Source organism: Theropithecus gelada, chromosome 1 (genome assembly GCF_003255815.1).
Source record: "Theropithecus gelada isolate Dixy chromosome 1, Tgel_1.0, whole genome shotgun sequence".
NCBI classification, from domain to species: domain Eukaryota; kingdom Metazoa; phylum Chordata; class Mammalia; order Primates; family Cercopithecidae; genus Theropithecus; species Theropithecus gelada.
This window is the reverse complement of record NC_037668.1, coordinates 7,501,052-7,573,140: the sequence shown is the minus strand read 5'-3', so window position 1 is coordinate 7,573,140 and position 72,089 is coordinate 7,501,052. Positions and strand designations below refer to the sequence as shown.

At 44.6% G+C, this 72,089-nt stretch overlaps 1 protein-coding gene across 1 annotated transcript; it reads left to right on the top strand.

Annotated features, from left to right (window-relative positions):
* The first annotated feature begins 17,519 nt into the window (after nt 1–17,519).
* Nucleotides 17,520–70,321, top strand: NGF (nerve growth factor). Its single transcript, XM_025360595.1, has 3 exons — nt 17,520–17,575; nt 62,484–62,607; nt 69,432–70,321. Exon 3 carries the CDS (start codon nt 69,444–69,446, stop codon nt 70,167–70,169), a length of 726 nt encoding a protein of 241 aa, XP_025216380.1. The 5' UTR covers nt 17,520–17,575; nt 62,484–62,607; nt 69,432–69,443; the 3' UTR covers nt 70,170–70,321.
* Nucleotides 70,322–72,089: the final 1,768 nt, after the last annotated feature.

Sequence of the window (72,089 nt, the reverse complement as noted above, 5' to 3'; positions counted from 1 at the left end):
GCATATATTGTCGACTGTGCTGATTTGTTGATTTGGAAATTCTGTTTGAACTGTTGATAAAAGCTGATATTCAATCAGCACAAACTAAAGTTGTGCTGATTAGTAATTTTCTCTCAAATAAGCTGGGAACTCAGAGGTTTCCTTCGGCCAGGGGAATGCATGACACTCTTTTTAAAAACAGCCTCTTCCAGCAGCAAAGCTCTAGGATATATGAATATGATAATGATATAAAATTCTAAAAGCAAAATGGCAAAAAGACATATTTTTGGCTTCTGTACCGTAAGTCTTTTTTCAAGAGAAAAAGGAGGGAGAGCAGATTGCAAAGGACTTACAAATGCTTGTCAGACCTTATTTCATCATTGCCTGCAACCTCTCTCAGGAAGAAAGCAGAGAGGGTCGTTCCTAGAAGGAGCAGGTAACTCTCCGTTTAATGTGGTTTTCAGGGGCACTGGAGCCTCAAACCCAGGGAGCACCTTCCTGAACTGCTATCCTGATGCCAAGCCTCCCTCCATGGGGGTCACTCTGCTAAAGGCAGCTGTTCTTGGGAAATGCTGGTTTAAAGCCACTAACATGTAAAGCAGTGATATCAGAACCTCTCCTGAGAGGCAACATTGATGATATCACGCATTCATTATGGGAACCATCTCATTTAATCCTCCAAACAACTTTATAGAAATGCATGTTTTATTAATATCTTTTTACAGATGAAGAAATTGACACACACAAAAACATAAAAAACTTCCTTGGGCTACACAGTTTCAGTTTAAGGCTACATAGGGTTTGAAGAAGCAACAGAGTTGGGAAGCCACAGAGAGCAATGAGCACAGGTAAGCTTTACCTGCTTCACCATTGCCCCTGGGGCTAAGCCCCAGACAAGTCACAAGCACAGCTCTCTCTGTTTTCCCAGTAAGAGAAAGGGGACCCAACAGGGATGGGGTAGGGCGGGGGCGGAGAGCTCCCAGCAAGTAACCTGCAAGGCAGGCACTGGTGGAGTAAGCAAATTGGCTGACAAATGCCAAGTCCCAAGGTAAAACAGAAAGCAACCCCCTGATTCTCGCTTCTTAGCTCGTGTCATCTGTGAACAGCTCCCATCCCATGGACCTTTTCCACTTAAGGCCCAAAGGTTAAGAGAAGCAACAAACAGGAAAGGGATTCCCCATGGGCCTTGCACAGAATCAGATGTTGGCAAACAGAATCAAGTCCAGAACTAAGAATTACAGTGCCTGATACTCTCCCCGGGCCTCCCCTCACTGCTATACACCTTATAGACTGCCATATGTAACATATTTAGGAACACGAAACATTCTCAGTGTCCTCACTGCCAGGAATTTTCTCTCAGCGTCTACACTTTGCTTTGTAACCCTAAGCCAGTTCCACCATAGAAAGCTCCTGGGCATCCTGGATGGGACAGACCAGGAAATTGCTGACTTCACCCTGAGCTCCCTCAGGCAGATGACCCACCTGTGAAGGTCTGATATGTTGGACCAGAAAGCACTACAACATCCCAGAAATCCAGATGCCCTCCACTAAGATAGTTCAATTTGTGCTGTTAAGTTAATTTGTCCAATTACAAGGAAAACTTTTGACTCTGATAGCTCTCTTTGTAATGTCCCATATTTCGAGGGATTAAAATTCCCCCCAATATACCAGAGAGGGTGTACTTCTCAATGGGTTTGGCTTCTACTCAATGGGTTTCAGAATCCATTGGCTCAGTCATTTAGCAAACTCTTATTGAGCAACTACTATGAGCCTGGCCCAGGGACCGCTGCTGGGTCCTTAGCACTCCCCACAGGAGACAGAGAAATCATGACAATAGCAAGTGGCCATTTTTCAAAACGAACAGGCAAACCCGGCACCATGGGAGCAGACTGCAGGGTTCAAGGCAGTACACTCTGCTCCGCATCAGGGCTGACTTTCTGATGACCCGGAGCCACTCAGGTTTTATCTGCACTCTGGGATCCATTTATACTCAGATTCAAAGTGCATCAGGATGCTTCCTGAGAACATGAGCCCAAGCCACCCATCACACATCATCACATCTAGGGAAGTCCCCTCAGTGATGGAGGCAGGTGCTTCAGGGAACCTGAGCATAGGCAGTCTGGCTGGGTGGGAGGAGCCAGCCCCTCTGCAGTCCGACCCAAGCTGAGGCCCAGAGACCTGGGCTTCATGACCTGGAAGGTCATGAAGGGGCCAGAGGAGAGTGAGTGCAAGGCAGCTTGCCGGATGCACTAGTCATTCAAGCAGTCACACTTTTAGGCAATAAATATTTCTGCCGTGCCTATTGTGTGTTAGACATTGCTCTGCAGTTCGGGGCTGAAATAGGACAAATATTACTTCCCTATGGAGCTTCCATCCCAGAGCAGCAAGTCATACAACAAATAATAATAGAAAATGCTATTACTGTGTGCCTGCTCTGCCTGCTTCACATATTTCACTTTCACCACCAGTCTGTGAGGTAGGTGCTATTACTAACCCTCTTAACTGACAAGGAAACTGGGGCACAGAGAAGCTAGGTAATTTCCTCAAGGGAGCTAGCTAGGAAGTGAAGGAGCCATGGATGTAACCTCTGTAAGTAATACAGAGCTCAGTCTTCAAACAACTACACTGCCACAAAATAAATCAGTTGCTTATGCATTGTATTACATGATGATAAGTTCAGGAGAAAAAACATAAGGCAGAGAAGCAGGATAAGGAGTGCTGGGGTGTGATGGGGAGAGTGGGGTGTGTATTTTTCATTACAGTGGCTGGGAAAATCCTCAATATGAAGGGTGCACTTAAGCAAAGACTTGGAAGAAGTGAGGGACGTCTTGGGGGAAACATCCTGGGTAAGATGTCATGGGGAAGAACATTCTAGAGTGCTTAGGGAAGAGCATTGCAGGTGTCTTGGGGAAGGGCATTCCAGAGTAGATAGCGAGTGCAAAGACCCCGAGGGCAGCATGCCTGGAGTGTTGAAGGAGTGGAAGTGGAAGGAGAGGGAAGATAGAATGAGGTAGGATCAGACAGGTAATGTTGTTTGGGGGTTAGGCACACCATGCAGGACCCTGGAGGACCCTGAGGAGGGTGACGTGGGCTATCCTCTGAACAAGATGGGAAACTGGTTGCCATTATGCTTTTGGCCAAACATTTCCATTCCTCCCCTCTGGCCACACGATAGGATTGCCCCTTTTCATCCCTTTGAAGCTATACATGGCCATGTGACTTCCTTAGTCAACAAAATGAGAGTGGAGGAGATGTGGTCACTTCAGGCAGAAGCTTTAAGAACCATTGTGTGTTGGCCGGGCGCGGTGGCACAAGCCTGTAATCCCAGCACTTTGGGAGGCCGAGACGGGTGGATCACGAGGTCACATGATCGAGACCATCCTGGCGAACACGGTGAAACCCCGTCTCTACTAAAAAATACAAAAGACTAGCCGGGCGAGATGGCGGGCGCCTGTAGTCCCAGTTACTTGGGAGGCTGAGGCAGGAGAATGGCGTAAACCCGGGAGGCAGAGCTTGCAGTGAGCTGAGATCCAGCCACTGCACTCCAGCCGGGGCGACAGAGCGAGACTCCGTCTCAAAAAAAAAAAAAAAAAAAAAAAAAGAACCATTGTGTGAACTACCCTGTCAGTGTCGCTGCTTTCAGTGACTTCAGGAGTCTCCTTCAGGCTCAGTTCCTGAGGGACTATGATGAACAGAGCCCTTCTGCTCTACTTGATGGGACATGTGGTTTGAATGAGAAGTAAACTTTGTTGGGTTAAGTCACTGAGATGTTGATGTTGCTTATCACCTGAACATAATCTAGCTCAAACTGACTGATGCAGAGTCCAAGGGAGGGTTTTGGGAAGAGAAGTTTTAGCAGGGTCAATCTGGCTGGAGCTGGTGTTCAGAATAGACTGAAAGGAGACAAAAGTTGGATGCAGGAGCAGTTAAGAGAGTATTGCTATAATCTAGGTGAGGGATGAAAGGATGGTGTATTCGATCATAGTAAAACGGGAGGCAATGAGAGGCAATCATATTCTAGATATTTTAGTGGAACCACTAGGATTTGCAAATGAATCAGATATTAGGTGGAAAAGAAAACTCAAAGATAACCTCAAGTTTTTCAGTGTGGACAACAAGAAGGATAAAAATGCTCTCAAGCCCCCAAACCACCTGCTGTACACACACACACACACACACCCCTTAAAAAAACAAACCCCAAACCCTGTTCCTTATTTGGCAGGCAAAGAAGTTATTCCTCTCAAATAAACATTGCCCTTAACAACAGTTTATGTCAAAATGAACAGACTCACAATAGAGGTTGGCTTATTGTGGATCAATTTATTTTAGCAACTTTCAATTCAAAGAAACCCTTGAAATCACATAGTATAGTCCAAGCCACTCATTTTATCTGAAGAAACTGGGGTCCAGGGAGATAAATGATCTTGCCCAGGTTCATGTAGAAAATGAGTCGAGTTGATACGAAAATGGGTCGAGTTGATATCCAAAGATTCCCGACTGCTAGCGCAGTGCTTTCCCTCCTGCCTCATGTCCAGTCTGGACAGGGGATGCTCCTAGGTGTGCATAGGCCTTGGAGGGGATGCAGGGAGGAGAGGAGAGACATTTAAAAGGAGTGCTACCTTCTTCACTGTTTTGTATAGACCCATCCTGAGCAGGTCTTAGCAAATATCTTCCCTTAAGGTTGCCATTACTTCCATCACGCTAACCTTGACTTCGTTGGTCCTGATCCAAATACCAAACCTAAGAAGAAAAAGTATTAAAAGAAACTAAAAAAATACATCCTGCGCTCTCTCTCTCACTCTCTCTTTCTCTGTGTTTGTGTGTTTGACACCTACAAAGCATGGAACACATTCAGGTCCCTTCTTCACTTTGTCTTGTTTGGTGTCTTCTCGCCCTGCCAGCTTTGTGCCATTCTTCTTGCAAAGCATTCTTTCAGCTGCTCCCCATGGGTCGGGCACAGCTAAAAACAGACAGTGCCAACACATCTCTTCGTATCCTAGCACAATGTATCCTAGCACACTAACTAGAATCATTTGTATTATGCACTTCTATGTCATACTTTAAATTTGCGAGATGCCTGACTATAATTTTTATTAGATTTTTATTATGAGTTGTACCTTTTAAAACAGCTATTTGAAACCATTAACATTGGAACCCTTTTCTGGCTTTTTGCAAACCTTGGACAATGCCCATTTTTAGTGACTATTGTTGTAGACCTGCTCTGAGGTCTAGGGAAGCCAAACCGGCTTTTTATAGTTAGTGATTGGAGATTTCCCAGGGGTGACAGAGTGGTGAGAGGCAACAAGGAGTTTAGACCTGAATCTCTTCTTCTAAGAAGAAGGCAAAGAATAACCTGAAGAGAAAAATGCTACAAAAGACAGTCACAGCGTTAGAGGCCAAATAGCACTCCTCAGAGCCATTGGCAGCTGACATTATAAGGGACAGCTTATAATGTTTACCAGGCCCTAGTATTGGAAAAATGTGTAGAATAAACTGAAATTGTGTTAACTTTTCTTTCTGAAGTTTAAATGAATATCCGCATTATATAAAAGTGCCAAAAAGTATATCAGAGCCTATAAAAATGTTAACTAAGACAGGATGTTTCCAATGAAAACAAATTCATTGGAAAAGAAATGTCCCCATAAAAAGGCATGCTCTGTGCCTCCTTTCTCTATTGAGAGATCTGCAAATGCTGCACTTGATGTGCAGGGTAAACCTCCCTTTCTTCCAATGCAAACCAATTTTGTCTTTCCCTGCATATGTGCGAGCAGTGTGGTGGAAAGATCACTAAAGCTACATTTGGAACAGTGTGACATTGTGTGCTGTTTCTGGACACGCGACCTGTTTCATATATTAACTGCATTCTAAATTCCATTAACGACAATGCCATATGTGCTTTCTTTAGCTTTTACCTCCATATATATCTTTATTCCACCTTAACGGATCCCAGCTGTTATTAAAGAACATGGTTTAAGTCCCATCACAACAAATATTTCTCTACAACGAATGATCCCAAACAATGGCCCATTTCTTGGAATAATTTTACTTCATTCAATTTAATGACTATATTTGAAGACAAATTCTTCCAAGTACTATACTCAGTTCAGTTCTGCTGATGCAGAGACAAAAAAGAAAGGCTGAATACTCTATGCCAAAGGGCTCAATATTTGAAATGACAAAATTCCAGCACCACAAAGGAACTGTGGTTATCTCTTGAACTAATACAGGATTCCAAGTGGGAATGGTGGTTTTATCCTATAGATGCTTTAGATTATTATTATTATTTTTCTTTTTCCATTTCTGCAGCTTTTTATCAGAGGCTTCTGGTTTCTACGTTCCGTTTCCAGGATAGGAGTTCTTCACCTCCAGCTGCTCCTCCACCATAACATAGACTTACTTATTTCCAAGGGAGACTGAGGAGGCCTCCTTGTCATCTTAATCAGGTCAATCAGGTCTGACAGTGTGCTATTAGCATCGATACCAAACAACTGATTTGGGATTTATCTATACCAAAGTACACATCAGATGAAGCGTTTAAATCAAGGCTTTGCCCCGTCCTGTGGCCTTGGTGGCAAAGTAACCATTTATTTCATCTCTGTCCAGTGGAACTACGTCACACATAAGAGCTTTTCTCCTTGGGCCTCTTGTGCAAGCATTTTTTCCCTCACCACAAAATGTTTTTCTTTTTTAAAAAATGAACTTGTTGCTCCAACCAGCTTGGTTGCTGGCTCTGGGTCCAGAACTTGAGGGTAAATGGTGAGGTTGAAATGTGTTTCTAGATTCTGCGGCTTCAAAGTGGTTACCCTTTCCAAACCAGGGTGGGCCCTCTGCAAAACTGTCAAGTTGGCGAAGTCTGCTTCTCCCCTTCATTGTCCCTAGCTTGGTCTGAGCAAAAGGAAATGCGTCTGTGGAATCAAAGGACCCCCTGACTGAGCACTCACCATATGCCAAGAAACATTCCAAAGTCCCTTACCTGCACTGTCACGGTTAAACCTCTCCATCCACATCCTTAGCAGAGTTCTTCCTCCTCTATGGAATCCGCTGCTCAGAGAGGTTAAGTAACTTGCCCAAGGTCATAAAGGTAGGAAGTAGCTGATGCAGGCTGGACTCACATGTAGGATAAAGAAACCTCAAAGGCCACAGGCCCAACTCTGCCTTTTAAATCCTTCTATCAAACTCCAGCTACATTCTTTAGGCTACATGGTACAAGGACATGCTACGTTTTAAAAAGACAATGAAGAAAAAAATTTTGGCAAAATATATAATTCAGCGTCACAGTCAATATACACACATATAATTCAAGTTATTCACAGTCCTCCTGTGACAGCAGAAAACCCCAGCTCCCACATGCTCCCTGGGACTTGAGCTCGTTGCTGGAGACGTTGCCATTGTAGGCAGCACAGGGCATACGCTTGCTCGGTGGGGCCAGAGAAGCCTGTCTGTCAGGAAAATGCCTTCCCCTAATGCACTTCCTTCTTAATTAAAATAACATTTTGAAAGTAAAGTTATACAGTGTTTAGAATAAACAGTACAACAATAGCTGTGATTAATCTGTCAGAGATCGTATAATGTGATGCTAATAGGAAGAAATAAACTCCTGCTGAAGATCAAAGTCATCTCTGCACGTGGGGAACTTTTAAAATTAGAATGCAGATAAATGAATCTCCAACCTAAGAAAAAGAGCTCTGCACTCTGCAGGCTTAAAAAATGAGGGAGACAAGACAGCCTGAGGACTTCCCACAGCCCAGAGGAGCTGGGAGCCTGAAGAAGGAGTTCTGGTCTGAATCCTCGCCTTCTGTTTTTCCCAAGCATCTGGCAGTCTCTCTTTCTTTAACCTTGTGACAATCACTCAAGCGTCCCTTAGTCTGCCCAAATACTGCTATAATCCCATCAGGCTCAGCCCATGAAAAGGCACGTGTGCCTGTGTGTGTGTGTGCTGGGGGGCTGTTTGCTTGGAGCTGGGGGGCTGTATGCATAGAGCATGTGTGCTGGAGCTGTGGTGGAAGAGGAGAGGCACCCAAGTCTGGGCTGTGTACCCCCTACACAGACCCTCTCATGTGCCTTACAGGCAGGTGTCATTTTCATTTACAAGCATTGGACTCAATGAGCGAAGGGGCTGGAATTAGGAACTCAAATCTTATGGTTCTAAAGCCTAGGCTTTTGTTTTGTTTTGCTTCTCTTGGGGAAAGGTGTGTCCTAAGAAAGTATGATTATCCACAGAAAGGCAAATAAAGAATCTAAGAGTGTGCATGTAAACATATTGTTAGGCAGCAATTAAGAATGGACTACCTACTGCATGCAGTCATGGTGTTAGGTGCTGGGGATGCCACGGCCCCTACCACCCCAGACAGTAGCTTGTAAAGGAGGTGGGGAGGCGAAGGGGGACAAACAAGCAGGTAGGCCTTTGTAATATAGTGTGTAGACTGCAGAGTGTTGTGGAGACCCAGTCAGAGGGGATGATGAGGTCACAGAGGAGGACACCTAACCCAGACTTGGGCAGTAAGAAAGTCACATTTGCACTGAGACCTCAGAAATGAGGTGGGGTTGGCTTAATGAAGGAAACACAGAGCAGAGAAAATGTCCCAGGAAGAGGAAGGAGCGTGTTTCAAACGCCCAGAGACGAGATAGAGCATAATTCATGGAAGTCAATACAGCCTGTCTGTGAGCAATCTTAAAACCTATGCAAAATGATGTCAGGGCCTGCCCATTGACCTTGTATTCTTCCAAATATCTTCTTCACTCAATGTACAAACTATCTCCTCCATCTTTTCTGTTAGCTCTGCTGCCCACTGAAATGCAAATACTCCTGCAAGAACCAGTGGACTCCAGTGGTTTCATCTCAAAGCCAGTGAGTATTCTAGGCCATTTACTGAGAGTAGGATTGAGACCTGAAGATGACCTAAGGTCCCCTAGAGCAAGGCAATTTTTGCCAGACTCAGAATTTGGCAGAAGTTGAAGTCCTGCTCAAAGCAAACCTTTGTCAAATAAGGGGTGATGCATGTTTCCCATTGGCTATGTAGCAGCTCAACCTGCAATTCCACATGACGGAGGCACATCTTCAGTACCTGAGAGGGGTCCCAGGAACTCCCCAGTGGTCCAAAACTGCTGCTTACATAAGAGTAATACAGCTCTGGACTGAGCAAGGCTGAAGGGGCACAGCTAAAGGTCATGGAGGAGTTAAATCAACCAGCACATCTGAGTGATACAGAGAGTCTTCTTAGCTTCCACCATGCTGATAAAAATTGATTTGGTTCTTTAAGAATTTTCCCAAATATTAGTCTGTAAGGTATGGTACTGAGAGCATGAGTTTTGCAGACTGTCTTAGACCATTTGTGTTGCTATAAGGGAATATCCAAGGCTGGATAATTTATAAATAAAAGAAATGTATTAGGCTTATGATTTTGCAAGATGCACAGGGAGCACAGAACCAGGATTTGCTTCTGGTGAGGACCTCAGGAAGCTTCCACTCATGGCAGAAGGTGAAGGGGGGCTGGCATCACATGGGGATAGGAAAGAAGCAAGAGAGAGGGGAGAGTGGTACCAGACTCTTTCAAACAATCAGAGCTCATGGAAACTAATAGTGAGGCATCACTCATTACCATGAGGACAGCACAGGGCCAGCCATGAGGAATCTGTCCTCATGACTCAAACACCTCCCACCAAGACCCATCTCCAACATTGGGGATCAAATTTCAACATGAGATTTTGAGGTGACAAATATCCAATCTATATCACAGACCAACAGACTAGGTTAGCTATTTGCTAGTTTTGTTCAAGATGATTATTAAACCCTCTGAGCTTAATTTATTTATCCATATGAAATGCATTTGTTGAAAACCTATTATATTCCAGGTATTATGATGGGTACTAGAAGTTTAAGGTTCCTGAAAATTTTATAGTTTAGAGGGGATAGCAGATTGTTATCTATTGTACAAATGTGATAAGGAATGCATAGGTATTCTCTTTCACATTTGCCAGTTGTGTGATTCCCCCCCGATTCTGCCAGGGGCATATGATTTTCACAGAGTACCCTTGGGACTGCTGCAGCTGGAATGCAAAGGGAAACTGTCCATATACATCTTTAGCAAGACATTTCACAGCAAGACAGTGGTTTTGAAAGTCAGTCATTCTTGTGAAAGAAAAAAAGGGCGAGGGATGCTGAATTTCTTAAGCTCTCACAGATTATAAAGACTTGGAGAGCTTGATCACAGAGTTTTACTCTAAGCTATTATGGTAGAGGGAGCTCAGGATGTGATGTAAGAGGAGTTCTGGTTGAGAAGAGAAGGAAAAAACACTCTTGTTCAGCCCAGAGAGGAGAAGAGGAAGAAGGAAATGGGAAAGGCAAGGTGGTCATCTGCCAGGGTTCCCAACTGCTCTCACACTTTGGCGTGCACCTCAAGGTAGAGAATGAGTATTATAGAAATAAACAGGTAGGAGGGAACCAGGGAACACTGGAGTAAGTGATCTGTTTCCCTGGGTTCTGGCCTCTGGGAGATGCCTCATAGTTGGCATGGTGCCAACATGGTGGCCAGTGAGAGTGTAGCTTCATGGGGGGCTAAGTTCTCAGTGGAGACTCTGAGATGATGATACTGGTTGCCTTCAGCCTGTGTGCAGTGTGCAGAAACAGCTAGCCTCAACATCATTCCTGATCGGCAAACTCCATATGTTGTACATACGTCCTTGAGTATTCCATGGGCCCAGCAAAATCTTAAATTGAAGACCCCTGCTTCCCAGGCCACCACATAGGCCCCACCTCTGGATGCTCTATTTCCATAGCCAGCATCATCATTTACCTGTTCAGGCAAATCAGGATTCCAGAGGGCACCCAGGAGACCCTTTCCTCACCCTACCCCTGCATCCAGCCATTCCCCACTCCCTGATGAATTTATACCCTAAGTTTTGTTTGAATCTCTGCTCTGCAGGCTTAGCTCCCAGGGCATGAATCAGCCTGCTGCCATCACTGTCACCCTGACTATGACTAGTGGCCCCAGGTGGTCTCTCTGCATTTGATTTCACCCTTCATTATCCATGCCTTCCTCGACCTTCCCAGTGACCGATCCAGCAGTATCTCCTACCACGTCATGTCCCACCAATTCTGAATCAGCTGCAGTTTCCTGCATGCAACATGCTGTCTCACACTTGCACACCTTAGTTCAAAGTGTTCTCTCTGTCTCAAATGATGCTCTTCCCAGCATTCTTCTCCTGGCTCCTACTCATGCTTCAAAGCTTAACTCAGGTAATATCTTATTTTAAATGATTTATTGAGCATGTGTTTTGTGCAATATGGAGGGCTGCAGAAGCACCTAGAAAGGACACTCAGTCTTAACTTGGGGGAATCAGGGAAAACACCTGACTAGAAATGTCATTGAAGATTCTCAGAGCTGAGTTTCAAAGGAAGAGAAAATGGATGGGTGGAAGGAGTTGGGGGAAAGCTAAAAGTTTTTGAAGCACTGAAAACATCATATAGGACCTGTGGGGCTGGCGCTGCTTGTGAAATGAACTGAAATAAATTCACCATGGCAGAGGCTAGAGCAAAGAAAAGAAAGTAGCAAGAAAGGAGGATGAAGGGGGGCTGGAGGAGCCAGATGACACAGAACTTCGTAAGTCTCTTCAAGAATATGGAATTTATGCAAAGTGCAATGGGATAACAACAAAGGCAAAGGCCTAAGTTGGTTGAATTTCCCATCTCCCCAGCCTCTAGATCCTCTCTTACAGATTTCTTATCAGTTTATGTGCCTGGTGCCCCATTGGATAGTAGGTTCCTATACAGCAGTAATCATTTCTTCTTGATCTTTGTTTCCTTGTACCTAACACAGATTCTGCCCCAGGATAGGATTTTAATAAATGCAATGAGCTCAGTGTCACCATTGAGGGGACAGAGATCTACCCAGGATGTGGCAGAGTTCATTTATCCCAGACTCTTGCATAGGAGCATCACAAATGAAAGTGCGGGGTTCTTGCCTGCCTCAGCACCACAAAACCTTACTTGTCAACATGATACCACGTGACAGGAAGGAGCAGCTGTGATGCTATGCAGGCAAACTTGATCACTGGGGAATCCTGCCCCAGAAGTATCTCTGGGGTGGCCCCAATAGGAATGTACCAACTCCAGGGCCAGGGAGGACTCTATAGTGAAGACCCAGATGGAGGCACACTTGCCTTGGCTGTAGGCTTGTGAGGAACCCTGAGGGTTTGCCCCAGTGGAAGAGGAGTAAGAGAGCCTCAGGGGACTCTGAAGAAAGCACCAGTGAAAGCCACAGGGTCACCAGTGGTTCTTGTGGAGACTGGAGTCAGACCAGTCTGAAAAGGTGGAGGCTCACAGCTGTTTGAATCGGGAGAGCAGAGGAAAGGATCCAATCCCCAGAGGGCTCACCTGACTCTCCTTGCAGGTACCTAAGGAGATCATTGACTCGGTTGGCACTGCCTGTCTCTGCATCTGTCTCACTCACCTGTCCTGTGCAGATCAACCTCACCAAAATCACAACTGACTTTTATGGTCCTGGCATATAATGTACATTAAATAATGCACATTTATTAAATAGGTGAAGCAAATTAATAGAATTTAAATTTCATGTGTCTACTGGGTACTACTAGAGCAGGGAGGAAGGAAGTGGGGCAAGGGTTGAAAAACTAACTGTTGGGACTATGCTCACTATCTAGGTGATGAGATCAATCATATCCCAAACCTCAGCATCAGGCAATATACCCCTGCAACAAACCTGCACATGTGCCCCCTGAATCTAAAATAAAGTTGAAATTATTTTAAAAAATTAAAAATAAAGTTCTATGTGTTTATAGGCTGTTTTGTTCATTTGCTGAATCCCCAGCACCTAGAATGGGGCTGGCACATAGCGGGTGCTTGAAAATTGTTTAACATATTCACTCCATATAATGAAAAGTAATTATGATTATTACGGCTCAAGGAGGGTCAATCTTTCTCCTAAGGACACACCACCTAAGAGGACAGATGGGCTAAATCTTGCCAGTTCCAAACTGGTGACTTTCCTGGGCAGCAGGAAAAGAGCTGAACTGTCCTGGGCCCACATGGATTTCCTGACCTTTCAAGAAGGGGATCTGGGGGGCACCTGCCTGGCTGAGTTAAGAGCAAGGGCTTTGGATGGAGGGGCTGAGAGTCAGAGGAAAGACAGAAACACAGTCCTTGCCAGGGCCTGTGCGTGTTCGCTGAAACAAGAACCTAGGTAGTGCTTTGCATATAACACTCCAAGTGTTGGTGATTAAAGGAGAGGCCAGAGTTGAAACTATGCTTGGAATTATAAAATTAGGAGAAAAAACACCTGGAAGAACAAGAGTGGAGGAGAATGTAAAGCCCCAGGACTGAGCTGTGGGAGGCCCATGAGTGCAGACGGAAGATGAAGAGATCAGAGGTGGCTAGTAAGCCAGGATAGTGCAGTCACAGGGGTTCTGAAAGGAAAGTGGTAGACAAAGGAGGTCATGAATAGAGCGGACTAGGACTGGCAAAGCCAGCTGAGCTTGGTTGAAAGGAGGAGGAGGCATGGCATTTAACAGCAAGGGATTGGGTTCAATTCTCTGCTCAGCCATTTGGCTAGCTATGAGACCTGGAAAGTGACTTACCTCTCAGAGTTTCATCTTTTTTTTTTTTTTAATGTTTTTAGCAGCTAATTTATTTTTCCATTTGCAAATAGCACTTTGAAGCAAACAGGAGGTGGGCTCTTAATAGTTTATCCTTGAGTCTATTATCTATATTATTTCTTTTTTTTTAATCATCTTTTTTATCTACAAATGAACGGGACCAATTAATAAGGCTAGGAAAAGTGCCTTGCCCAGTATTTGAAATAAGGCAAGCACTAGATAAATGCTGCTGAGATTGTGTTGGTGGTGGTGGTTTTCTTGCAACTAATGACCTTTAAGAAAAAAAAAAAAATCATCAGTTCAGTAGGGAGAAAGGAAAGGAAGGGGAGGAAGATGGGAACTATGTTGCAGAAAGTTTGGGGGAGGGGGCAAGGAAATGATGGGTATAGATCAGTTTGCTGAGGAATTTGATAGTGAATGGAAGTTGAGAAATCCAGAGTTTGGGCTAGCAGTTTCTTTAAGAGAGAAAAGGCAAGTGAATGTTCACAAGCAAAAGCGAGGGAACTAGTATAGATGGAGGAACTGGAGATCTCAAGGAGAAACAGCAAAAGCCAGCAGCAGGACACAGGAGTAGGCAGGGATGGCCCAGAGATGAAAGGGGTACCACTGGCCCTCTCTGCACCCTGGCCTACTTTAGTTCCTTTACCAGCTTTTTACTGTAGCCTGAGTTGGTCAGTTTTTCTCCCAGCCTCTTTCAGGGAGTGTAGTAGAAAGAAGGCTTGCTTAGAAGTCAAAAAGCCTGACACTGGCCACGTGTATTTGGCTGAGCCTTTTTCCTTCCTGAGCCCTTGTTCCTTAATCCATAAATAAGGTGGCTGGATTGATCATTTCTGTGATTCTGTGGCCATGTCATCTCACTAAGCATTATGAAACATATCCTCTTCTGAAGTTCTTCTTCACTCTGATTACAAGGAAGAGGAAAAAAAATCTTTAAACGGAAGCTATCACTTCCTCCAGCAACTGGGACAATATTTCTGTGTTTCACGTGAAGAAAGAGCAGATCCAGTGATTCCATCCTTGCTGGCAGATCTCTGCTGAGCCTGCTGGTGTTTTAAATAGCACATGCACTTTGTCCTGGCCTCCTGGAATGAAGCAAGGGAGAGGCCAGGGGTTTGTGCTAGCTGACTGTTGCTGTTGATGAGGCACTCAATGGCTGCAGGCTTCTAGATCTTCAGAAATAACAACAATTACTGTACACGCCACAATCTCTCCTCCAAGTCAGCAAATGCATCAGCTGCTGGTTATTTTGATACCCTGGTTTCAAAGCTCTTTCGAGAAAATCTAGTACAGAAAAACATTCTTATCCTCTGCTTGTCTGCACCATTCCTCTGGCCGCTGCCCTCTCAGCTGTTTTTCATTCCTGTGAATGTAGCTGGTCCAGGCCTAGAAGTCCTTCTCTCAATGACCCAAGAGAAGGACATTTCTGCTGGAACCTTCTTGAAAGTGGAAGAGGCAGGGGAAAAGGCACCTGGCTGTGGTCTCTGTGCCAAAGGCAGGCTGATCTGGAACCTGCTGGAAACCAATCCAGTGTTGGTGGGTTGTCTGACAGTCACAAGTGACTCTGACCGTTGTTGGATTCAACAAGTATCAACTGAGCACCTACTACAGGCCAGGTCCTATGCTAGGACCTAGGGAAACTGTGATAAACATGGTCAGGGACTAATAATCAAGCCCCCACTAGAACATAAGCTCTCTGAGAGCAGGTACCACTGCCAGCACACAGTGCCTGGCATATGGTAGGCTCTCAGTCAACAATCTTTGGAGTTTTTTTGTGTTTGTTGTTTACACGTTCTTATTTACTCAAGATCCTTGAAGTCCAGTGACAGAAACAGAGGTAGTTAGGGGCAGAAAGGAGCTCTTATTAAACCAACGTGTGCAATAAGAATATGACCAACAACTTATGGGATGAGGATGGAGCATATAAGCAAACTTACACTCTGCTTACATCACTTAAAAATTTCCCCCTTACATACCACATGAAAAAGAACCACAAGTGCCCCAAATCCTTTTGTCCTTCTGAATGATGCCACAAGAACACATACAAAAGCTCTGTATTCAACAATCAAATTCTCTGTTATTCTAAAAGTTTAATTTCATACCCAAATTCTCAGGCAGCTATTACGTAAGGCTTGGGGCTAGTGCTTTCCAAGCAAGTTTATACATGACATGATTGATGGATGAATTCATCCTGTTGTCTGGAAATTCTTTTGTTTAATTGACGATGATAAATTTCCTAATGGATCACCCCGACTATGATACTACTTTTGTAGAAAGGGCCATTCACGGTGTTCCCTGGCCTCTTGCCCTCACTTCCAAAGTGTGTTCATACACCAGCCTGTATCTGAACAAGTTAGAAGTGGACAAGCCTAAGGCTGGGAAACAACGAGGTCACACCAAAGCTAAGGCCGACTTCCAATTGTAGGGCTTTTTTGCCTTCTTCGTCCTTCTCAGAGCACGTATAAATGGAATGAACTTTCTTATGGGAGCAAACGTGAAAATAGAAAGAAGTAAGACTTTAAGACTAATCTGACCCAAGGGAGTTGGAAATGCCTAGTCAGGGTGTCATCTGGCTCAAGTGCCATCCATTGGGAGTAAAGGACCACCTCAGGACTTAGGACAGGAATCATCTGCTTCACTAAATCCCAGCTCCCCAGAGGGTGCCCTTCTGCTGAGTTGCACTGGCTAGTGTCACCAGCAATAGAGAGATTCTGTGCCTCACCTTCCCTTCCTGTTACTCTCCCCACACCCACTTATCCTCTGTGGCATCCACACGGGGTAGCGGTCCAACCCACCTTTGCTAAAGGAAGAAGTGAAGACACAGACAAGCTCAACACAGGAGGGAATGGGGCTGTAAATTTCCAAAGAGCTGTGAATCCCCTGGAATGCTACAATTAATGATGCACATTTGGTGACAAATTTGACTTCAGGGGTATTTCTCCCTTGCTAATTTTATGCTGGGGTGGGAACAGCCCTGGCAGAGGGGCAGGGGAAAGTCAGGCAAGCTCCCCTGTCAGGCTGAATCCAGGGAACTCAAGAAATCTTGAAGGGTCAGGAAGGATTTGTGTGGGGCCTGGAGTGTGGAGAGAGGGCCTAAGCAGAAGGTTTGCTGGCTGTGTCAGTCTAGGGGTCACAGGCCCGTTGCAAAACTGATGAAAGCTGCAGACCTTCAGCCCAGAAAAGAATATTAGCATTGCACACAGTCGCGCAAATCAACCTACCGTTTCAGAGGGGCCAGGGACTCCGGGAAGTTCCTGGAACCCAGGGCCTTAAGTTAAGGTCCCTGGTCTAGCTCCTCCTGACTCCTGAAGTCCTCTGCCCCTTGTCCTTACGCTGGACTCGCCAGTGCCTGGGGGCCTTCTAACTGGTTCTGCAGCCGCCTTCCCTTGTCAGAGGAGCTTGGGCACCTGCCCCTCGCGGAGCTCCCCCTGGGTGCTCACCTATCCTGGGGTGAGGAAAGGTGCCACGAAGAAAAGCTCCCTTAGACGGCGCGGGGAGCAGCCAATGCCTGGGGCACTGAGGGCGACGCCGGGCAGACCAGGGAAGCACTGGAGAAGGGCAACGCGCGGGGGCAGGGCGGAGAGGTGAGGGAAGCTGCGAGCAACTCCGCTTAGCCCCAACCAGTCGGCCCAACGACCCCCGCCGGTGCCCCAGAAAATCCTCCTCCCGGCTTTGCGCGCGCGGCCCCTCAGACCCCAGTGGGTTTCCCTTTGACCTCTGGAAGTTTAAAGTCCTTCTCTGGCTGGGTCTGGCCAGCCCTCCAGGAGCGATCCGTCTCTAGTCCTCAGGACCCCCTCCAGCCAGGCACCACCACCCCGCCACAGCAGGTGCGGGGCTGGTGGTGGGGAGGGGAGGGATGGGGGCCAGGATTTGGAGCGTGTGACTCAGGAGTACGGGAGGAGGGGCTAAGAATTCAAGAAGCCTGTGTGAGAGCAGCTCGGCGCTCCGGCACAGCAGAGAGCGCTGGGAGCCGGAGGGGAGCGCAGCGGTGAGTCAGGCTGCCCCGAGCCGATCCCGAGAGGGGCGCAGCGCGGGCGCGGGCCGGGGTGGCTGGGCTTCGCGGGAGAGTATGCAAGGATACCGGTCTGGCGAGCTCTCTGGTTACCCCTGAGGCTCCCGCGGACCCAAGAGCAGCCCTAAGAAATGTCCCGAGTGGGTGTGGGGTCGCGGGACCCTCGCGGGAGGACGAGTCGGACCGCGGGAACAGCGTTCGTTCTCGTCGTGGAGTTCCTAGTCCCGGGATGGCCGGCGGTCCAGGGAGCAGCCTTGGCGCCTGCAGAAGCCCACGGCCATGGCAGGGTCTAGCTCGAGGGCTAGAAGTGGATAACGCGCAAGTGAGGGAGAGCGAATGGGCACCGAGAGGGATGCGCCGGCAGCTGGCGCGCCGGGGCGGGAGGAGTGGCGGCCCGCACCGCGGGGGAAGCGCAGAGCGCGCTGGCTGAGGTGAGCGCCGAGTCAGGAAAGTGCTGCGCTGCTCCCAGGTAGGGGGACGAGCGGAACGGGGCGCGCTAGACCTAGGGCAGTTCCCTCAGCGCGTCTCGGAAGGGCTGGGAGTCGTGACTGAGGGCTCCGGGGGTTAACCCAGGAAGTCTGCGAGCCAATGCCAGGGTCCGTCCGGCGTACCGGGGCCCTCCACGGAGCCGCGTTGGACAACCTCAGGTCGAGGTCGCCAAGGTTCAGCCGTGCCACTTGGGTCACACGCTTCATCTCCAGCTGTCTGCTGCCAGGTGTGGGAGAAGCGGGCGTGGAAGGTTGGGGCGGGCAGCGCCTTGGGTTCAGGAGAGGAGGATCTAGGGGAGGAAGAGAGGACTCGGGGGTCAGGGAGCTGCAACTTTGAGCCAGCAGAAACAAGCAGCTTAGCTCCCTCTAATTACAGACCTCCTTCTTAAAAAAAAAAAAAAAAAAAACTCCGAGATTCTTAAGGAAGGTGTTTCGTGCTTGAACTTTTTCTTCTGTTGTGATTTGAGAGATTATAAAAGAGCCTGCTTGCTAGGCTGGTTTTTCCAAGTTGTTCCAGGTTGGAAGTTGTAACAGTTCGAAGGATAATTTATGAGTGTTTCATGCATTAAAGTGTATTACAGCAAAGCCTTTTGGGTGCTGTGGGTATTAAGGAAAACTTAGTGCACGTTCCCAGCTGGAAACCAAAATAGTGCTCTCCTGGGTGCCTCTGCCACATCTGTCATCCAAGGCCAATGGAAATCCTGTAGAAAAGGCACTTGATTAATTGTCCTGGCTCCATCCTCTGGGCACACCCACTACCAGTGCCAGTCCCCTCCTCCCCAACCCATGCACAGCCAGCTGCACTCTGCAAATGCAGAAATGACAGTGGAGGCCCCATCGGTAACTTCTCTCCAGGGTCTTCAAACTCTTGAAGCTGTCAGTTAAGTCTACTGGAGGGGAATCTTTCCCCTTCTCTAGGCAGTGCAGAAGGGCAGCAGCAATTGGCCCCTGCCAGCCCTTCTTACCCTGTGTTTACAGTTTCCTCCTGAATGCCTGAAACTTTCTCCCTCTGCAGAGTCACAGAAGAAAGGCTATATCAAACCTGATGGGTCTCTTTTGTTGAATAAGTCATATGTCAACCTGAGCAACCCAAATGTTAATTCATGATGGGCAATGTTCCCAGAGGGTCAGAGGAGATGGGCGGGTCTGGGGGCTGAGACTGGCCTAGCTGGAATTGACTCACACAAAAAGTGAACATTCCTCTTGTTGAAGGGGGATAGGGTTAATGCCACATGTTGCCAAACTCCTACCCCACTCTTTCCCCAACATCTTTATGCAGGTAAAGGGAAAAAAGAAGCACCAAAAATGGGAAGCCAAGATCACTGGGGCATGAGAACACTAATTTGACAGAAGTATAGGAGCACCTCAGAGGATTTTAGAACCAGCTGCTGGCACCACTGCATTTCCAACAGCAGCCCAGGCCCATCAGAGAAATGAACTGGGCCCACTCAGGGCAGTCATCCTAGTGTTGGTGGCTCTTTCCCTACTTTTAACCCTTGCCAAGGAATGGGGTTCTTGCCTTCTCCTATTGCCCACCCCACAACTCCCCTGCCCCAAGGGCCAGTGGGAGCAAGGGATGAGGCTTCACACTCTCATTCTCTTTCAGGGAGAAATCCGTGCCTTGGACAAGAAGGGGGCCCTGGCTGCCGACATCAGCAGGGAGAGTAGGGTAGGGCAGGGCAGGGCTGGAGCCCGAGGGAAGTTTCTCATCATTACCGAGATTAAACTGATGAAAAAAGTCACACAACTTTACTTTTTAAAGAGTGCTGAGCACTCCTGCTGCTCATTCATAGAGTGCTTTACTGCAGCACCCTGCATCAGAGCAGCAGGGAAACTACACAGAGATTCAGCCACTGCTCTTCTCTACCGGGCATGGAGCAGGGCCAAGGCCCAGATCCCCAAGCAGATGTCAGTGCCAGACCCGGGACCAGAGACCCAGCCATTTACCTTTTCCCAGTAAGAACTTTCACGGACTTCAGAGTCTAAAACAAGCCTTAGAGACCTTTGCTGGCAGCAAATTCTCTGCTCTCAGGAAGCAATGGAAGGTTTGCTGAGGTCTTGCGTAAAATCTCTGGATATCTGTGTGCAAACAACCCATGCTCCCAGAAAACACCTTTCTGTGAGACAGAAAGAGTTCCTGTGTGTTTCTTTGACTAGCAATCTGATCTCACAAAACATCAGCTCTTAGGCTTAGCCAGTTCCGAGAAATCAATTCTGTGGTGGACCATTTTGAGCAAACAGTGTCCGCTGGCATCGGGTAAATAAATGAGGATGAAAGACCCTTCCCCAATCCATTCCCATGAGACCTCATTTGATAACAGTGGGGAAACAGTTAAGATCCTAACTCCAAATAGCAGTCAGACCAGGATGATCCTGAGGCTGATATGTGAATGGAGAAATTGAGGCTTTGGGGTCCTCGGTCTTTTATTAGGGTGTGCAGAAGCATGGAAATGTCACTATTTGAGCCAAGGAGAATAAACCTTCAGCCACAAAGTTTAGCGAAGACCAGAAGAATGAAAACATGCAATAGAGAAGACTTTCTGGTGGTTGGTGATGTTTTCATTGCTCCTCTCTGGGCTACTTTACATGCTTTTGAGGCCTCACACTATGACACAGTAGGAATCAGATTAAAATGTTAGGATGATCCCTTGATTTTCTTCTCCTATATTTCGGGTAAACTTGCTGTTATAGTTTCCTCACTTGGGAGAAGGGAAGGGAAGTAGCTTTGTGACCTTGAGCAAGTCGCTAAACTTCTCAGGCCTCACTTTCCCAACTCACTAGGCAAGTATATGGATTAATATTGTTTCTGAATGGAGCTGTCAGCATTTTGGGACAATTCTTGGTTAAGTGTGACCAATCTGCACAGTGCAGATAGTTTAGAATCCCTGCCTCACCTCCTAAATGTCAGAAGTCATTGTGACAACCCCAAATGCCCCTCATAGAGGGCTAAGTGTATTCAAAGATAATGTTGCTCCCAGTTGAGAAGTCTTTTGGAAATTACCAACAAGGGCCCTATTGTTGGGGTTTCTGTGGTTAATCATCAAATTGGGGCTTCAGAAGTCAATCCCTGGGCTTCATCCTCCAGGAGCCAACAAATCAGACTCTAGGCCACCATCGGCAGGGTCCTCAGTGCTGTAGTCCCACCAGGTGTTATCCTTTGCCTTTTGTGAGTGAAGTGGACTACAAATGACCCATGGGAAAAGAAAACCAGAAAGAGTAAGGTGAAGGGACAGGTGCTATTAGAGCATGGCAGCTTCCTTCTCTGCCATATGTTATTAAAAACACAGGCAGACTGCCTGCCTGTGGAGTCTGTAGCACTGGGAGGAAATCCTTCCCTCCTTTGCTAAGTGGATCACACTCTGGCACCAGGAGGTTCCTTCCCTGAAGCAGAAGCCCCCAGCACTGACCGCACTTAATACAACATGAGTGCATGTTGACATCAAATTAATACAACTGTGCCCAAGCTGCGAAAATAAATGAGAATTGATAATGTGACATTTCATTGAAAAAAAGGCTAGCAACACTACACTCGTTGGATGGTGCTTGTGGCACTGAGTTTATTCTCAAGTAGAATAGCTCGTTATTCTCACCGCTGCCTCAAGGTCTCATTGGGGGACAGAAAATAGAACTATTAGTTTATTTATAGTACATAGGGTTAAAATGAATAATGTCTTCAGAGGACAGGAGGGTATCATAGGAACACGTGCTTTCTACTCATGCCCAACTCATTACAAGTAGGAGTGAAAATGAACTGCAGAGCTTGGCACTGATTTCAAATGAGCAAAATAAAAGAAAGAAACAAAAAAAGAAAGAGAGAGAAGGAGGGAGGGAGGAAGGGAGGAAGGAAGGAAGGAAGGAAGGAAGGAAGGAAGGAAGGAAGGAAGGAAGGAAGGAGGGAAGGAAGTGAGGGAAGGAGGGAGGGAAAGAGAAAGAGAGAAAGAGAGAGTCTTAAGGAGCTCCCTCCCCAAATGAGGTTGATCTGATGATGAAATCTGTCAGGTGGAACTGGCAACAATGCTTTTGAATTGCCTAAGACTGTAGCCAACGCATTCACGTGCGGGAAGTCCTTTTTTTTTTTTTTTTTTTTTAATTAGTAGTACTATTAGTCAGAGTCAGACAGTCAGGATTTCCCTGAAAATCCACCACTAGGCTAAGCAGATTGAGATGTTTTGGCACTTTTGGCACCGCCTGTGGTGCCTTCTGCAGGTGGAGAGCCCTGCAAATGAAAGAAGCTGGCTATGAAGTCAGTGGGAATGAACCACCCAAGTGTCACACAGAAGCCCTTCCACATTGGGCAGTTTCAATCCACTACTACAGAAATAGTTTCCCAATAACCACGAAGTATTTGCTATCAGTACAGATGGGCTGATTTTCCCATCTCCTTTGGCTGTTCCTTCAGTAGTCAGAGTTGGTGGTACAGGTCACCTCCCCTCTGTGTGCGGTTGCTAAGTGAGCCCAGAGAGGATGGTCTCAAGAGCTCAGCCCTTGCCCACGTTAGGGGGTGGAGGAGACTGTCCTGTCTTCAGTTCTTCATCAGTACAGATGGATTACAACCCTCATTAGTAATAGAGTGACTTGCATGTCTCACTTACTCAGTCTAGTGAAATGCCAACCCATTTTTGGATCTGAGCAGACCTGGCTAAGAGGTCAACAGATTGAGGTACTGCCTCATCACTATGGATAACTGTGTATTGAACCCCCATTGTGTATGGGAGATGCCAAGCGGGACAGGCTCCCTTTGGATTATGGAGAACACTTTCAGAAAAAGAAGTTTGACCAATGAATATGAGCTTCCTCCCCTCCCCTTCTCCCTTGGAAGGGCCGATCTGAGGGGAGCCTCCACTGCATGGTTTTTTTTTTTTTTTTTTTAAATTTCAGGTAGGATAACATCTTTTTTGTACTTTTTTATGTATCTATGCATATAAAGCTTTTCTGCATTGGGAGGAGAAATCTTTTTGGTTGCATTGAAGACTTGTCTAAGAATTTACTCACTGATATTTTAACCTTCTGTAATTAACATTCTCATTTTGATAGAATTTTAACCAAACATTTCATCTTGCGAATTATCTTCACCTCATAATGGCTGGGTAAGAGAAGACTCAACGGAGGTTCTCCTGTAATTTTCTTTCAGAGGCAAACTTCTCCTCAGACTTTTATTTCAGAAATGTTATGCAATACTCTCTAAATAAGGCATTTCTTGAGAATGACCATTTTTGCTGGCAGCTTTAAGAGTGTTTTGCTTCCTTACTCCACATAACAACTCCTCTGTGTCTTTAGGATTTTAAGTGTCTTAGGAATTCTTCAAGTTTACAAGGAAAGAAAGAGAAAGTGAATTTTGCTATGGCAGTGGGGCATGTGTGCTCTCCCAGACCAAGAGCCAAGGGTTAAGCAGCTGTTGCTGAATTACATAGAACCCGTGGTTAAACGGGAAGATAGTCCTCGCCCCACAGGGGAGGGGGCCCACCATATATCAGGGTACTGGATAGATTTCCTTCTCTCAATTAGCGTTCTTATTAATATGCTCTCTGGGACACTGGGCACTGTGGGGACTCAAAATAAATATAAATCATGATCCTGCCCCAAGGAGCTTGCTCAGGAGTCATGACTAAAAGGCTTAGTGGCTCATCAGAGAATATAAATGAGCTGAGGCCAGAGATTGCTGGGGCTGTGAAAAACCAGAGAGGCTATGCCTCATTGTTAAGGGACAGGCCAACCATGGCTCTAAAGGATTGTAGGTCCAATATTGCCAGATATTTTCAAGAACTTTTCAAGAAAAGCCAAAACTTTGAGATTGAAAAGCCAAAACTTTGAAATTTCTTCCCTTTCCACACATCAGTACAGACCAAACAAAACTTGTCTGCAGGCTTTTTTATCTTCTTATCTAAATTAACACACGGAGCAATTGCAAGCAGTATCAAAACTGGAACTAGTAGAAGTACGAATTCCGTGACTATATGACCTTCTAGAGGGAAGGGGTCTAGATGTCAAGAAGACTTTTTCAGGGAGGCTTCTCGGAGGGGAGTGAGGGGTTGTCCCATAGGCAGGTAGGATTTTACAGGAGTCCTGGCACGTAGTCAGATAGAACCGGATTTAGGTCCAAGTTCACTTCTCATTAGCTCTGTGAGCACATAACTTCACCCCTATAAGCCTCAGTTTCTTCATCTGTAAAAGGGAATCATGATGCCGACTGATTTTTGAGGGCAATTTTGAAGGGGAAAGGAAAGAGTACTGGAAAGTTCTTACTGCTGAGTCCGGAATGTAGCCAATGTCCAGTAAGCTGAGGCCCCCTTCCCGATGAGGACCCCCTCATTGAGCATTGCAGACAATTGCTTTTCAAGGATTTCGAATTGCGTTTTCTGCCCCAGGAAAAGCACAGGAGGTCTGGGTTATTTTTCTCCTCTCCTGCCCTCTTCTTGCTTCTCCCTGAGGCCTGTGGCTGCTTGCCCACTTGCCCTTTGTCAGAATCCCAACCTTTAAAACCCTGACCTGGGCCACAGCAGAAAAACACAACCCTACTCAGTAAGGAGGAGAAGTGCTCCAGGAGGCTGTATAGACACGCACGGCAAATATTTAAGGAATTCTTAGGAATAAAAAAAAAATTCGTAAATCTGGATTTTTGCATGAGGCCATCACAAGAACATGTTTTCTCAATTAGCGAGCACATTGCTTGGAGTGAAGTCACCACGTCCACAGCCCATCAGGGCTGACTCGAGCTGAGCCACCTGATCAGACTTCACTTTCCGTGACCTAAATGTGATTCAGCCAACCCTGCCACTGCCCCTAGCTGCTGAAACAAAATCATTCCTGAAATCCTAAACCAGGGTGGAGATGTACATGCTCCTCTGAAAAGCAATCTAAGTTCAGATCCTGGTTGTATTCACCCCAAATTGAGAAAGACAGCACTACTTTGGAGGGTGGATTGATAGAGTCCCCACAACACCTTGCATGTTTCTTTTCTTTTACCATTTATTGTTAGATGGCGACTGTGTGTAGCCTTTCAGAACAGATGAGTTCTTTAGGTTCTGAAATCAGAGAAAATAGTTTCTTTTGCTAAAGCATACATCAATTGCCTAAAATATTAGCAGTCAGTGCCTGAGATCAGTGATTATATATTCTGGATGGTTTCCTGGACTGACTCTTTTCCAAGCAAATGGCTTTGTCAGATATTTGTAATTTCTGAAATATTTTATTAATGATGTCCTCTTGCCAGAGGGATGGTCCAGAGTATACAATTAGCTGCATGCCTCAGGAGCGAGATGCTGCGCAGCATCCACCAAGATCAAGCAGGAGTTCAAGGACACTTCTAATCAACTGCCATAGAGCAAAGAAAAGAAAATGTTTTCACAAGTTGAAGGCCGGGTGTGTGGCCCATGCCCAGCACTTGGGGGGCTGAGGCGGGAAGATCACTTGAGACCAGGAGTTTAAGGTCATCCTGAGCAACATAGTGAGACCCCATGTCTACAAAAATAAAAATAAAAAAATTAGCCAGGCGTGGTGACATACACTTGTAGTCCTATCTACAAGGTGGGTTCAGGTGGGAGAATCACTGGAACCCAGAAGGTTGAGACTGTAGTGAGCCATGATCATACAAGTACACTGTAGCCTGGGCAACATAAGTGAGACCCGAAAGAAAGAAAGAAAAGAAAGAAAGAAAGAAAGAAAGAAAGAAAGAAAGAAAGAAAGAAAGGAGGGAGGGAGGGAGGGAGGGAGGGAGGGAGGGAGGGAGGGAAGAAGAGAGAGAGAGAGAGAAGGAAGGAAGGAAGGAAGGAGAGAAAGAGAGAAAGAGAGAGAGAGAGAGATGGAGGGAAGGGGAGGGGAGGGGAGGGGGGAGGAAGGAAGGAAGGAAGGAGGAAAGAAAGAAAGAAAGGGAAAGAAGGAAGGAAGGAAAGAAAGAAAAGAAAGGAGGGAGGGAGGGAAGGAAGGAAGGGAGGGAGGGAGGGAGGGAGGGAGGGAGGGAGGGAGGCAAGAAAACAAAATACAGGTTGAGACCCATCATCAGGTTGCGCAATCAACTTAGTGTGCAACTCTCATTAGGGAAAAAAAATGAAAGAGAATAGAGTAACATTTTCAAAAATTAATATGCATTGCATATAGCAAGGGAAAATGTTTATGACACTTTTGTTTTAGTTATACTGTATATATGTACATATACATATATATGCAAACTGGCTCATAATAGAAAATGTGCTTTTTTTTACTATAAGTCATAGTCAAAAAAAGTGTGAAAGCCACTGGCATAGACAACAGCATGATTCCGAACAGTGGATGCCTCTGAAGCCAGGCAAGCTTGGGGTTAAGTCCCAAGTCTGTGATTTGCAGTTGTGTGATCTTGGGTAACTTTCTCTAAGCATCAGTGTCCTCATCTGTAAGGTGTCCTCAGCTGTAATTCTTGTACAGCTGTTGTGTACATTAAATGACAAAGATGTATGAAGTACCAGGTTCTGTGACTGCCACCAAGGACGCCCTCAGTAAGTGAGAGCTACTGTCATTATCTGCCTTCCCCTTGCCTGTTCCTCCTCCTTCTCTTCTTCCTCTCCTTCTCTTCCTCTTCCTCCTCCTCTTCTTTTCCCTTCCCCTCTTCCTCTTTCTACTTCCTTCTCCTCTTCTTTTCCTTTTCTACCTCTTCCTCCTCCCTCTTTCTTATCTTCTTTGTAACTACTCAACCTCATCAGAACTATTGACAATGTTTTTATACCTAAGGTTTGCTTTTTCTCTAGCAAACACAGCAAAGAAGCAACAATAATCATATCTTGTCTTTGGCCCTACATTCTGCACTGTCTTTCTCCCATTTCATGCTTGCAAAGCCATCGTTCTGTGATTCTTTTCCCCAAGCATGACCATAACAGAAATTGTCCAAGGGGCACAGGACATCCTCCTCTCTGTCACTGGGCACTGACAGGGAGTAGCATGGCCTTTCCTGGCCTTGCCGCTGGAATAAACGCTTTGGTCCTAGTGTGGGTTCAGTGACTTTGGAAGGAGCTTCTGTTCCCACAAAATCATATCCTTCCCCTTTAGTATATTTTTATAAGAACAACAGGGCTAAGATACCATTAAAATGTTGATATTGTCAAAATTCTAAAGAAGTTTCCACCCAGAGCAGAGAGTCTGACATTTTCTCCTGAGAGAGGCTCCAGGCTGCCACAATGCAGAAGGTTTACATTTCTCCCGTGGTATAAACAGTTTACAGGCTCTTAATGTGAATGTTGGAGCTGACACCTTCAGGTAAACCCTGATCCTAACTCCAGCCCTCAACCCAATGAGCAATCTGTCACTGGCCTCAGACCTTTGGTTCCCAGTGGAGGGCACGTGAAAGAGTGACCTACACCAAGATTCTACCTTAGGGCCACAAAGGTGACATGTCCCAATTTTCTTGAGAGCCTGGCTAATGTAGCCTCTGAGAACATATCAGTGATGACAAACTGCCTACCTCTTAGTTCTCACGTAGGCTTAGCCTGCCCCCATTCTGTATTCACCCTTGTTCCCCCAGGGCTCATTCCAACTCTCTCCTAGTAAAATGCCCTCCCACTGGGCCCCATTTTCACCACTAGTACTCATAGAGGATTATTAGTGACATCTCCTCTCAAATGCTGAATTCCTGTCCAAACTAAAGATTTAATACTGCTTTTTAGGCAGCTAAGATATCTCTATTTGAGGTTTGCAAGATAGTGGGACAGAAGGCAAGAAAAGAGACCTGCTTCTAGAGATAATTTTCATCTCTTTAAGTGTATCCTCTTCTATCCACCGCTCATTCTACTATTGCCTGTAAAATGAATGTCACCAAGCCAGTTGCACCTTTTAAATAACATTTATGGCAGAAGAGAGACATTTGTCACATCATGCCCTGCCCCCACCTCCCAAGCAGGTGGATGATATTGAGCCAAGCACCAGGGAGCTGGAGTGGACTGCAAACAAGCCAGCAGAGAGATGTTTAAATTCATTGCTGTTGCACCTGTTTTTAAAGGAAAAAGCAAATGCTGACTTACTTTTATTGTGCTCAAAAGGCGGAGGTGGGGAGTGTATTTCCATCCTTTCTGAAACTTGAAATGACAAATGGAATCAATTGCCCCTGAAATGACATGCCACTAAGAATGTTTCTTACTCATGAAATGAATTACCTTTCTTTTCACCTGGGTTCAAGAGTGTTGTGTTTGTGTTTTCACAGGGAAAGTGTGAACACTAGAAATGTTTTCATTTTCTATTTTGAAGAGGTCAGACTCCAAAGCCTGACTTCAGATTTCATGCCCATGTGTCAGCATCTCTGTGTCTTGGAAATGAAAGAAAATATTTTGGGGGTGGGGTTTTCAAGTGCTGTTGTTTTTGAACTTTTCCAAAAAAGAGCAGGAGATGTCAGAAAGCAGAGAGCTTAATAAAGCAACACAAATATGTTTCAAAGGTTCTTTTTAAAGCATCTTTATGATTAAGCCAAAAAATAATAATTTTAAGTTGACACAGTGCACAAAATATTCATCTTCCAGTCATTTTGACTTCTTAAATGACTATGAACCTATTACAGAATTCTGACCGGCAATACTGGTGTCTAGAAAAATCTGTTTGTATCTTCTTTCTTTTGTGGTTTGGGAAAGTTATTATGTAAGAAATAAAAACAAATGGCTAAGTCAGGGGTAGATTATTTCAATTCACTAATACCTAGCTTTAAGAGATGAGGAATTTATTCCTGATTCAGAATCTTACTAGTGGTATCATTTAGGCAAATTACAGAACCTCTCTGAGCCTCTGTTTCTTAATCTGAAAAATGAGAATAATGCTACTTCCCCTGCATATCTGTTAGAGCTATTGCATTGGATATGGTCGATGGATGGGGAAACAACTTGGTTGTAGACACAGAAGGTAAGATGGGAAAACCTGGACCAGGAGTGTGAAACTCCAGGTGCTAGTGCTGGCTCTGGTCTTAGTTGCATGAGGGATCTTGACAGTCACTTGCTTTGGTATTGAGCAGTTCTGGCTCCTGCTGGTCCATTCCAAACGCAGCAGCAGATGTAGATGCACTCACATAAACCTGGGCAGAGATGAGGTATTCCTGCCATGGTCAGAATGGAGGCCTGTGCCAGGCATTGAGCAGAACCTTGTGAGGCAGAGGCCAAGAGCACCACAGAAAAATCATGAGTGTGGAAACAGGCTTTCCAGGGTTCTAGTCCCAGGAGTCATGCTTAAAATGCATGTGATGGAAAGCAAGTTGCTATACTGCTCTGATTTTCACTTTGTTCAGCTGTAAAGTGGGATCAGTAGCACTTATTTCCTAAAGATTAACCAAGGTGGCTTTTGCTCAATCATTTGATTGTCTAAAACTTGGATATAGTACCATTGCCACCACCATTGAACACAAACGAGTGCCTGAGGAGCTCCCCAACTACTCAGTCTAAGGCAGATGTGACAACAGTGCCAGGACGCCTCGGGGATACACATGTCCCTGTCTCTTCTCCTAATGTCCCTTCTCCCTCATTAGTCCTCCTCCCTGGCCTCTTTGCTGGCTTGTCCTTATTCTCTGGACCTCTAAATATGGAGTGCCCTGGAGCTTAGCTTTCCTTTCTAGATCGCCCTCTTCCTGGATGATCTCATCCTCCCCAGGCATGAGCTATGGTCTATGACTTCCGGATGTTCATTTCCAGTCTGGACCTCTCCCCTGGGCCCCAGACTCTTATATTCTACTGGCATGTCCACTTGGATGTCTAAAGGACATCTCAAATTTAGAATTTCTTTTTATCCCCAAACTACTTTTCTCCTAGTCGTCTTTGCTTTAGATAATGACATAATTATTCCCACAGAATAATCTAGAAACCATCCTTGATTCTGCCTTCCCTCCCACCATTTATATCCAATTCACCAGCAAGTTTGTTGGCTTCACCCTCAAAATGTAGTCAGAATCCAACCACTTCTTACAGTCCCACTGCTGCCTCCTTAATCTGGGCCAGGGTTGCCTCTCACCTACACCTCTTCCTGCATCTCCTGCCTCTGTTGTCGTTTTTCTTTTAGGCCAATAGCAGCCAGAGTACCCTTTAAAAATGTAAATTGCAATGGTATTTCCCAGCTCTGAGCCTCCCATGGATTTCCATTATATGTAGAATAAAATTATCTTGCCATGGCTTTTTTCAGTGGTTCTTAAACGGGGGTGATTTTTCTCCTAGGGGATATTTGGCAATATCTGTGACCACCTCATTTCTGGTGGTCATAAAGAGGGTGGTGGAGGCTTGAGGGGTGTTACTGGCAGCCAGTGAGTAGAGGCCAGGGGTGCAGCAAAACAACATGCACAGGACAAGCACCTGCAACAAAAAAAAATCATGTGACTCAAAATGTTGATAGTTCTGGGGTGGAGGAAACCTGCCTTATGCGATCTGGACCCTGACCATCTCCAGCATCTTAATCGCTCCTCCCCTTGTGGTTGTGTGGTGACCATACTGACCTTTTTGCAATGTCTTCAACATGCCTAACTTGTTATTGTCTTGGGGACTTTGTACTCGCTGTTTGCTCTATTTGGGACACTCCTACCCACAGATCTTCACATGGTTAGCTTCTGATCAACATTTAGTTCTGCTATCACCGCTTGATCATCCTAATCTAAAATATCTATCCTACCCCCACCAAGCCCTGCCATTCTATTCTCCCACCCTGCCTTATTATTTTTTAATACTTAATTTTATGATTTGTTTTCTTATTTTACTATCTGTCTCCTCCACAAGAACATAAGATTGAGGGCACGAACTTTGCTGTGTTCATCAAGGGATCCATTCATCACATAGTAGGAGCTCTATAAGTCTTTGTCAAATGAGTAATTCAGCAAATAACTGACAAGGATAGCACAGACATGGCCTATGACAGAAGGTTAGGAGAAGAGATCAGCAGGATCTAGCATTTCACGGAATGCTTTCCGGAGGAGACCTGCCATGGGCTACCCTGTGAGTTTCCGGAGTACACCATCTCTCCAGATGAGCTGGCCCTAAAATGGAGAAGGGCTTCCTCTCAAGCATATATGCACCCAGCATAGCCTTCTTGTAGGTTAGAGACAGCTGTGGATTTTAACCCGTGATAGGACAGAGACCCAAGCTGTAGGGCTCAGGGGTCCAGGCTCTGATGGAAGAGAGGAATCAGGAAAGAAAGTGAGTATGAGAGAAGCAGGTCCAGGAAAGAGAAGCCGAAGCTCAGGTTGGCTCAGGTCAGGAATGGAGCCCAGTATAGAGGGAAGGGAGGGGCCAGGGAAGGACAAGCAGACAGCTCTGGAGGAAAATCTCTGGGTTGGCTCATCCTGGGGTGGGGAGTCAATTGAGGAAGCTATGAAATGGAAAGCAGATAAGGGACAAAATCAAACCTTTCATGTAGCCTGGCAAAGACAGAGTCCTGTTTAGACTTAGTGACCCATATAAAGCTTGTACCACACGAGAAACATGACATTATGACAAACACAGTTAATTCCAGAACAGTCTTGATTTCAAATGCTCTGGCCCATCATCAAACATTGATCTTGTTCTTCAGTTTCAGAAAGTCATGACAGTAACACCACATGTAACAGTGCTTAGCAATGCCAGGTGATGGGTGGGTGTTCACTTCCATCCAGGTAAGCCCCTGTGCCATCTCAAAATAATGATATTGATGTCCAGTTCTTAAGGGAGATGAAGTGAGCAGGGCAGGTCATAGATCATATTTCCAAGGTCCCAGGGTTCCAGGTTATACAAATTCTGGGGTTTGCAGATCACAGAGTCTCCCACGGGAGAGGGATGCCTGGTGGCATGTACACAGCTCTGGCCATCCTGGTATTGTCTCCAAGAGAAAGGGTATGGTCAGGGTCTGTGCCCTCAGGGCCACCTCAGGACACTTACTCATAACTCTGGTTCATTTTGCTGCCTGGATCCTTCTAAGGAGATGACTACATGTGATTAGCTGGCCAACACCTCATTTTATTAGTCTGTTAATGTAGTTTTAAAGTAACACACCTAAGATGCAGACAGCTTACTCCAACCTAACAAAAATGTCATTATGAAAATTTACAAGGTCTACAGAGTGATATAATGGTGATGAAATTCAGATGTGTCAAATTACTCTCATGTTTAATTTAGCCTGACTCAGTCCGTAGAAATATGGATTTTCCCACAGACGTAGTCTCATAGCTGCCTGGGCACTGTGTGCTTTGCAGGGCTGAGGCTATGATAAGGTTGCTGTCCCACAGCCTCAAAAGTCATAAAACAGCCTGTTCTGACCATCTCCTCCTGCTTCCTCAGATTGCTGCTGACAGGCCACTTTGTCTTTTCATTCACAAAACCCATCTGCCAACTGGTCTTTGGGATCCCCTTCCATCGTTAGGTCCTCTTCTTGGTAGACACAGATTTGATACTCTCAAACTTCTGCTCCATTGAAACATGATTTCTGGATCTTCATTCCTACTAAGAAATACAGGGCTGATGAAGGCTTAGACCCATACTCATCCCAGGGGCAGATTCTAAGCAGCTGTCATGTTCTCTCAGTTAGAAAGTTAATAAACCCCACTCAGCAACAATGGAACAAGCAAAAGCCTGACCCGGTTCCTTCCTTCCTGCTAACAATGTGACTTGCAATAGCTTGTATAAACTCCCTCTGATTCTCAGCTTCCTGAACTGTAAAACCAGAATAATAATAATACTCCCTTATAAAGTAGTGATTGTAAGAAGAGAACACATGTAGCACTTAGCACTGTGCTTGGCACATAAAAGCTGTTCAACAAATGGCAGCTACCCTCATTATATTATTAAAATCTTGGAAAGTAAGATTTCAGACATCAGTCAATGACTCATGGAAATGTTTTGGAACTTGAGGTCTTTGTAAAGTGAGAGGGCAGGAGAGTGGAGCCTAAAACATGGGGAGGAAATCCCCGTGCAAGGAATGCAGAAGGTCGTTGCCATGGCATCATGGTGACTGACCACTCATTTGTGGGCTAAACCCCATTAAGCCAGCTGCAAAATGGGGGTAATAATAATGTTGCTATAATTATTAAATATGGCAATGCTTATAAAATGGTTAACATAGCTCCAGGCACACGAGCCTCAAAAAATTTAGAACTGTTGTTATCACAACCAGTCTTCCCTTGCTAGCTCCTTTGTCACCTATTTACGCTGGTCAAGCCACTATTTAGAAAAGTCCAACCTGGGTTCCTAAGGCACTATTTCACAGTTTAGCGGGGGACAGTGCAGCCCCCACCCCAAAGGTCTCTTAGTGTCACAGGGCATTTATAGCCTCCAAAAATCACTCCCACAGATTTCTAGGGCCCACTCCTTGTAGCCTCCAGGTGGCTTTGTCACATGTAAAGGCAATGTCATGCTATGCACAGAAAGTGAATAGCCCCTTTCCTTTCTTACCATGGGCCTGGAGTTGGTCCCACCTGGCTGTCACCCTTCATTCCTGGGATGGTCATGAAAGCAAGGGATCTGTACCCCCGAAAGGAATTTATTCAGCACCAGCAAAGGGCAAGGCGCCCAGACTTAGCTTTTGCCATGGGCCCTGCCAGAAAGTGCTGGGCAGGGACAGAAAAGAAATTCCAGAGACAAGGTTTCTCTAGTGTCCTTGGACTTGGGGAGAAGTAAATTGTAGGGTTGTCTCATTTATGATCAAAGGTACCAAAACTTTATAAAATGCCTTGAGGATATTTTGTCCGTGTTCCTAAGCAAACAGAAAAATGGAGAAACATTTTGGGTCCACCAAAATTGGTAGTTAGGATGAACTCTTACTGCAAGGGCCATGTCTATCTTAAGCTAATTATGCAGCAAGTATGGCTGTGTCCTCACTGTGTGCATGCACTGCTCTGGGCTTTTGGGGGCTGTAAGAACACTTAAGATTTACACCTGCCCATAAGGGGCTTGCCATCTGTTTGGTGCTTCTTATTTCGGTTTTAATTACAAGGAAGACGTTAGCCTTTTGGAAAAAGAATCACTGGGATGAATCTAATACTACTGGGCTGGCTGTCATGCAGATTCTTTTATGGCCCTGTGGCCTTGGACGTGAAAAGGTAATGAAAACATTTCATTATAAGGTTTCTTCTCCCCTCCTGCATGCTCTACCATCTACCCTTGGCTATGACACACACACACACACCTCACACACACATCATGCAAAAGTGGAGCCATTTCTGAGGCAACTGCAAACATTAAAGAACCACAGTCCTTTCAGACTCAAAAATCCATAAAATCCTAGTGTTGAAAGAATAATGAGAAATAATTCAGTCCTTTCATTTATAATAAATGCAAAAAAGAAGGAAAAAAAACCCCAAAAAGCTGGTGGGTGAAGTTCCTTGATTACAAATCACAGTGTTAGTAACAGCCCACCCAGCCCAGGGCTCAGTTAATTTCTTCCTTCCATTCTTTCATCAACTATTTATGAAGCACCAACATTGTACCAGGAGCTGTGCTCCTGGTGATACAATGTACCACTGGTGATACAATGGTAGAAAAAAACCATACATAATTCTCTCCCTCCTGAAGGGTCTTACAGACTAGCCAGGAAGATAATCAGTTGGCATGCAAAGAAATGGCCATTTCCACCTGCTAAGTGTCATGAAGGAGAGTTCCACGTGCTGGTCCATGCTGCATCTTAGTGAGCAGAGCAGGCTTCTTGGAAGAAGGCATGACTCATCTGAGGTCTGAAAAGTGGGCAGGAAAAGGAGAGGAAGGATGCTCCAAAGATAAAGAGAAGTCCGTGGCCGGGCGCGGTGGCTCAAGCCTGTTATCCCAGCACTTTGGGAGGCCGAGATGGGCGGATCACGAGGTCAGGAGATCGAGACCATCCTGGCTAACACAGTGAAACCCCATCTCTACTAAAAAAAATACAAAAAAACTAGCCGGGCGACGTGGCGGGCGCCTGTAGTCCCAGCTACTCGGGAGGCTGAGGAAGGAGAATGGCGTAAACCCGGGAGGCGGAGCTTGCAGTGAGCTGAGATCCGGCCACTGCACTCCAGCCTGGGGGACAGAGCCAGACTCCGTCTCAAAAAAAAAAAAAAAAAAAAAGAGAAGTCCTCCAGGAAAATGTCTCACACAGTGGCGGGCTGAAGCCAGCTCACACAGGCTCACCCCTGCTCCACCATAAGCTTCTCTTCCCAACTCCACTCCCAGTGAGGCCACACTGCTAACCTGGAATTGGCCAAAATGGGGATAATCGCATGGCAGAAAGCAGCAGATGCTCCAAGTTAGGGCTTCCACCCACCTCTGCTTTGTAGAGCCATTTTTTACCAACACTTCATGGGCTTCATATACAGTGGTGCCTGCTTAGTTGTGGTTTCGCTTTCGAAGGTTTCAGTTACCTGGGATCATTTGTGGTCCGAAAATATTAAGTGGTAAATTCCAGAAATAAACAGTTTATGTTTTAAATTGTGCATCATTCTGAACAGTGTAATGATATATTGCGCCATCCCACTCTTTTCTGCCCGGAACGTGAATCATCCCTTTGTCTGCTCTCTAGGCTACCTGCCTCTTAGTCACTTAGTAGCCTGTTTGGTTGTCAGATTGGCTGTCACTCATTACCCACTTAGTCGCTGGTTTGGTTGTCAGATGGACTGTTTCAGTATGGCAGTGCTGGTATTCAAGTAGACCTTATTTTGCTTGATAATGGCCCCAAAGCAGAAGAGTAGGGATGCTGGCATTTTCTCATAATTGTTCTATTTTATTGTCACTGTTGTTTATCTCTTACTGTGCCTAAGGTATAAATTTTATCACAGGTTATGTAGGTTTGGGGAAAAAACATAGTGTTTATAGGATTTGGCACTATTTATACTGGGGGTCTTGGAACATATCCCCTGCAGATAAAGAGGGACTATTGTATTCTACCTGTTTTCAGGCTGAGGGCGACACAAACACTGCCCTTTAAGCCACCATAGGCCTGGTCCTGCTCCTGCAAAAACTCTACCAAATGCCTGTTCTCAGAAAGGCATTGTCAACAAGTGACTTGGACCTTGGGGCTGTTTATTTCAGACCCTGGGCCATCTGGCTTCTCCCAGGATCCAGAACATCCCAGCAAGTTAATACCAGGCAGCTAAGAAAGAGCCTGTTCTTGTGGTCTTCGCCACCCCCTTGCCATCTAATGATATTTATCAACCACCCACGCCTGCTCAGTGCTGTATAAGACACTTGGCCAGGCAGATCTCAAGTCAGGCTTTGACCCCTCAGGAATTCAGGGCCTGGCTGAGGCTGCTAGGCTGACATTGTTCTTCCTTAATATAAGGAAGAACTCAGGCTGTCAGGGGCACAAGAACCAGGGCTGGGTGCCCAGCTGAGGGCGTGGTTTAGGAGATGGTACTGCTGCCATTTTTTGTTTGTTTCTAGGCACCAGAAATACCAGGTGAGTAGGGGTTAGAGTTCATACTATGTATGATTTGGTCAAGTTTTAAAAACAACTGATGCTACCACCCTTGTACCCCCACTACGATTCCACTTCTCCAAAGAAATTTGCCAAAAGAAAAGGTGAGTTTTGAGTTCTTACTAAGTCTGTTAGGAAGCAAGGGTGAGCGGCAATCCCAGAGGTGGGGGTTTTGCAGTAGCAGTGTCTTTGTTTCCAAACCGTGTGTGTACAGGTATGTACATGAGTATGTGTCTGTGAGTACATGTACACATGTGTGTGTGCTTGTGTGTGTGTAAGCATGTGTTTGTGGGTGTGTGTCTGCAGTGCCGACAGAATGTGGAGAGCAACAGTGTCTGCAGAGATGCAGGGTGCAAAGGAAGCAGCTAGACAGGGCTATGAGATGGAGAATCTTGAAGAAGGCCAGTCACCGGGTCTGGTTAAGAAAAGAAACCAGGCATCCTGGATGGACAGAATTCCCTTCCCTCTGGTCATCTCTCGGCTCTGGAAGGGAGTGAGTGACTCCCATTCTTGGCCCATGCTGGAGAAGACACCCCCTGCATTGTGGAACTCAACCATTTACTATCTTGACCTTTAGTCAAACTTAAATGCTGGATATGACCTGTGTGTCTCCCTGCCAGGACTCTAGTGAGAGCCAGGCAGGAATGTGCAGAGTATGAATCTGGAGAGTCTCATGAAGCCATTCAACAGCATCTGGTCGTAGCCCTGCTGTAAGTGACACTTGGACTGACAGTGTGTCTCCAGGAGGCTTCCACCCAAAAGCAAGAATGAGAAGTGACCCAGGTGGCATTGCCAGCTATTGATGGCTAGTCTTGAATTCATTCTGCTTGTCAGCTGCATCTTTGGGAGCGGGGAGCAGGTAGGAGTGGGCTGAGGGGAAAGGCTCTCGGAAGGGTGTACTGTTGGGAGAGTAGGGACCAGCAGGTGGGCTGCCAGGGAGGTAGGGATGTGGTGATGCAGAAAGTTGCTATTTGAAGGCTCTAACAACAAAGAAGAGAGGATGGTTGGAGATCACAGAGTATATAGGGGTGGAGGCTGGTGCAGGGTGAGCAGACAGACTGTTGGAAGGTAGGTGGACATGAAGATGGCCCTTGGCTGCTTTGCAGAGAAGCTTTGCCCCCTCCCAGGTCTTGCTTCCTCCTTTGCCCTGTGCTCTGGCCCGTCGGCACAGCTCACATGCTACTCCTTTTCCTGAGACTGCCTTGGAGCCTGGGATTGTCCACTGACCCTGTTCCCACCACTGGCAAAGTATAATTTGAGGGTCCTGGCCCAGACAGTGAGAGTCAGTGAGAAAGCCTGGAGGGGAAGCACTGTCCAGTTCTCGGTAGAGGGACTGTGGGCAGAGTCACCATTAAAGCTGTGCAGGTTGTGTCCTGTCTAGGGCATCTAGCTAAGGGGATGAGTAGGGGCTCAGCTCACCAAACCATGCCCCTGGCAAGGAGCGGCCTCTACCTGAGAACGGGACATTTCTTCTAATTCACACAAAGCTTACTCAGGGCCTAGCTGCAGCCCCCATTCTGGGAGCCCCTGCAGGCCATGGAAGGGAGGCCCCAAGAGAGAATAGAAATGCCAGAAAAGGAGAGAGAGCATATACAGTGGGGTCCCAGTGGAGGGGGCAGCCTTCAGAACAGGGAAAGGTGAACACCAATATTAGCCACTTTACAAGTCACCGAGAGCCAGCCTGGGGCTATCATTTTACTACACTGAAATGCTTGTGGTCTGAAGATGAAGGGATGTTTTCCTTATTAACATTGAAATAATTAACTTGTTTATGTTATTATGCTCATTGTCTAAACATTGTTCAATAAAACATCTTATTGCTGATAATTTTCCAAATGTTACAGTAAACATGGGACTCCTGCCAGTGGCAGGAATGCATTTCGAGTTACACAGTGAGCACGGTGTTTGCTTTGCTGCCAGTCACTTGACTAAGGTCTCCTGACTGTAGCTTGGCTGCAACTTCTTATCAATCCCAGGTGAAGAGCACTCTGATAAAGAGCAAATTATTCTCTGTGGTCAGATCCCCAAATACGTGGGTGACAAACACAGTGGCATTGTTTCCTTGACTGAGTCTTGTTTTCCATGTGTGGGAGGAATTCCAGACTTGAGAATTCTGCATCCAGACTTCATAGATTTCTTTTTCCTAATTGAGACAACACAACTAATGATAAAGAACAATACCAGCCTGGCTTTCAAGCTCCAAAAGGCTCTGGGTCAAAACCTGACCTCCATAGGGATTGGAGAGAGTCCAACAGCAACTACTCTCTTCTGTTGTCAAGCTAGACCACGGGCTCCTTGAGACTAACTTTCCGTTGGCTTCTGGAGCATGGAAACGGAGCAGATGTGCCTGCCTGCTAATGCACTGTAGGATGGAACTGCTCGCCCAGCTTATTGAAATCAGATGCACAACACTAGAGCTGCCCTGCAAACAGATGGTGGCTCCACGCAAGTGCCATCACATTGGAAAATTACAAGAGCCATGACTCCATCCCCTCTCCACCATGCAAAACTGCATTTTTTTTTTAACTGGGTAAGAGAAAGTCCTTCTCTTCTCCATACATCCACTCTAAGGGGCCAGGCCCTTGTGAAATATAGCACTCCTAGATTGCTAAAGTAGTATGAAAATTTGAATACAATGGACAATTCTGGAAGGGTGTACCCTAAATATTAACATTCATTATCTCTGAGTAGGAGGGAATTGAAATTAAAAAGCAGCATGGCATATATGGACTTGTACATACTTTTTTTAGAAAATTACACCCAATTCCCAAATAGTATTCAACTTGTCAGAAACAAATTCTGAGATTGTTTAGAAATTGTTTTTAATATGCAATATCCTTTAAGAAAATTTTACCTTAAAATTCTAGATAATCAACTATTTCAATTGGTCTGAATTTTAAGTTTAATCTAAATTATATTGAATTTCTTTGAGAATTTCTAGGTTAAAACTGTAATCTGAGTAAAACGTTAAGTTAGAGTGAGTTTGTTGGTTGATTTTGGATATTTACATAGGCAAACATATATATATAGCTTCACTTTCCTCCTCTGTGCAAAAATTAAACAGCTCTATTCATAGGGCTATTGTGAGCATTAAGTGAGATCATCCATTTAAAATATTTACCACAATACCTGACTATACAAGATATATAAGAAATTGTAGCTATCATTAGCTATATAATTTTCATTTTTCTTTTAAAGATGACACCAATTTCTGCAAGAAAACAAGTGGACAATCAACAAGGAGATATCAATTGGCTTATTTTCTGAATAGATGTGAGTGAGAAACAAATATCCAGGGCCCCCACTCAAGTCCTCCAGCCTGCATTGGCTCTTAGATCTCTTCTCAGCCAGCCCTAGAGGTAATGAATGCTTAATTTGGTGTGGCAGGAGTTTAGGACTAGAAAGAACTTAGAGATAACCAGTCTGGGTCATTTAACAGATAGTGAGATTGAGCCCAGATGGGTGATGACTTCCCCATGACAGAGCAGCAAAGACAAGACTCTAGGGCCTTGACCGCTCCTTTTTTCACTTCGACAGATGGGCTCTCTGGTTAATATATAATGATATATAATGACATTGACTCCTGCTAGTGCCTTTTACTACACTGCGATATCGCACAGTGCATAGCACAGCCCTGGATGCATAGTAGGTACATGATGAATGGTTTGCTTAATCTGCTGATGTGCCAGGTGTATACTTGACAATCTAAGAGACAGGAAGTCAACTAAGACAGAATCCCTTCAGGAAGTTTCAAGAGACTGACAAGGAAAGTTACAGCAGGGGAAGAGGGGGTCTTAGAAAGGGGAAATTTGTTTAACTTCCTCGACAGGAGAATGAGTCAGAAGTCGAATCACGTAATGAACCTCAGCGAGTTCATTCTCCAGACTCCCTATGCCAGACAAGTCCCAATGCTACATATTTACCAAACGTACATTTATAGCTTTTGACTTCTCCTCTAACTCTACATGTCTATATCAACTGCCTATTCCAATTTTCCATGTGTATGTCCAATAAAAGGTATCTCAAATATAGCTATCTCAGTACATAGGTATCTCAGATTTGACACTTTCAAACCTAAACTCTTGATTCTGCCTTCAATCCTGCTCCTGCTTCAGTGTTCTCCATCTCAGTAAATCTCACGTCCTTTCAGCTGGGTGCCAAAAAGCTTGGAATCATCCTCGATCCCCCTGTTTCCTCACTCCTGCACATCACAGTCCATCAGGAAGTCCTTTTGTCCCTATTCCTCCAATGTATCCCACTTACATTGTCTTCTCTCCTCCCTTACGTTGCCATGAGGCCCCAGACCATCACCTCCCACCTGGATAATTGCAGGAACTGCCTTAACTGATTTTCCAGTTTCTTTTCTTGGTCCCCATTGTGTGTGCTCTGCCAGAGTGCTCCTCTTAAAATATATCCAGTCATATTGTTTTCTGCTAAAAATCTTCTAATCACTTCCCATCTCCTTAGAAATAAAGTCCAAACTCCCCAGGGTCCATAAAGCCCTACAAAAGCTAGTTCCAGTTGCCCCTCAGCTGTCATCTCCTAACACTCTGCCCCAGCCACAGGGGCAGGTTTGCTGTTTTCAGCCAAGCAGGTTCTTGCCTCAGGACCTCACACTGACCATACACTCTGCCTCAAATGTCCTTCCCACATTTCTGCATAGCTTTCTCCCACACTTCATTCAGGTCTCTTTGTAAACATTGCCTCATCAGAAAGACCTTTCCTGACCAAACTAGCGCTTCAACTTATAATTCCAAAACACTTACTGTGCTTTATTTCTTCCAGAACTTATCACCAACGGACAATTTCCTAGTAATTTGTTATTTGTCTTCTGTCCACCTCTACGAGAATTTAAGCTCCCTGAGAGCAAGAATTTTTCTGTTCTGTTCACGACTATATCCCCAGTATCTAGAATAGTGTTTTGGTGCATAATAGTTGCTCAATATCTAGTTGCTAAACAAGCAAGTCAACAATAAACTTTCATTCTGTATTTTAGCTTAGTTGTTTGTGTGCTTATCTATTCCCCCTACTAGACTGGTCTTCTTCACCTGTAATTCCTGCAGTTCCAGGCATGGTGCACCTGCACAAAACAGGTGCTCATTATGTGTGTATTGAATTAAGTTGAGCAATTACCAAGCACTAGCCACAGATTTTGTGACTTAAATCCAGTTCATATCATCTACAAGAAGCATGCCCAAAGGGTTTGTTAATTTTTCTGAGAGATAGTCCCAATGTTTCATTAGAACTTAGGCAGCAGCTCTGGGAAGAAGGAGCTACACAAATAGAGCTTTGTGTGATGGGGAAAACAGGGAGGTGCAGTCCCAGTCAGAGCTGTTAGCAGCAACCCTTTGCCAGGCCTGAACATGCAAAGCCAAGCTCTGGGGAGAGTAACAAAAGGGTTGATTGGATCCAAGCCACGAGGTCACAGAGTCCGTCTTGGAGGGGAAGGGTATGCCATGTGTCGGCCACAGAACCATGTAGACAAACTACAGCGAGTCAGACACACCAAGATTTTTGCTCCTGTTTGTTTCTGCTACACTTCTACAGAATCAAACCACTTTGTTCCTTGACTTTGGAATCATGTCCATTTGTTTAAGGTAATGGACTGGGGTCTTCCACCATGCCACCCCCAGGACCCGCACCCTGAAGTCCTGGTATAGGCTGTGCTATAATGTGGTCTTTTTAATAACTAGCTTCTTTGGAAGGAGTTCAGGTGCAGCCAAGTTGTACAAATTTCAGGGTTATAAGTGGGGCTAGAACATGACACAATGTACTAGGAATTATTTTACAAATTTATCTTCAAATCAAAGCTACTTGCAAAAATGGATTTAGCTCTGCCCTCAACTGTTTCCTCAGGCTCAAATGTTTAAATAGAAATAATTTGCAAAATATGTCACTGTCTGCTTATATTTTATCCTCATGGCAATAGAATGTTACTCAACTCCCCAGGTCACTATCAATTATTTTTAAACTGCTTTGCCTTTTACTAAAAACTCTTTAGTATCCGGAAGATTTGTTTCAAAAGCTGATCAGAAAACAAACAAACAATTATGCATTTCAAAGATTTATTAAAGTAAAAAAGAAAAAGCTTTTAATAAAGAAACTTAATATGATGAGTATTTCGCTTTTACCTTTATAGTTGCCCATAAGTGATCCTTGTCATTGTAAACTATGCCAGGAAACCCTCCAAAATTAAAGCAAGTGCGGATTTACAGAAAAACAAACAGCAGCTGTCCCAGTTCATCTAAGGGTCTGGGCCAGCAGCCTGCTGAGAATTCATCAAGCCCAATTGAGCAGTTCAAGGCAAAAGACATTTAAAAAATAAAGTACAAACCCCTTGGGAATATTAAGAAAGACTCATCCAAAGTTTTCCAAAGACGTGCATCCAAGGCTCAAACCATTACAACAGACCAAAGCAGTACTCTCTAAACCAGAACTGCAAAACGGCCACTTATGAAAGCTACTACGTGAGACATCAGAAGTATTCAGGTCTTTCCTTCACACAGAACTAGCTTAGAGGGACAGAACTTTCTTTTTCCTCTCTCTAGAAAATTCCCAAACCACAGTTTTATGGGCTCTATTATACCGATTTTGAAAACATTGGTCAACTCAAAATGCCATTTCCTTTGGATGGTTTAGATTATTCTCAATAAATTTTTGGTACATTGATTCAAATAAATGTTACCAAATCCTCAGTAAAAAATGTTTCCATGGTGAAATAAGTATGACCTCAAATGAAATCTTAGAGATTCCCAATGCATATGGAGAGCTCTGAGTAAAGAAAGCTGTTTCTAATCCAATAGTTCCCAAATATGTTTGACCATGGAACCTTCTTTTTACTAACCCCTTTTGACATTCCAGGGTTGAGAAACACTGGTTTAAACATTTCTGTGACTTCAAGGTCAAGATTAAGGTCTATTTCCTATTGGGATCATTCATTCACCTATTAAGTAGACATTTTGTTAGTTGGCTTGTACGGGCCAGGCTCTCTACCTAGACCCCAAGGCAAATAAAAAGAAAGTGCTCAGATCCAGCAACTCTGGTATCTGTCAAGGTTAAGCAAAAGACAAAAATGTACATAAATATCAGCATTTTCATGTGATACAGGCTTCTGTGAACCCCTTCATTGCTGACAGTATGTACAGCACAATTTATATCCCAAGTTGTTCACTAAATATTTCCTGTGCCTTTGTCATGTCTCTTCCGCTATATTGTTCATTACTTAAAAGCAAAGCTCATGCCTTATACTTGTCTAGTATTCTCTGTGGTACCTGGCATGGGACTGGACATGTAGTAGGTCATCCAGTGAATACTGGTTGATTGACTGATTGAGGACTAAACTAGATAATCACTTGAGTCTTTTTCAATTTTGCAGTTCTAAGAGTCCTTTTCAAATACTGGTACAATCTTGAGCCTACAAAATTACGGTGAACCACAAAAGCATTGAATAATTCATTAGCTCTAGTTTACCAAGAGATGTCTTAATGCCACAAAAGTCACAAAATTAATGCATGCTGCCCCACCAAATAGACAAGCAACAGCAAACTAAAGCAATTTACTCGCTACTTATGGACACAACTTAAGTGTTAACTTAAAATTTAGTGATTTGACCTTGTAATCAGAGAACAGTCAAGTTCTGATTTTACATATGGGAATCCTGGAAATCAAGTGAACATTTAGCTATTCATTGTAGAATTTAATACAGATCAGGGTCAGCCACAATTGGTAACACTTGGGGAGTTGTTAATTTCTTGCTGGCAATTTCACTGTAACTTCCCTTCATAAATTTCAGATTTAAACTTGGCGTTGTCATCCAGACCTTATGCACATTTATTTGATTTACATATGATGAGTGGCTCCTAATAGTATATTCAGTAAACAAACATCACCTCTGATGCTTTATGTATTTGAGAATTCTTCAGAGCCACAGAAATTTAATTTCATAAGTGAACAAGGAAGTGAATTTAGTGAGAATAAATTACATTAGGCTTTATTCTGATACAGCAGGATTTCCCAACCTCTGTACTACTGGCATATTGGGCCAGACGATTCTGTGCTGTGGGAGGCAGACGTGTGCATTATGGCAAGTGTGCATCATCCTTAGCCTCTACCCACTGGATGCCAGTAGCACCCCTCCTACTCCCTTACCAAAGATGGCTCTAGACATTGCCAAATGTCCCTTGTGGGAGGAGTGGGAGTGGGAGAAGCCTCTCCTGGTTGAGAGCCACTGATGATAAAAGAACCCCTGGTGACTAAAGTCAGTTTTAAGACTAATGGTAAGTGAATTTTCAATTTAGTGGAGTATCGGTTAGTATGTTCCCAGAGAATGAAAATCAATGCTTATTGTGCTTTGGAACTAGATAAATCTGTCTTCTTTCTAGCCTGCATGGCTTGGGACAAGTTATCTAGCCTCTCAGAATCTCAATTCACTTGTTTGCCCAAAATAGAGTACCTACTTTGCATGTGGTCTCAAGCATAAGTGAGATATACATTGAAAAGCTTCTAGTGTAATGCCTGGCAAGTACCAGGCATGTATTAAATATTTGTGTTCCCCTTCCTCCTCCCCCCACTCCGCCTGTTACTCCTCCCATGACCCCTTCCCCACACCCCACACCCCTTGCCCCAGTGCCTGGGATAAACACAACCAACATATATGCTTGGTGGATTCTTCCCTATTTTTCTTTCCATGGCACAAATAATCAAAAGCTGTCATATATACAAACCTTATGCGAGCTTTGGAGAACAGAACAGCCTAAGTCAACAATAAATAAAGGAGAATCTGAGTTCTCAACCCTTAATATTTCATGCCTAAGAACTTCCAATTACAGGGAATATGTCCACACACATTGGACTAATTTATCAGCTTCTTATTCTCTGTCCAACATAGTAAGACTGTAACTTGACCAAACACAGGGGCTGCTCACAGGTTGACCATGTTTCTTACCGACACCCCCAAGCCATCCAATAGACCAGGTTTCTTTCTCAGCAACACTGACTGGAGCCATTGCCCCTGAAAAGGCCCAGGCTTGGCACCATGGTGGGAACAGTAACATGGAAATGTATCTGGTATAGTTCTAAACCTGAAGGATTTATAGAAAGGACACATGGAAGGGCTTATGGACCTTATGTTCATTATAAAGGCATTATAATAACATTACCAGTCATTTGGAAAATGGGAAAGAGAAGAAGGAGATCACCCAAAGTTGTAGCACTCAATACAACTGTTTTCATTTTACATATTTACTTCCAGGCCTGGTTCCCACACACATGTGTTTTCCCTTGGCTGCAACAATTTCACACATATTCTTCTCAACCTGTTTTGCCCCCAAACTGTACTAGATCACAGCATTGTCCCTGATTCTTACTGTCTTCACAGTTTTCACATTTGATGACTGCATAGAAATTCTTGCAGAAGATTTTCCATAAAGCAACTAATTAATTATCTTTTTGAGGAACACTTGATTTCTGACTTTGCAATTATAAATCATTTAGTAGCAGGAAAAAAGTCGTAAATATAGCTTTTTCCCTCTTAGGACGTTTTCTTAGGATAAAACCTCAAAAGTAAGATTAGTAGGTTAAAAACTATGGGCATTTCTACAGTTTTAAGTATAATATTGTCAAATTATTTTAAAATACATGATTCTGTTTACAAAAGCTATTCATAGTTTGCCTAGAATGATGGTTTCCAGCTTCATCCATGTCCCTGCAAAGGAACATGAACTCATCCTTTCTTATGGGTGCATAGTATTCCATGGTGTATATGTGCCACATTTTCTTTATTTAGTCTGGCACTGATGTTCTCACTCATAAGTGGGAGTTGAACAAGGAGGACACAGGGACACAGGGAGGGGAGCATCACACACCGGGACCTTTCGGGGAGTCGGGGGCTAGGGGAGGGATAGCATTAGGAGAAATGCTTAACGTAGGTGACAGATTGACGAGTGCAGCAAACCACCATGGCATGTGTATACCTAGATAACAAAACTGCCATTCTGCATATGTATCCCAGAATTTAAAGTATAATAATTATTTAAAAAGCTATTCATAGTTTATTTCAAAATATTTACAAAATATAGAACAGTATAAAGAATAAAACAAAAATCACCCATAATCTTGTAATTCAACTACTGCCAACACATATTGTATTTCCTTCTAGTCTTTATTCCCCTGTGTCTGTCTTTAATATATGCATCTATCTAAAATTAGTTTTATTATAATATTATCAAGTCCTGGCTTCCTAAATGAGCAGGTATGACTGCTGTAAGGCATAACAAAGGGGTCTTATTAGAGTGCAAAGAATGGCTCAAAGGCTACCTGATTGCTTCAGGTATCCCAGTAGCCTTCTCCACTCATTCTGGTAAAGATCACTTATCTTCCCTCCTTGCCAATAGGACTGTCTAGCATTCCTGTTAAATGGAGCCTAACTGATCACATACAGGGACTGCATTCTAAAATCAATGTCTGAAAGGCCTTTGAACTGTAACCGACTTTACCTTTGAAAATCCCTGAGGAAGGAGCCGTGTTGGAGAACCATTAGTGTCTCTCAATAAGTTCAACCAGCTAGTTATTCCTCCAGTGAGAACTAGTTGCTCTTTCTTGGGTTGAGCACAAGATAAAGTAGTTGGCTTACAAGGGGCTATATTTTTTTTTAAAACACCAATCTTTAACACCAATATCATGCAGAATGAAAGTTGAATGGAGGGCCGGGCGCGGTGGCTCAAGCCTGTAATCCCAGCACTTTGGGAGGCCGAGACGGGCGGATCACGAGGTCAGGAGATCGAGACCATCCTGGCTAACACGGTGAAACCCCGTCTCTATTAAGAAATACAAAAAACTAGCCGGGCGAGGTGGCGGGCGCCTGTAGTCCCAGCTACTCGGGAGGCTGAGGCCGGAGAATGGCGTGAACCCGGGAGGCGGAGCTTGCAGTGAGCTGAGATCCGGCCACTGCAGTCCAGCCTGGGTGACAGAGCGAGACTCCGTCTCAAAAAAAAAAAAAAAAAAAAAAAGAAAGTTGAATGGGAGGCAACTCTGACTGAAGAATGGTATATTCAAATCTCAGCCTCACATAGTCATTTGTGGAATGACACTAAGAATCACCCTTACTTTTTAAGTGGTTCATCATTTTCACTCTTTCTTTCTCTCACTTTCTGTCTTCTTTCCTCCATTCCTTCCTTTCTTCTTTACCTCTTTCATTGCTTCCTTTTTCTCTCCTTCTTTTAATTTTTTTCTGATTACATATAACTGAATCTACACAAGTTTAATGCTCTTATAACAAAAGGCCATGACAGTCATTCATACTGAATTGGACACTGCTCATAACAGGGAATTCCACCACAACTGGCAGCCCATTTCTTTAGTTGAATATCTTTAGAAACCTCATGTTGAAGTAGCACTTGCCTCTCTTCCAGTTCTGCCCGTTGTGTTTCCTGGAATGATGGAGATCAGCTCTTCTCAGACTCCCTGTGAAAGCCTTCCTGAAGTTCTAACATCCGTACTTCATCCAACCCATTTTTGTTATGGTGTGGTTTTTCAGGTGCCTCACCTTCCAGGTTTGTCTTTAACACCTGCCACTCTGGGAAGAGAATGACTGTGGGTCTTGGGCAAAGCCTATAGCCTTCATCAGCCTGTTCACTGACCAACTGCACAGCAGTGACAGGGGCATGGCAGTGGCACAGAGCAATGGTGGAAGCACATCCCTGAGACAGCCTCTCTGCGGCCCCAGCTCCAGCAGCCTGCATCCCAGATTTATGGATGGCACCTGGTAAAGCATGATGCAAACTCAATGTGAAATCCAAGTACATCATCATCTATCTCTGTATTTGGTTTGGGGTTTTATTAATGACAGAGGATGTGATTAAACAAAGTTTATACTGTAACTAACTCCAGCTGGATCCAAGCATCAGTGGGAAACCCCAATTCCCTTGATGTTGTCCTTGTGTCCTTTCTACTCACAGTTTCTTTTCCAAGGCATTTTCTCTGAATCCGATAATGGTGAGGTCATATAATCTCATTTATTTTAAGAGACAGTCTGGCACGCCCAGCCCAGTGGCCCTGCAATGAAGGACTTTTGTGTTGAAGATGCTGTGAGCCCTTGGATATGGCCTTATCCTAACCTATGAGATGAAATCACTGTTTCATTCTGCCAAGGCAATGTTATCATTGGGTTTGGGCTTATATTTGAAATTTTTCCAGCAGAAATCATATTCTAATAGACTCTAAACTGAAACATCATCATGCATAATCTTGTAAGATTACCAGAAGCCGGTTCAATGAAATTTGGGTTCTTTCGGTAGAGTTGTTGCTTATTATAAAATGGCTATGATTACCTATTCCTTGGACTTTTTCTCTAGGGAAATTCAGGAATCACATCTCACCAGCACAAGCTGAGTACTGTAAGTCTGCTTGTGATTTGTGCAGTGATTTCTTCCTCCTCACCAGAGCTGAGGTTGAGATTATCTTCAAAGTCTTTCCTCAGTCTCTGTCTCTCTGATCTTTCTCTCAGCTTCTCTCTCTCTTGCTGGCATTGCTCCTTTGCCCTTTGGATCTCCCTCCACACCCTCCTTTGCTTTCTCCACTCCCCTCTGTTACTTTCCTGCTTCCCCTTCTTCTCATTTACTCTTTGCTCTCATTCTCTTACTCCCCTCCTCTCTCAATTGCGTCCCACTATAGTGCCAATGTTCTCTTTCTACTATTTCAGTTTTCCTCTACAATAACATCAGGTTTCCTAAGGGTAAGACAAATCCCAGCTCACTTAGTTTGTTCCAGTGCCTATAGGTGTTGGGGTGATCTCATTCCATCTGTTCAGGATTCATCCATTCATGCCACCACATTCAACAAGCTCCAGGATGATGGGAAATGAGACAGCCATTTCTCCCTCTGTCCCTGACCTGAGCTTAGCCCCAGGATGGCTCCTAACTGGAATCAGCAGATCCAGCACCAGGGCCAGGGCCACCAATCATCAGTACCAACGTTGTCAGATATCCCATAGTGCCCAGTGGTGACAGGACCAAACTGCATAATTAATGGCCATGTTGTGCTCTTCTGATGTGCCTGCCAAAATGTCACTGTTACCCTGTAGGTGACAGCCATTGTTCACTGATGAAGAGCCTTCCTCTAATTTGCACCATCATACTCACTATTCTTGAGAAGCTAAAAGAAGATGGTGGCTTTATCTCTTTTAAAGAGAGTTTCTAGAGGCAATGGGCTGGTGGGCTAGAGCAACTTCCAGAGTTTCACCCAGTGCTTGTAATGAAAACCACCAATTTGCTGTATACATAGCAACGTAATTCCTAATATTAAGCTATCGACTGAACTCACTGTGGCAAATCAGAAGATGGTTCTTTCTCTTCTGGTTATGTTTTTTGTAGTGCGAGATTTTTATTATTCTAGAAAAAGGCCATTTCACCTGCTAACAATGAAAGCAAATGTCTTGCCTAAAACAAACAAACAAACAACATACTGCTGATGGTAACTCAACCTCCTCTTTTTTTGCCTTGTGATTTACTTCTGGTATATGAAGCACTCACTGCTGAGAGCATGAAGCCTGGACAATTGAATCCTGATTGAGCAACTCACATGAATTCTGGGAAATAAAGTCAACAATTCACAAATTGAATCCACTTCTGAATGTTCATCCACCAAGGACTCTTGACATTCGATCTCTTTGCATTTCTGCTCAATGTTTATTGCTTTCCACTCGTCCCTCAAACCAAAGTCTTTGCTTGGTAATTTCTTGTTTTAGAAAGTGACAAACAGACCAAGCAGAGAAAACACTGTATGTTTTGGACTAAAAATGAAATCATTAGGGTAAGTTTCTATTCTTGTCGACTGGAATTTTACTCTGGTTTTGATTAAGCTCAACAAAGATATTATATTTGATGCTTTCCTGTAAATGTATGAGATGGTTTGCTATTGCATGTCCATGAATGGAAATATTAACAGTCTCCACTTGGCTCCATCAGCCTCTGGCTTGGTCTTCACACCCAAAAAGCCAACCAAGAGAATCATGTCCTCAGCCCAGAGTGAGTAGTTTCTGTCTTGCCTGCAGTTTTTCTTCACAGTCTCAGAATTAAGAGTAAGTCTTATCCAAAATACATAAAATTAAATGGAATAGCCACATTCTATTTCTATAAATTTCTCAGTAAGGAACAACTTCACATGTCTAAATATCTATCTTTCATTGCTACATTTCTATCAGATTAGTGGGTCCTTCCAAAATCTGTTCCTTGTTGGTTAGATTACTTCAGTGAGGAGAGAGTATGGGGTATGGGCTCCCTCAAGGGTATAAACAAAGAGAATGTCATGACAGATAAGTAGAGAAGCCAAGGTATTTTACAAACTCAAAAGTGTGTGCTAATTTTTTAAAAGCAATTAGGTATATTCAAGCATAGAAGATGCACAGAATCCCACCTATACATTATCCGTATCATGGAAGCGGAAATCGACACTCAGAACAAAACCCAGAGGACAGAACTCTTGCTCCCTTGAATTGATCAGTGTTGTGAGCAGTGCAGAGTAGGATTAAAAAGGAGTGAACCAGAGCAAGGGACCTGGGCTATTGTTCATCATGCCACCCACTCAACAGTGTGACCTTCTACTTCCCCACTGTATTACTGAGGTGAAGTTTCCTCATCTGTCAAATGAAGTTTGACAGAAGTTTCCTTATCTGTCAAATACTAACCTCAAAAGATTTTTAATGAGTATTTTAAAAGGAAATAAATATATATAAAATGCTTATTATAGTGTCTGGTACATAATACATAATACATGTTATTGATTTTTAGTGGTATTAGTTGTATTCATTTCTAACCCACAGTTTATGCTAATGGAGTAATTAACATATTTTAACACATAATATTATATTACATTTAATTTCACACATAAAATATAGGTCATTCTATCCTTATTAATACTTCTAATACAGCCTAAGCTGTAGGCCAAAGAAGACTCTTGGGGATTTCTATCCTATCCCTGCCTTTTCTTCCTACAAACCCAAACTCAAACTCACAATTTTGACATACTCACCCTAGTGACCCAGCAGTCACTAGGAGCTCCCCATTTAGTCTGAACCAGTGACTGAGGAAAAAAGAAGCTGTCTAGGCCTCCTCCTCAGACAGCTGTCCTGCCACTTCTCCTGCTGGGGTGGAAGGGACAGGAGACAGCCATGCTCAGGGCCTGACCTTTAACTCCCAGAACGCCTCTCTTAGAAGTGGGAGTCGTTGCTGTCATGGAATTGGACTAGCCAGAGGAGTGTCTCCTTCCGAAGGCTGAGAGGAGAGGTCAGAGAGGGTGTTCCCTTCTTTTAGAGGCCTAAGCACAAAGTCCACTTGTCTTCAGATGTCAAGAAATGGAAAAACTCAACATGGTCTGCAAAAATTGTGTACCTACCTTTAATAGATTGCATCAGGCAAATGGAAGAGCCTTTCTCATTTTGGAGGACCAAGATACATAATCCCTTACCTGCTTTTAAAAATATGGCCAGGCGCAGTGGCTCGTGTCTGTAACCCCAGCACTTTGGGAGGCTGAGGTGGGCAGATCACCTGAGGTTAGCAGTTCGAGACCAGCCTGGTCAACATGGTGAAACCTCATCTCCACTAAAAATACAAAAAAAGAAAAAGAAAAAATCAGCCAGGCGTGGTGGTGTACTCCTGTAATCCCAGCTACTTGGGAGGCTGAGGCAGGAGAATTGCTTGAACCCAGGAGGCGGAGGTTGCAATGAACCGAGATCATGCCACTGCAGTCCAGCCTGGGTGACACAGCAAAACTACATCTCGAAGAAGTAAAAAATACTTGTGTGTGTATGTGCACATGTCTATATATAAATGTTCTTGTGACCATTACAGGTATTGCTCTTTTGAGATAATTCTAAGATTTATCAAGGTCTAAACTGAAAAATGTTATAACCAACATTATTGGAAATACAAAGCTGACAAAAGAAAAGAAAAATCTCAGGAGAAAAAAAGGAAAAAACAGCCCCAGAATGAGTGCTAGAAAATAGTATAATGAAATTTATGGAGAATCAGGAATATTGATTTCTAGATCTAACTCTATTCACCAGTCAGTTGGAGGTTATATGGACCTACACAATTCATTTAATTACTCTGGAAGAGACTAAATGACCTCAAGGCTCAGCTATCTTCTGCCTCTGGTGATTCTACTTATGGCCTATGAGGAGGTCTTGGAGAACACTGGTCAAACTTCCATGACTCCAAAGTTCTTCAGCCCTTTAGAGGTGATGGGGATGGTGACGATGGTAGTAATATTAATGGCAGTGTTGATGGTGGGGGTGGTAATCATGGCAAAATGTTGGAAGTGGTAGTGCTGGTGGTGGCGATAGGATGTTGGTGGTGAGGAAGTGTTGGGGAAGATGGTGGTGGTGACAATGATGGAGGAGGTGATAGTGGTGATGGTGATGGAGAAAGTAGTGGTGATGATGGTGTTGGAGGAGGTGATAGTAGTGATGGTAATGGAAGAAGTGGAGGCAGTGATGGTGGTAGGGGTGGTGGTGGTTGTTGAAGATAATGCTGCCATGCTTTGTGGATCTAAATTCTATACTTGACCTATCTAAATGCTGTGATAGATTTCAGAAGTGGGCAGAGAGGGAAAGCACTTAGGTCCTGGGACTTAATGAATACAGGTGCACAAAGAGCATTGGTACTGGTCTCTGCCCATAACCATCATATGTGCCTTTTGAAGTTATTCTTCTGTTTGGGACAATGCAGGCAAAACATACATGCTCAGGCAGATACACAGTGTTCTACTGGTTGTGAAATTTTCGGTGTTTGTTTGTTGAGGTTTTTTGTTTTATTTATTAAATTTTAATTTATTTTTGCTTTTTATTCCTCCAAAGTTTGAATCCTTATTTTGAGAATAGAGGAATCAGGTCTGTGGAAAGAAGGAAAAGTTGAAATAGCCAAAAAGAAAGCAGGGCTGAAAGTGCTGGACACAGATGAGGGGACACAATACAGGGAGATGACAAAGGGGAAAAGCATCCTCACACGCATGAGACCAAACTGTGGTTTAGGCAGAGCTTAAAAGTAACCACCAGTGTGCAACCACACAGGATAGGTACCTGGCCCTGGGACAAAAGGTGAGAGCTGGAGCCAGTCCTGGTGGCTGCAGTGCAGAGGGAGCTGGGGCAGTCAGTCTAGCGCCCACCTTCCTGGGGACAAAAGGCGACACTCTCTAGACCAGACAAGGCAGAAAGAGTCCCTGGAGGGCCTTTGAGGTGCAGCTTCCTTTACAGACAGAGGCCTGGTGCCAGAAACTCGGCTGATTCACAAAGAAGTGAAATGCTAACAAATGGTTTTCATTATCATCATGCAGTCTCCACCCTCATTCTGTATGTGTACTGTGTTTTTTTCTTTCTTTTTTTCATCTTTTCATGGGTTGTAACTAAACAATGAGGTGATTGCCATCCCAGTGGATTGCACAACATAACCAGCGGCTGGGTTGGAGCATAGCCTTCTCCAAGGAAATTCTAGACAAGAAAAATGAACAAGCTGGAAGTAAGGAGGGTGTTTGTTTTGCACAACACCTGTGTACACTTTTAGGGCTCATAAAGAAGGTGGAACGAGGGTCTTAGATTCTTAGTTCCTCTGAGGCCCACCTGTCAGGCCACCAATGTGGCACTCTCCTTCTTAAATAAAACACTAAATAGCCAAAGTAAAAGGGAGGCTCGCCCAGTTATCCAAGAAGGTGAATTGGGACCACTTGTTATTTCCCAGTATAACATGAAATAATGATTTACTTGGGTTGAATAAACTGGCGCAGCTGTGGGAAGAGTCTTCAATTCCGTTCAATAAACATTCATTAAGTGCCTACACTGGGACAGCCCCACAGATAGAAATACACTTAAGACCTCAAGAAGTTAATCCAGCAGATGCCTAAACTTGTCCCAAATCCCTGGATAACCAAGTATAAATGTGATCATGAGGATATCTTCCATGTTGTATTCTCCTTGTGATTCACTTTTCCTGCAAGGCAGCAATTACTTAAGAAAAGATGCTATTAACTTTACAGTGCCTGGCAAGTTTTAGTGACAGCTAAACATCGCAGCGCTCCGATGAACACAGCCATAGCTGGAGCAGCTTCCTCCCTCTGACTGCGACATGGCTGAAGAAAATGGATCATTTCAAAAACAAATGTTTCAGTTTGTTACTCAGCATCTTTGTTGGCAAATGATTGCAGATAATCGCCCGGCAGCTGCAGGCTGAGCAGTCTACAATTGCTCGGTTCCACTGAGCATGTGCATGGCCAGCCATTCCAATCACAACTGGGACACAAAGTGGTGATTTCTTCCTGCCAGAGAGGGCCAGATGGGGGCATGGGATGAACAGGAGGCATCACTTTCTCTTCTGCACCCAGATCTGCCACTAACTAGCTGCCTGATTCTGGCCAAATGTCTTTAATGATATTAATAAGAGTAGCTGATATTTATGTAGCACCAACTAGGTGTCAGGCACTGGGCTAAATGCTTATTCAATTTAACCCTCTCAATAACCCAATATGGAGGGTATAATTGTTCTGATTTTTGAGAGAAGATGTTGAGGGGCAGAGAGGTTAAGTCTCTTGCTGAAGATTGAGAAGCGTGGTGATTGAGAAGGAAAACTGTCTGCTCTCATCTGTGGAACTTCTAATTACCCACAATGTTCAGGGTCTCTAGAGACAGATGCTCTCTGTGGGTCTCTCGTTAGCTCCGGAGTAAATTTCCCCAGTGCAGAGTTTTTATTTTGTTCATGTTGTCATTATCAAATAAATCTTAAAAGAAGAAGCACTAGAAGACTGGGAATATTCTGAAATATAATTATATGAGAAGCAAGTGACTTTAGAAAGGACAGCAGGTTTTCACCTCTCCTGACCTTTCCTCCCGAGATAATGAAAGAGCTAGATGAAACTCCTTAACCTAAGCTCAAAAATCCCTGTCAAATAGCCCTTCATTAGAGGTAACCACCCTGATGGTATTCCAGCATTCCCCATAAGTCATATGTGTTACTGTATAATAGGAGCCCATATGGGACTAAGATAGTTAAAGCCATGCACAGGAAGTAGCTAAAGCCCCCTGACAAACACACACATGGAAGTAAATTCTTCATTTCCAGCTCTTATCTTCGCCTCAGGTTACCTAGGATTTGCATGTACTGCATGCCTGGGCAAAGCTGGGCTGAGTTATCTCTTTCATGCCTTGAGTCAGATTTTCTGGATGTGAAGTCAGCAGACAAGCCAGGAAATGTCAGTGCAGAAGAGCAAGGGAGCTCAAGACACGATGGCAGCTGTCACTCCAGAGTGGTGTGGAGTGGGACGGTATCTGATGTGTCCTCGGACTCAGTTTCCCTTGGGATGTGTTTGGTGCTGACTGCTTGTGATCCATGTTTTCTTGGATGCAGGTTGGTTGAGGTGCAGCGATTTTTGCAGTGAAACTGAAGTCCAGCTGCTCAAACAGAAATGGCCTCATCTAATGGACACTTTAATGAGTAAGGGTGGCATTTTACTTGAATCCTTACATTCAAGTGCCATGACTCATCCCTTATCCCTCCTTAATTGAAGGACGGACTGCCTGCCTTTTTTAAAGCACCGCAATCCCATGTGTCAGTTAAGCCAGTATAGTTCCTGGTCTTTTTCAGGGCTATGAATCTTTACCTTGTCTTAATTTCTGAAGTTACATCTGAATCGCATTATAGACTTCTGTGTTGTAACATTTCTTGACCTATTGCTTAGAAAACATACCACACACTGAGAGGAAAAGGCTAGCTCAAGAAGAGCCGAGGACATTTAATCCTATAAAGCAAGTAGAATAAAGGGCTTGGATCTGAGTTAACATTCACTGGCACTGTTTTGCTTTCCTTCGTGTGTTCAGTCCTAGGTGGTCATTCAAGGTCTGCAGTAGCCTGGAGACTCCATAGGTGCTGTTATGATTATATGCGAACCTTGACTGCAACCAACCTGAGAGTCGTTGCTCCCAGTACCACTGTCTGCTATTAGTCCCAAGTATGGGAACAACGGACCAGGGAAAGGACAAAAGCATCACTGAAATGAAGTTTTTTGTGTGTGGTTTAAGGATTAGCCAGTTGGAACAAAGGAGATGTTTTCTTAGGATCTCAGAAAAGTTTGAAAAATTATTGGATTGTTTTTGGCACTCAAATATAGATTATAGATATATTACTAGTATTACTAAGCTGATGGGCTATACTACAAGGACTATTATTTAGCCATACATTCTTGCAAAAATATTCTGCCCTCAACTCTGTAACGGAAGGCTGCTGTGTGTTTAGATGTCTTATCTTCTACCACAATAATGTTGTTGTAATTACCCACACTTTGAAAACCTCCCTGGGGTGTGGGACGTTATACAGCTCATGAATTCCTCCAGTCAGGTAAACATGCGGATTGTGTTTCGCCACACACAATAGAAGGCCACTCTCATTCATAGCAAGTGCCCTTTGATTCTGAAGCTGAGGTCAGCCAACCACAACTTCTTCCTACCTACAGCTGTCTCACTCTCCGGGGAAGTGCTAGAAAGGGTTTTGTAATTTACCCACAAATTTCCCAAAGAGCCATAGGACCATTTTTCTTTCAGGAAAATGTGCCAGGGCACTTTAGAATTGTCAGCATTGAAACTTTTCATCAAAAAGAACAGCAATTTCACCGAACCTTAATGTCTTCCTAAGTCCTTGGTATTAATTTCCTATTGGATGTGCCAAAACCACTGGATAGTTAAAACACATCAAATCATCTTAAAATGGCCAAAGTTAATTTTTCCCTCAAAAAAGAGCTCCTTCTCAGCAAACCTCATATTATATTTCATACTAGAAAAGATTTCAAATTCCTTTTCCCATTGTGGACAGACTCAGGCAGGGTAAGGACTAACAGAGGGAGGGGAGAATTGAGGGGAATGGCTACAGCCAGGAAGATCACAGCAGTCACATCAACAATTATTCTTATTTCCTCAACAACATGTCCTTAATGTAAGACATTCCTAGTGAGTTTCCCTACGCACAGAGCTCTCCTTGGTGGAAACTAGCAGCAAGGGGGCTGAAGCTGCCCTGGCATCTTTGATGCAGTGATCAATTTGGCTATTACCAAATAGTGGGTTGGACTATTATTAAGTCCAAGGACCATGTGCTGAAATTTTGAATACCAAAGATTTGGGGACACCTGGCCAAAAAGACCTCTGGGACCACTCCTCCCATGTGCTCCAAAGCAATGGCTAGTCCCAAGAGCAGCTTGCACTACATTAAAGATGTCAGGGCGACTGCAGCCCCCTTTCTCCTAGTTTCTGCCCAGGAGAGCTCGGTGAGTAGGGATACTCACTAGGAATGTCTTAGATGAAGGACATGTTGTTGAGGGTATAAGAATGATTGTTGGTGCGATTGCTATAGGCTGTAACTATTCCCCTTAATCCTCCCCTCTTTCTGTTAGTCCTTACTTGGAGTCTGTCCACAATGGGAAAAGGAATCTGAAATCTTTTCTAGTATGGAATACAACCATGAAGTTTGCTGACTGAGAGCTCTTTTGGGGGAAAAAAATCAACTTTGGCCATTTTGACATGATTTGATGTGCTTGGTAATGGCCTTAATAATGGTCAATAATAGGCATCACCAGAGAAGATTTTAAGTGGCATGAAAGGAGTAAAACAAACAAAAAGCTTCCAATTCACAAATGTCAGTTACATCTAGACAATTGGGCATCGGTCAGGCAGGAGAGACGGGGACAACATTCCCCGGAGAGTTTGTCAACTATATTCTCAGACCTTCTTGTGGCTTATAATGTGACCACACCTGAACTTTATGTTTTCTGAGATATATTAATTTCTTGATAATGTCTCACAATTACTAGCTTATCAAAGACAATTCCAAACTTCCCATTCATCCTATGCAGCAGGGGTTCCCAGCCCTGGCTTTATATTGGGATCACTTAGGGAGCTTTACAAATTCCCGAGGCCCAGGCAGCACTCCAGGTCAATGAAACCAGAATCTCTGAAGGTGAGACACAGGCAGCAGGAGTGCAAAAAGCTGCCCAGGAGATTCCAAACTACAGACAAAGTTGAGAACCACTGCTATAGAGGATTCAGGGACAGTAGAAACGGGGAGCCAGTGAGATAGATAGAATGTCCCACAAAATCTGAGTGTGGAAGGATTAAGGGGATGGAGATTGACAGAGTTAACGGGTTTCAATAGCTGCGGCTAAGGCCCATTAGTCCCTGACAAACGATCAGCAGAGGCACAGTTTCCTTAAACTATATATTGATTGGATTTTGGACAGTTTGCCATTAATCTAAGTTTCATGACTGAAATTGACCAAAATATTATCAATTAACCTCAGGGGTCTTAAGAAGAGCCCTCTCTCCCCTAGCTCTACCAGGCTCAGGGTTGGGTGGACATTGGGTTCTGAGATAAGTCCTAGGAGTATGGTCCAGAAGAGGGAAGACGCCCACAACATACCTTTGACTGTTATATGGAAAGTTACATTCAAGCGGGTGGTCTACAGAGTGGACTGGCTCTGGGTTGGTGCTTCATCTTTGCACTGGATCCTTTACCCCATGAGGAGGAACAAGGTGGAAGCCCTAAAGCAATGGTTCTTAAACTTATGTGACTATCAGAATCACCTGCAGGGTTGGTTAAACCACAGATTTCTGTGTTTCATTCCCAGAGTTTCTGATTCAGTAGGTTTGTGGTAAAACCCAAGAATTCGCATTTCTAACGTGTTCTAAGATATTACTACAATACTACTATGGAACCACACTTTGAGAACCACTGCTTCAAAGCATAAAACCCAGGACAGGACAAGCTCTAGAAGAGGTACACCAGACTTTATTAGGATTCCTTTGTGCCCTGTAAGAAGGAACAGAATATGATCCTGAAATGAGCTGAGATTTATTTCCATGCATTTATCAAAAGTGTGAGAGCTGATTTCTGTTTAAGTGATTACTCTATGAAAACAGACAGGGTTTTAAAAATAGATATGCATTTGGGTTGTTTGTCCCAATGCCTTGCATTAGAAATTTGTAATATTTAAATTGGATTTAATTTTAGAGCCTCAACCTTCATTAGCATGAGACTAAAAACAATGACAACAATATCTACAAAAATCTTTTAGAGTTTCATTATTGTGGACAGAGAATTTCTCTCTGCAGTAATAAACTGCTTATATCAACACAGAATAAGACAAGGCCAAAGGCATAGGAAATGCTGGACACAATTTCAAATACAGCAATCAGATATCCAGATGAGATTGGCAGGAGACCCTGACCCTGGCATGCACCAAGGTGACTTGGTCCAGAAATTGCAGATACAGGGCCAGGGAATCTATTGTGGTTGGCTTACAGTAGACACCCTAAGAATGCAGATCTTCCTAGGAATTGTGGAATTTTTTATTTAAACCAAATGTCCCTCTTCTTCTAGTCATCCAGATTGGAGGCCATCCTAGCTTGTAGTAGAATATCCAGAATATTTCCAGAGAAAGTCACTATTCCTTCTCTGGTTGCTCTACTGATTAAAAGCGGAGGCTTTTTGTGTCCTATAGGAAGAATTTCAGTAGGCAGGCCCCAGAAGGGTATTGCAAGTCTCTTAGCACCTTCTGATGTGTAAGGCCCATTCTATACTCCTCTCCTCTCCCCTACTCTTGCAATGCCATGGTGGACCTCCGCCCAGTTCTTGAACTCTGGGACCTTTCCTTCCCTTCTTCCCTAATGAGCTCTTATTCATCCTTAAGAACCCTGCTCAGATGTTATCTCCTCTATGAATATGTCTCTAACCAGTCTGGCCAGATAAAACCAATTTCTCCTTCCACTGTGTTTCCATATCATGTCACATATACATCATACTTACCTCACTGTACTTTAAATGTTTGTTTATATGCGTGCCTTTTCCTATCTCTAGATTACTTGCTCTAGGAAGTTAAGTATTATGTCTTATTCTTCTTTGCATCCCTAGCACCTGACACCTAACACAGTGGCCAGCACAGGACCTGCAAGTTTAAGTGTTTAATCAATGAAATAAATGAATCCCAATTTTGGGGTGAGAGAAAGCACTACTTAAGCATCTAGTAGCAATGCAGCCTGGAAAACATTCAAAGTCATGGAATCTCAGATGATCACAGCCAAAGGGGACCTTAGCTCTCATCTGTGCCAGCTTCTCATCCTATAGAGGAGAAAGCTCAGAGATGAACTGAATCTCCTTCTATAGAGGAGAAAGCTCAGAGTGAACTGAATCAGAATGCAGGTGTATGGGTTCCAGCCTGCAACCTTTCAGGTTTAGCCAAACACCCAGATGAAGGGTTTATGGACTAGATGAAACCGTCTTCCCATGACTAATGGGACCAGATAATGTCCACCTCTTACCCTGGGGACATGCCATTCTGCCTCTCCCATGCTAGGTCCAACTCTGGGAGAGCATGAAAATGTTCTTCGTCACAGAATGTAACCTTTTAAAGAGTGTCTGAGTACGCATTTTCATCACTAGCCTTCAACCCCAATTGAGTATTGAAAGATTTTTCTGGTTCTTTCTGGGACAAGAAGACTATTTTGAGCAGGATGGGAAAGGAAGAAGAATGGAGACATCCCAGGGCTTAATTTCATGATTTCTAGTGGCTTGAAGACCACTTCAGAGGCCCTTGCTACCTCCCCTGTTCTCCAGCTCCTCTTCGTGGTTGGAGTTTGGGGAGCCGTGGTGGCTTCTCTGACATTTGCTTTCATAGCACAAGCTGAGACGGAGTTGGATGAAGATATGTGGTGGGGATCCACACTGGACAAAGATACCACAGGGAGGGGAATTTTTTGGAGTTGAAAAGAGAATATGGACAGCAAGGTTAAGATGTCATTCTAGAACTTTATTGGGAGGGCTTCTCCACCCTACAACAAATTCTGTCATAGACATTCATTCATTTACCCATAAATATCACCCTCCTGTTCAAAGCCCTCCACTCCCTTCCTAATGTCCTGAGGATAAAACCATAACTCCGTGCTGTGTCTCTGTAGACCTGGCTCTTTCTGGCTCTCCAGCTCGTTTTCTAGGTCTCATTCCTTCATGCTCAGAACCTTTGTCTTGTTTCTATCTCAGGGCCTTTGCACTTGTTCCTGCTGCCTGGAATGTTCTCTCCCTCATTCCTTCTCGTCCTCCAGGTCTCAGCTTGAAGGCCGTCTCCTCAGAGGACTCCTCGCTGAAGGTCCCGTCTACAGTGGCCCCTCGATACCTCCTGCAGTTTCCCTCTATCATCAGACCCTGTAATTGCCTTCATGGCATATAACGAATCTGGAGATATCTTGCTTATTTACACAAGACTGTAAGCCCCCTGAGAGCAGAGGCCTTGTTTGTCTTATTTACTGCTGCTTGACACCAAAAACAGTGCTTGGCACATAGTCGGTGCCCAGAAAATATTGTGAATGAATGAAGTGCCTACATAGATTAGGTAATAGAGGTGAGAGGAGAATAGAAAGCTTACATTGTTTCTAGAAACTACAGCCTAAAATTGATTTTTTAAAATTGTATCAGCTCCATAGCTTCCAATTCTAAAACCTGCTTTTCATGTGGTACTCTGAGATTCCTGTCTTCTTCTGTGAGAGCTCCATGCTCTCTCTCAAATGGTCAGTCTGTCTTATTCGTCACCATTACTCATCTGCATTTTTATCAAAGCACCAACTTGCCCTGGATTGTCAGAGATTTTGCATCTGTATAATGCATTTTAGGCTGGTTCAGAGTTGGATCTACTACGTCTGCACGTGTCAGGTACTGAACAATTTCCATTTTGATTCCAGATTAGGGATCTGCTGGGGCAAGACTTTGGCATGTGTCTAGAAACACCTGCACTAGGTGCAAGATCAGCCATGGATGGTGTCCAGGCTGAAACGAAAAGGTATGGCGCAAAAGTGAGAGGCAAGTGCCACTACAGGACCATGAGAGGCCAGGCCCCGGTAAATTTTGGTAGCCAAATTCTAGCTCCTTCCTGGGCCTTGATGCTGGTAAAATCCCAGAACTCAAGGAAATGGAATTTGTCCTATTGGCACATGCCTCCCCACTGTGTAGGGCACAGGGAATGTGGTGAGGTACCAGTCTAATGCCAGCTCTCCCCCTCCACAGAGTTTTGGTCAGTGGTCGTGCAGTCCAAGGGGCTGGATGGCATGCTGGACCCAAGCTCAGCTCAGCGTCCGGACCCAATAACAGTTTTACCAAGGGAGCAGCTTTCTATCCTGGCCACACTGAGGTAAGTGCCTAAGGGGCCTTGGCCTTGCCAAGGTCCTGCCTCTGCAGCTGCCAGAAGCACGGGTCCCAAGTGACAGAACCTGAGAGGGCAAGTCAGATTGAACTGCTGAGCAGCAAGGGCCTGGAGAAGCTCTTAGTGATGCAGCAAATGCAGCCTGCCTAGCCCAGGAGAGGAAATCTTTTGTGCCCTCAGGTTGGCCCCATGGCCCCTAGGGACATATCAGGAGTCTGAGCTGCATCAAGGGTCTAGAGTCACCAAACACAGGACCTCGAATAGCCAGTGTCAATCAGACCCTCCACACAACTCTCTGGTCCGACTGAGCAGGGAGCATGTGAAATGGAAGGTTCACAGCCACTTTTTGTGCCCTTGGCTAGTGGAGTGGAGGGGTGTGGAAGAGTTCCAGATCTGTACACAGGAGGTCTGGCTCTGAGTTCCATTTCTGTTTGGCGTGTACCTGTGATGCAATTACTTAATCTTACTACATCTCTGGCTTCTCATTGTTAAAATAGGAATGATATGGCCAACCTCCCAGGTTTGTGTAATGGTTAATTAGAAAATTATACCCAATAAATAATAATTATTACTATCTCAGCTCATTCATGTCAAGGTATGTCTCTAAGAATTCAGATCAGTTGATCTGGTTCCCATTCATGTATCCAGCACACCTGCCCTCCAAGAACCCAATGACCCCACAGGTGCCGGTACCTGCTAGTGCTTTCTGGTTGCATATTTCTATCATGGGCATTTTAAGAGCTTTTGGATAAAGTCTATATGGTGCCCAGAAATCCAACAAAGCAGATATGAAACAATTCAATATCTAAATATTCCCTAATATCTGCATTTGTGGCATCAGGAAGGTAAAACTTATAATCTGTTGAATGGAATTTTCATTTCGATGTTGGGGGATGAGTAAACTCACCCCAGCACCTATCAGTTACAGTGTGCATATGGCTTCAGGCCTCTCTCCTCTAAAAGATAGCAAGGCTGAGCTCAAGTCAGGTGTCCACAGACTGGCCCTGCCACTCACTGGCTGCAAAAGCCCAAGTCACTTAGCCTCTCCAAGGCTCATTTTCGTCTTCTACAAAGTTAAAGAATTAGGCTAGACTTGTGGCTCTCAAAATGTGGTCCCCAGACCAACTGCATCAGCATCATCTGGAAACTTATTAGAAATGTAGATTCTTGGTGTCCTCCTACCAGAGCTACAGAATCGAGCGTTCTGGAGATGGGGCACAGCAGTCTGTAGTGTAACAAACTCTCCAGGTGATTCTGATGCCCTGAAGTTTGAGAGCCTCTGGACTTGAATCTCTGATGTACCTTCCAAGCCATGCCTCCTCCCAATAAATCCTGTCTGGGAGATACTAACGGAGGCTCTGGATTTTACTCTGTCGATGCCTCTCTCTGTTCAGCCCAGCCCAGGACACCTCTGAAGTACCTTGCTGGGGAAATGAGAAGTCACAGAATTCCTCTCACTCTGACCCCCAAGAGCATTCGAGCCTTTACAACTGAAGACAGCAGCCAGTTAACATTTAGAGTGAAGGTCAAGCGTAAAACAAGAAACGACCCTTGACCCACTCTCAGAATGTGGCGAATGAGATGGAGGAGGAGGAGGCTGGATTTCCTTGGCCACAAGAATTTCATCTCTCGCCAACTGTTAGTGACCCGGGTTCACGTATACCATCTCTAGCCCAAGAATCGCTGGCAGCTCTTGGCATGGCTCTCTCCAAGGCAGGAATTCTCTCACTCCCTTCTACAACACATCTCCCCAGGCACGGTTGCCAAGCCTCCCAGTGCTGTCAGCCCTCCTAACCACAAATATTTGGGCCAGTTGCTTAGCTCTGTCCAGCAGCTCCATCACCTATTCAGGTGAGGCCAGAATCTTTGAAGATCATTCACCTAGTGCAAGAAATGTATCCTATTACTGGAGTGTGTGAACCACTGGAAATCCACAGAATGTACCGCTGGTTCAGAAGAGGGCAAGACAGGGGGGCACCCCATCAGTGGCTGGTTGTAAAGGCATCCCGATGGGCCACCCCACTCTTAGTCATGGATCTTCCATTCTAGGTAGGAGGAAGACAATTAAAGAGCATTCTCACATTAAATAGAACATGTTCGTTCATGTGAGCCCCTAATTGCATCCTCCCCATCTGATCATTCAGCTTGCAGAGTTCTGCTTAGTAAAGCCACACAGAAGGCTGTCATCTGTTCAGGAGAAAGGCTTCAAAGGGTGTTTTAAAAAAATAAATAAATAAAACTTCTCCTCTGGTTCACATCAAAAATAAAAAGAATGTTCTTTTCTAAACGGTGCATTATATCACTAGAATAGAGAATGCACTCAATTTTTCTTTTATCTACTGATCATTTTTTAAAAGAGAGTTTTTGTTTAAAAACTTAAAAGTTTATAGGAACACACTCTCATGAGTGAATTAAATATATATATTTTTAAAACTTTAAACCTAAAATCTAAATGAGAGATATATTTGAGACATATTCAAGTCTTAATGAAACAATCTGCCTGTGATACAAATCTCCATTGTGATTAAATGTGATACCATTTGGTATCTTGACTGTGAGTGGAAAGGTAGTGTTAGAGTTTAGGAACTTTGTGAAGTCAGTTCAGTCAAACCAGCAGATGCAAGGCAGAGTAGAAAACTTCGTAAGTGCCTAAAATGAAAGAATATACTAGTTGGAAGATACCTTAAACATCATCACACAGATGGAGAATTAAGGAACACTGGAGGCAGGAGACTTGTCTAGGTACTCACAGGTTCTTAGAGGTGGAGTTACCTGGGAGTTCTAGGTCACCTGGAGGCAACAAAGATGAGTAGGACACTTTGCTGCCTACAGGGAGTTTGTCCTCTAGAAGGGAGGATAAGAGAATACAACTGCCCTAAGAGAATATAAAGGGAAGGCTTTAAGAGATAGAGAAGGAGCCAGGTGTGGTGGCTCACGCCAGTAATCCCGACCCTTTGGGAGGCCGAGGGAGGCAGATCACGAGGTCAGAGATCAAGACCATCCTGGCCAACATGGTGAAACCCCACCTCTACAAAAAAATACAAAAATTAGCCAGGTGTGGTGGCGTGTGCCTGTAGTCCCAGCTACTCAGGAGGCTGAGGCAGGAGACTTGTTTGAACCTGGGAGGCGGAGGCTGCAGCTAGCCGAGATCGAACCAGTGCACTTCAGCCTGGGCAACAGAGTGAGACTCCACCTCAAAAACAAAACAAAACAAAACAAAAAAGAGACAGAGAGAGAGAGAGATAGAGAAGGTAGTTTGTCTTGGAATTAGAAAAAGCTCCCCAGGGGAGGCAGCATTGAAGTTGTTGAAGGACAACAGGAGGATTCCACCAGCAGAGGTGGAGAGCAGAAAAGGCCCTGGGAGGGTAGGGGAGCATACCTGGAAGGGAAGAGTCTGAAAAAGGGCAGTGGTGGGGAAGCCCAAGCAGGAACTGCCCCCAGGAGTTTTGTGCACCCGGAATGCAAACTATGTGAGGGGAGTAGAAGGAGGCAGGATCCCATTGCCAGGCAGAGCAGTCCCTACTGACTTATAGACAAGGGACTTGGCACCAGTTCCTTTGAGCAGGGTGATATGAATCAGAGCAGATTTTAAGAAGCTAAATGGGGCAGCCAGGGATAGAAGGCATTGGAAGAAGAGAGATGAGGGTACAGGACGTCAGGTGGGAAACTGTTCCCATGACCTGAACTAGGGGCCCAGAGATGAGAATGGAAGGGAAAATACAGTTTCAAGAGAATGCTACCAAAACAAAGCCAAAAAGGCTGGATGGAGGTCAGGGATGAAAAAGCAGAGGGATAAGCAGAGGTATAGAGCTAATGGATGAATGAATGATGGTTCCAGTAACAGAAAAAGGAAACTGTGAAGAAGCGTGTTTAGGGAGATGAGGAGAGAGGATCAAAAGAGATGGTAGCTGTGAAACTAATAATCAAATGATCCAAAATGGGTCTGTTGCTGTTGTATGCAGAGAAGGAAGATGGGGAGAAGATGGTCCTGATTAGGATTATGAGTATGGAGATTTTCATTTTAGATGTCTTGCATTTACAATGCCAGTATCTATGGAGAATTGCCTTCAAGAAGCTGGAAGGCAGAACTAGCTTCAAAAGACTAGTTGATTAGAGATCCAGGTATGGGAGTCGATTGCACAGAAATTTCAATGGGCTCCTTAGAAGAGGATGAGCCCACCAAAGGGGAGACCATGAATGAAGTGGGAACTTCGGGTAATGGGGAATAGGGAGAAGTATGTCCCTTATGTCCATCGAAACCTTTTTATTTAGTTATTTTCATTTCCCCCTCAAAATTCTAACAAGTGTTACTGATTTGGATATAAGGGGATGAATTTCAGTTTTCTTTCTTCTCCTTTAATCTATCTAATAAGAGATATTATGTACTGAGAAGAACAAAGAAATGAAACATGAAAAGGAGCAAAAGTAAAGGGTTTAGATTTGCTGCCAACTGAATATTCAGTCCTCTAAGAGTTGTCCAGACATTTATCTGCAAGACCATTAGCCAACAGATCTGGTAATGGTCAAAACCCCAGATATGCCATTGCCTCCTTTGCATGGTCAGCTGGAGAATTGGAGCAAACAGAAGCATTCTTCAAAGAAACCAAAGAGAAAAGAATTTGGTGATTTCCTTCTTGGTATCTCACCAAAGAGCTGTCTATTTCCAGCTGAATAAAAGCACAGTATGGAGGAGAAGAATGCGTTGCCTTAAAACAGATTAAAAAAGCAGTGTGTAGCCATATGCACAAAGGCCAAAAGAAACCACGCACTGTGATGGAAAGAAGGCAGATGGTGAGCTTCTCTTGCCACTCCCATTCATTCTTTCATTCATTCTCCTTAATTTTTGAGTACCTACTGCATGCCAGACACGGCAACTGGCCCTGGAAATATTGAAGTGCAAAATGTGCAGCTTCCAAAGCACTCTCAGGGAGACAGACAAGTCAATGATTACCCACAACCCTAGGAGAGGTGATAGGGTTATGCACAAACTGTTGTGGAATACAAGGGATGGAGTGCCCAGATACACAAGTGGATGAGACACAGCTCCACCCTCCAGTACCTCACAGTCACGGTGAGACAATAAAAATGGCTTTGAAGGAGGTCTGAGAGAGGTAAACCCAGCAGTAGAAAACACAAAAGACAAAGTCCTTGACACAAGCAGACGGAAATAACTCATAATTTACACAAATTTTGTGAGAACCTACTTCATCCTAACAATGACTCTGGGAAATAGTGTTTCTTGCCCACCTCCGATCAATGAGAACACTAAGGCTCTGGGAAATTAAATGGGTTTCTTCTGCTAACAAGTAGTGGAGTAGGAATCCAAACAAGGTTTTCTAACCCCCAGACCCAATGCAGAATTCTTGTCATTGCACTGATTTAGTAGAAGAGAACACACCACACACACACACACACATGCACACACACATATGCACATACAATTATGCTATTCTGAAGTGCAGAATGGAAAGATATCATTTTTGGTTAGAGTGGTCTGAAAAGGCTTCGAGGACTAGGTGGTATCTGTGTGGAAAGGAAGTAGAATGATCCATGAGAGTGGGAAGGAGAGATGGGAGAAAGGATAGAATTGGAAGTTTGCAGAACACTCTTACAGGAGATATTTCTAATCCAACCAAGAAGATCTGTGGAAGCTTTACAGAGGAGCTGATGTTTGCTACACATCTACAAGTATGCACAGGAGAGCCACAGAGGCCAGTGAGAGGCCCTCTAGGAGAACTAATTCTACAACTACTTGACCAAGTGGGGGGATTATTTGTGGGGTAACTGCAGTGCAGTATAGAGTCCTCTTGGGGACAGATAGATCCATACCATTTGATCTATAGTCACATAAGAACAAATAATAAAAAGAAAAGACATGTTTAAGAGTGAAAGAGAAAGGCAGGGAGAAAAGAAGGAAGGGTGGATGGAAGGACAGACTGGCTTAGTAAGGGGTCAACTTTGGATTCTATTTCTGGTTCAGTTTTCATTTATGACTTCAATGCTTTAGTGTTAGTTCATTTTCTGTGAATCAGTTTCCTTATATGTGAAATAAATATGATAAATCCTAATCGAACTCACAGACTCATGAGAAGATAGAAGTGAAAACATTTTAAAAACATTACACAAAGAGGAACTATTATGTGGTCCACAGTTATATATGTGGGGTAGTGTCTGAAGAGGTGCCTGGACTAAGTTGGTCCCAGAGCCACAAGGTTTTTGCCAAACATGATGCTTTGTGAATTCATAACAAGGGCTCCGAGTCACCAGATCTTAGAGCTGACCCAGTGCACTGTCTGAAAGGGGGTACCCAGTGCTGAGGCTTCAAGACATGTCCCCAGCAGATCTCCCCAGTGCCTTCCCAGAGGATTCAGAACTGCTGAGCAGGACAGCACCATCACATCAAGGCACAAGTGCCAGGGAGAGGTGTCAAACTCTCCCCACCGGCCTCCTTGGTACACACATGGACACTTACCACCTCCCTCAGCCTCCTTAAGCGTCAGAGAACTCAAAGGATTCTGTTTGATATTTCCAAGCTCATACTGAACTACTGGGCAACATTCCAGGGGCTCTGTCCCTTCCTGGAGAAGCCTGGATGGGGAGACCACACATCCATACTGCCTGAGTCAGCCCGGCTTATGCCTGTTGTCCCGGTGTAACCATTGCTAGCACACCCTTTCCCTCTCAGAAATGCCCCAGTTTGAATGAAATCTCTTTGTGATCCCCGTGGGAGGTCAACTCCGAGGGACCCAGAAACTGCCTTTTGACTGCATTTAGTACTCCATGGAGTCACCCTCATTTCTTTTTCATTCCAGGTGCATAGCGTAATGTCCATGTTGTTCTACACTCTGATCACAGCTTTTCTGATCGGCATACAGGCAGAACCACACTCAGAGAGCAATGTCCCTGCAGGACACACCATCCCCCAAGCCCACTGGACTAAACTTCAGCATTCCCTTGACACGGCCCTTCGCAGAGTCCGCAGCGCCCCGGCAGTGGCGATAGCTGCACGAGTGGCAGGGCAGACCCGCAACATTACTGTGGACCCCAGGCTGTTTAAAAAGCGGCGACTCCGTTCACCCCGTGTGCTGTTTAGCACTCAGCCCCCACCTGAAGCTGCAGACACTCAGGATCTGGACTTTGAGGTCGGTGGTGCTGCCCCCTTCAACAGGACTCACAGGAGCAAGCGGTCATCGTCCCACCCCATCTTCCACAGGGGCGAGTTCTCGGTGTGTGACAGTGTCAGCGTGTGGGTTGGGGATAAGACCACCGCCACAGACATCAAGGGCAAGGAGGTGATGGTGTTGGGAGAGGTGAACATTAACAACAGTGTATTCAAACAGTACTTTTTTGAGACCAAGTGCCGGGACCCAAATCCCGTTGACAGCGGGTGCCGGGGCATTGACTCAAAGCATTGGAACTCATATTGTACCACGACTCACACCTTTGTCAAGGCGCTGACCATGGATGGCAAGCAGGCTGCCTGGCGATTTATCCGGATCGACACGGCCTGTGTGTGTGTGCTCAGCAGGAAGGCTGTGAGAAGAGCCTGACCTGCCGACACACTCCCTCCCCTGCCCCTTCCACACTCTCCTGGGCCCCTCCCTACCTCAACCTGTAAATTATTTTAAATTATAAGGACTGCATGGTAATTTATAGTTTATACAGTTTTAAAGAATCATTATTTATTAAATTTTTGGAAGCATCCTGTGTGCTGACACTGGTTATTTTTCTCAGTAAAATCATCTGCAAGTCTCAGGAAGATGCAGGGGGAATTGTCCGAATTGTCCAAAGTACTCCCTGGCTCCTTCTAAGGCCCACCTGTAACCCTTACCCCACCCCTAGCCAGTGCTGCAACTTCAGGAAAGGCTAACTGGTTTCAGATATTAGAATAAGTCAGGCATGATTAGCAAAGGAAGCCTGCTGGATTGCAATTTTGTTCTACATTCCAGAGCCAAAGCTACCTAATCATTGGATTACCTGCCCACCGCCTGGAAGCATGGGCTCTGGTCTCCTCCCTTGGGGAAGTTAGTGGAGCCTCATCAGGAGGCAGATCACCACTGGGCACGGGGCTGCCCTGGCCTCAGAGGCACAGTCTCAGTTCTGGGGGCACTTGATAGATAGGACGAGGCTTGCACCAAAGATCTGTGCGCTGCTCATTTGTAGGGGAAGATGTGCCGTCTGGAAGAGTTGTAACAGAGTAATCTCGTGAGGCCTGTCAAAGTAGATCTGGTTTCATGTTCAGCTGGCCTTAGTACTCATGGCCACTCCTCGGTTTATCCCTCAGCAGCCTCCTGCAGAAAGACTTCATTACCCCAAGAAAACATTAGTGCCTCTGACACTCTTACAACCTACTAACAGCCACAGTAGCAACTTCCAGGGGCCCCAACATTGGCCCACAGCCAAGGAAGCCAGAGATGGGAAAGAACTTCTGAAAACTTTTTTATTCTTAATTGGATGATTTCCATAAGTGACCAAAGGTGACTGGGGCTGTGAGACCTGCAGAGAAGTGGGTGGGGCAGAAAGACTAAGTAAATGGAGTGAGAACCAAATAAACCAGGAGATGTGGAGGACAGGTGGGCCGGCAGGGAACAACGGCTTTCTGCTTCTCCCCAACAGGGGAAATGAAACAAGCAGGACAAAGAGAAGGCCAGAGAGGGGTGTGAGGAAGGGGAGGGGAGGACAGAGCAGCAGGAGGAGGAAGGTGTGATCTCTCATCTTTACCAGCACTCTCCAGCCTCCAGGAAAGTTAGCAACCTGGGTGGTTCTCGTGGGGCTTTGTGAATGTGTTCATCAACACTGATTCCATCCAGAGCATCTTAGACAGGAGTGAAGGTCACAGAGGGACTCCAGGGTTCGCTCCACTTAGCCTCACACAACCCCCTTCCCCTGCAACTTTCATTTTGTATTTTCCCTGAAGCCACAATTTTGCCCCAGACAGAGCAGTTGTAGTAAGACAGACATTTTCCCCTCCTAGCCGTCCTGTCTCCCTCCGAGGATGAAATGCCTACACTGGTTTTCAAGAGAACAGGCCCAAATTGTCCATCCGAGAAAAGAGCAAATGGTCTTATTCATTCCCTCTGTAACTCTCGCTGTCCTGCCCCACCCCCAACCCCATCCAAATAGGGCAAATTAGAACTGTAGGGAGCTTTGGCATGAGAACCATTTGATTAGGGTCGAAGCATGATGAAATGTGCCCTGCTTTTTTCTGTCAAAGCTATTGCAGTTGGAATAAAGATTTATGTTCAAGAAACACCAGCTAGAACATTCTGTGCTGAGATTCTCGGTGAGATACAGGGCTCGGGAGGGAGCCCTCCCAGTGATCTATGTCTGTGACTTTTTACTGGGGTCCAATGCCAGTGACCTCACCTATCCTAGGTGCCCCTATAAACAATTTCTGGGTGCCTTTCTTTGTCTTAGAACTGGACTTTGGACCTGGGATGTGGGGAGAGAGGAGTGGAGAGGGAGGCCTT

Bases quoted from the DNA above. Each gene is read 5' to 3' on its own strand.
- NGF (XM_025360595.1), top strand. From the start codon at position 69,444: ATGTCCATGTTGTTCTACACTCTGATCACAGCTTTTCTGATCGGCATA.